Genomic DNA, 72,089 nt, shown 5'->3' with positions numbered 1-72,089 from the left:
AGACACTGCACTGCATAGGGTGGTAATAAACATAGATAAAGCCCTAGAATATAAGTAGTACGCCTTAGGAGTCTTCGTAGACATTTCAACAATGCCTCTAAGCGGGCGATCATGGATGGTCTTAACTACATTGAAGTACATTCAGCCATAACTAGATGGATTGACTGCATGTTTAATTGTAGGAAAATTACTTTAGAATGGGGATTGTATGAGGCCACGAAGTCAGTGGACAGGGCACGCCGTAGGATGGGCTTACGGCTAAGGGTTTACGCAGATGACGGTCCAATTTTCACAAGTAGAAAGTGGAATTTAGATTTCATCGTATTAGGCAGTAATGACTCCAAGCTTAAAGCTTTACGCTATCCAAACTATCGAGCGAAACACCCTTCCCAGGGGCGGAAACTGTTATTCCTTTTATAATATAATTCCCTGCAAAACTATTAATTTTGGACTTTTCATATATTTGGTTCAAGATAAAAATTATTTTCGGATTTTTATTACCTGAGTCCGATAGAACTAGTTAAACTCGGACCTTGAATTTTTGCCGGTCTCAAGGTCTAAAAAAAACCCAATTGAAAAACACAGTTTTCGGGTTTTTAATGCCAATATATTTCGGCTACTCTGCGGTAACCTTCCTCAGGTTTTTTCCAATTCTTGCCACTTTTATCCATTTATACAATATCACAAAACTATTCGCCTCAGAGATATTTGATTTTTCATGCACACCACTTCTTCCAATATTACCGTTTTCGTTAAAATCTTAAGACGCATAGTTGTAGTCAAAATAAAATAGGTTTTAAATTTAGTTGAAGCTTTTTGACGTAATTTTCTATGAGCTATCTGTCAAAAAAGCTGCAACTATGCGTATCGTGAGTATCAGTGCTCTACCCACCACCTTTAACCCTGCGCCTTCTTGTTTTTGAAGGCGTTAAGCAACTCTCTGCAGCCATTATGAAGTAACGTTATTTGTTCAGGTCATCCGTTTAACCCCTTTATGCCATCCAGCTGTTTCGAAGGATGGTAGCGGTTTACTTGATTCATCATGCATCGTATATAGCTCTACGGATCTCCACCTTTCGGTTGACAGGTTCCCGTGTGATGCAATCTAGTAGTGCCACAGTCAAGGACTGCTTAGCAATTTCGTTCAATTTATTCTCGATGAAAACCGGAGTCTCAGCGTTAGCTCCCTTAGTATCATTAAGTAAGCTTGTGTGTGATCGTTACCTCTGCTTAGCTTATTAGTATTTACGTCTTTATTTCTTATTTCCTCTTCCTGTATATCAGCTTTTGAGGTACATGGCTTTCCAGCACTTCCCTCTTCGAAGCGGAAAATTGGGGATTGGTAGTAGCAAAATTTTTGTCAGTGAACGGTCTTCAACATTATTCCACTGTCTCTCTCATGACAAGCGATCGCTCCTGTCGTTGGTGGGAGTAACCACTGGTCCCAAGCTGTGCATAGTTCTTAATTATGCCCAGTATTGTGAGAGGGTTTTCTTAAGCTCCCTATCTCGTTGTTTCCGTTCTATTGTTAGTTCTTTGTTGGAGTGAATATACCGCTCCTTTACCCAGCGCACTTACTGCATAATATCAATGATATCCGCGTCCGAATCATCGCTGATAGCGATTTTCTCTACCCCGGCTTTCGACGACAATACTTTTGATTCTCATCGTTACTTTCTTTAGAAGTTTTTGAGTTCATCTTGGTCGTCTGCCACAACAGCGCTCTTGCTCTGGTAAGGTCATTTTTACTTCCAGAGGTGCCCCGGTATCGGGAAGGATTCGTTCAAAACAGTCGAAAATACCCGCTGGCTGCAATTCATCCAATAGGCACGGCCCACAAAACACCCTAGATTACGATGTTGGCAGTCCTTGGTCACCGACATCCCGCCCGCTGTGGAGTTCGGCTACGTCCTGACACCAACGGCAAGTTTGTACACATATTTGTATGCAGCTTATAACCACTCCGCCGATTTTATTAAAATTTGCAGGATAGCTTCATAGCAAACCGGAGAGTCTCTTGTGAAGTATCTTTCCTGAAAGTGGACTAGGGACCGATCTATTCGAACAAATTCTATTCATGGTTCGATTTGCTGAAATTTGGTATGTACACCCGGAAAAAATCGTGTTGAATCAACACTTTTTAAACACTTTTTGTGTTTAAAAATATTCAAACCCAAGCAGAGTGTAATCTTCGTGTTAAAAGTATTAATTCAACATGTACTTAAAGTGTTTATTCAACACTAAAGTGTTGATTGAACACTAAAATTTGGTTAGTTTAACATGATATTTAACACGGTGGTTACTGCTAAATTAACAGGAATGATTGTAAAAAGTGTTAATTCAACATTAACTTAAAGTGGGTACTTAACGCTATGAAAAGTGTTGATTTTACATGATATTTTACATGATACCTATGGTTAAACTAACAGGAATTAATGTTGAATTAACACTGCATGATCGTGTTAAAACAATAGTAAATCATGTTAAGTTTAACACTATCCCCTGTAGTTTTACCCTTAAGTAAAAGCCTTGTTTTAAAGTTGACTCTAAAATGATTGCATTTATTAAACACATCCAATATACATGCATTTTCAACTTAAATCTTGTGATATATGAAATTAGTTCAGCGTTCTTATATTAGTATACTTATGTAATCAGACTTGAGAAAAATCTTATGCGAATAATGCCCACTATATATAATATATAGTAATAATAATAATTAAAATAATACATTTTGGCCAACCATTTTAATAATACTTTACTTCTTTTAAAAAACTTTTCAATGCTATTTAAGGACTTTTTACTAACATATTTTACGCCCTTTTTAAATAATTTGTATATACTTAAATAAGTTTTACAATTTTTTTTTGAATTTTTATTAGTCCAGGCATACTAGACGAAAAATCAATGAATGGTGGAACTCTTTCGGACCACAGCTTTCTTTGGTTTATTGAATTCTCCCACTAATGAACATGAAACGTTGAAGAAAAAAAAAACCAAAAAATTCCAGAGCATACTTTGCTGCAGCCATTTAAAGTGCATTTTTTTTTTGGCGTTTTTTTTATTCAGCCCAATTCTAAACGAAAATTCCGTGCGAGTTTTTTCCCTTCTCCCATTCCTGGTATTCTAAATAAAAATTCCTTGTGAGTTTTTTCACTTCGCCCTTTCCTCCTATTCTGAACAATGTTCGAAAAAGCGGAAACCAGTTATGGGAGAAAAGTAGGTATTATGAATGTGGGGGAGAGGGAGATTTCTCTGCCATTTCATAGAAGTTTTTTCACTAGTTAAATTAAAGGGAATGCATCAAAATCGTTAAGGGAAATTGGTTATTTTAAGAAATAACACTTATTTGTACAAATTTGTGCTAAAATATGTATTTACATTCTATCACAATATTCTCACTGTTAATACAACAACAACCACAATATTCTTTATTTAAGTCGAAAAATATATCATAAGCAACGGAAGAGCTCTTCGCATATTTGATGCAGCGATCCAGAAATTGCGCAATGATTTTTTAAGAAGGCTTAAATAGATTTTGGCATATGGCGAAACTCAACTTGACTTGGCTGCCAGAAAATTGCTTTGCAGAATGAATGCAGGCAAGTCCGGCGGATTTGCGTTATCCCGCCGGTCTTCTTCTTATGCTCCTCTGCTGATGGTGCTGTGCACCAATTCATTACTCATTTCAGTTAATACCACATGAAAAGCAATAATGTGCATTGTTTATACCTTATTTCTTAATTTCAAACAAATTGGCAACAATAATTAAACTTTACAATATTTTAAACAAAATAAGAAATGGGCAACGAAATTTCAATTGACAAAACAGCTGACTTCGAAAATTCGAAATTCCTATTCCCCAATTATTCTTCTCCCTAGGAGAAAAGAATTGGTGGAATTTTTCCGCGGGAATAAAAAAATCCGCGAGAACAAAATTCCGCGAGAATATTTAGAATTGGTCTGATTATTTCGAGAATGGCAGCAGCTGTCAAAAAACGTTTGGTTCATTTTTTCAACATTTCATGTTCAAAAGTAGGAGAATTCCATAAACCAAAGAAAGTTATGGTCCGGAAGAGTTCCACCTGAAATGTTGATATGCCTGGACTATATATGGAATATGAGAATGGCGAACATACTTATATGCTTTTTTTATACCACTATTATGTAAAAAAATTTATGTTTAACAATAAAACAAAATCTCGTATGGTATGAAAATTCAGCCCTTTTTATATATGTAAATATGGAGGGTGGGGCCGTGTGTAGAAGTCCACGAAAGTGGGGAAAGCTTCTGACCGCCATTCACCTGGGAATGGCCAGAGCGATTCTTTTGCATGCGGTTCAAGCAGCTCACTACTGCCGGTCGCTTGCGGCCAAGTATCCTCTGGGTAGCCGCTAAACACCCGTTTAGCGGTGAGCTAATGTGAGAAGGCGACAACCTGGCTAGGCCACTCTGACATAATCGGTTTAAGGGCTAGCCGGGGGAGATTTAATCGGCAGCGTCTGTACACCTCTAGGTGCGGCTGCAAGCGGGCGTCTGTCTTGGAGCAAGCGGCTCGCTATATAAACGTGCCAAGTAATATTTTCACCCCCGCTGAGCGGGTTGTGCGCTGGGCTTGGGACCCGCCACGTAAAACCATACTCCAATGAAATATAACAACAAGCCTCGGATAAATACACTCTCTATTGATGACGACCATGGCAAACGTTTGAAGGACAATGAATTGAGGGCATGCACCTGGAACGTCCGCTCCCTGAATGGGATTGGTGCAGATGCCCGGCTGGTTGATGTCCTCGTCAAAGCAAAATCTGACATCACCGCCATCCAAGAAATGCGTTGGACGAAGCAAGGAAGAAAGAAGATCAAAAATTGTGACATATATTGGAGTGGCCATGCGAATAAGCGCAGTTTCGGCGTCGGATTCGTGGTGGGAGAGAGACTTTGTCGCCAAGTGCTGGCGTTCACGCCTGTGGACGAGCGTCTCGCCGCTATTCGAATAAAAGCAAAATTTTTTAATATATCATTCATCTGCGCCCATGCGCCGACAGAGGAGAAAGACGATGAGGTGAAAGACACTTTTTATGAACAATTAGAACGCACATACGAGCGCTGCCCCCGTCATGATATAAAAGTCGTGCTTGGCGACTTTAACGCCAGGGTGGGCAAAGAAGGTGTTTTTGGCCCTACAGTCGGAAAGTTCAGCCTACACAATGAAACTTCTCCTAACGGACTGAGGCTGATTGACTTTGCCGGTGCTCGAAACATGGTCATATCAAGCACAAGGTTCATGCACAAAAAGATACATCAAGCTACATGGCTGTCTCCTGATCGAAATACTCGCAATCAGATCGATCACGTTGTGATAGACGGACGGCATGCCTCCAGTGTTTTAGATGTGCGAACGATCCGAGGACCTAACATCGATTCGGACCATTATCTCGTTGCAGCCAAAATACGCACCCGCCTCAACGCGGCTAAAAACAAGGAACAAAAAACACAAGGAAAGCTAGACGTCGAAAAGCTTCAATCACAACAGACTGCCAATCATTTCGCAACTCGACTCTCACACCTGCTCTCTGAGGGCGCAACTCATCCTGAAGGAATACAGGAGCAGTGGGAGCATATCTCCAAAGCACTTCATACTGCCGCCGAGGAAAAAATTGGTTACCGGCGGCCACGAAAAAACAACTGGTATGATGAAGAATGCCGCGTTGCAACCGAAAGAAAAGACGCTGCCTACAGGGCTACGTTAAAAGCGAGCGCGACAAGAGGAGTGTGTGAACGCTATCGTGAGTTGAAAAGGGAAGCGAGACGCCTTTTCAGGAAGAAAAAAGCAGAAGCAGAAAGGCGTGAGTGCGAGGAGCTTGAGCTGCTAGCCACCAGGAATAACGCCCGAAAATTCTACCATAAACTACGGCGACAGATGGAAGGTTTTAAGACCGGGGCAAACTCCTGTAGGAATGAAAACGGCGACCTTGTAACTGATGTCCAGAGAGTGCTTAGATTATGGAGGGAACACTTCTCTGCTCTCCTAAATGGAGGCAGCAATTCACCGCGCAGAGATGAAGAATTCGATCCCGCAATCGATGATGATGGAATATATGTCCCCCCGCCCGATTATGACGAAGTTAGAATAGCAATAACCAGATTGAAAAACAACAAGGCCGTGGGCGCTGATGGATTGCCTGCGGAGCTATTCAAGTTCGGCGGCGAGGAGTTGGTAAGGCGCATGCAGCAGCTTCTTAGCAAAATATGGGCGGACGAAAGCATGCCCGACGGTTGGAATCTAAGTGTTCTTTGCCCAGTCCACAAGAAGGGGGATACTGCAAAATGCACCAACTATCGTGGAATCAGCCTTCTTAATATCGCATATAAGGTCCTTTCAAGTGTATTGTGCGAAAGATTGAAGCCCACCGTGAACCGGCTGATTGGACCTTATCAGTGCGGCTTCAGACCTGGTAAATCTACCATCGACCAGATTTTCACAATGCGCCAAATCTTGGAAAAAACCCGTGAAAAGAGAATCGACACACATCACCTCTTCGTCGACTTTAAAGCCGCCTTCGACAGCACGAAAAGGAGCTGCCTATATGCCGCTATGTCTGAATTTGGTTTCCCCGCAAAACTTATACGGCTGTGCAAAATGACGTTGAGCAACACCATCAGCTCAGTCAGAATTGGGAAGGACCTCTCCGAGCCGTTCGAAACTAAACGAGGTTTCAGACAGGGTGACCCCCTATCGTGCGATTTCTTTAATTTGATGCTGGAGAAAATTATACTAGCTGCAGAACTTAACCGCACTGGAACAATATACTATAAAAGCGTGCAATTACTGGCATATGCTGATGACATTGATATCATCGGCCTAAACACCCGCGCTGTTAGTTCTGCTTACTCCAAGCTGGAAAAAGAAGCGGTAAAGATGGGTTTGATGGTGAATGAGGACAAAACGAAGTACCTGCTGTCATCGAGCAAAGAGTCAGCGCATATGCGCCTTGGCAACCACGCTACTGTTGGCAGCCATAATTTCGAAATAGTAAAAGACTTCGTTTATTTGGGAACCAGCATCAACATTAGCAACAACATCAGCACTGAAATCCAGCGAAGAATCAATCTTGCCAATAAATGCTACTTTGGACTAGGTAGGCAATTGAAAAGTAAAGTCCTCTCTCGGCGAACGAAAATCATACTCTACAAGTCACTTATCGTACCCGTCCTGCTATATGGGGCAGAAGCATGGACCATGACAACAGCAGATGAAGCGGCTTTGGGAGTGTTCGAGAGAAAAGTTCTTCGAAAGATTTATGGACCTCTACGCGTAGGCGATGGCGAGTACCGAAGAAGATTTAATGATGAGCTGTACGAGCTATACGCAGACATCAACATAGTCCAGCGAATTAAAACGCAGCGGCTGCGCTGGCTAGGCCATGTTATGCGAATGAAAGATGATGCTCCGGCCAAGAAAGTGTTTCTATCGGAACCCGCCTATGGAAGCAGAGGTAGAGGACGGCCCCCACTCCGTTGGAAGGACCAGGTGGAAAACGATTTAAACTCCCTTGGTGTGACTAATTGGCGCCGGTTGGCGGAGCGAAGGAGCGACTGGCGCGCCTTGTTGGACGGCCATAACCGTTTAGACGGTTAAGCGCCAATTAAGTAAGTAAGTAAATACATATATATTTGTATATTCAGTCTTCCACAAAATTTGTAGATAATATTTCTTTATAAAAAATATTAATATAAAACTTGTTCCTATACATACATATCTGACAAATCACGTTTTTAAAATGTTGTATTCATTTCAAAAACTTTTCAAACGTATAACCTTTTTATTATTTCGTAAAATACGTGCTTGTAGGGGTTGAGAATATATGTCCTCACTATTTATAATAAAAAAAAAATTGGCTGATTTTTCCCCCAATATATGCTTGAATATGTGGACTAAAGCTTATATTATATTTTGAACATATGAAGAAAAGTTTTTGTAAAGGGCAAACAGCAATGTCTTCAATTTCAAATAAAGTACAAGTTGCTCGTTGTGTAACATAAAAAGAAATTTCTCTTGAATTCTTAGCCTTTGTAAGTTATTTTGGAATAGAATTGATATTTCTGTAACTCATATTTAATTTGAAAATCCGTAGTATATTTTGATACTGTGGTGATTGAAACCACTTTTAATTTTATATATAAAGAAACTTTTATTCAATAAAGAATACGCCTAAATGTATGCGTCAATATCTTTTAAATTTTTCACCATAATGAAAATATTTGAAAACTGAAAAATCAATATTGAAAATTAAAATTGATAAAACATTTTAAAATTACAAATTTCAAAGTAACTAAAATACAAAATTAAATAAAAACAAGTAAGGAAGCCTAAGTTCGGGTGTAACATACTCAGCTGAGAGCTATGGAGACAAAATAAGGGAAATGTGTTTGTATGACATGTGTATCAAATGGAAGGTATTAAAGAGTATTTTAAGAGGGAGTGGGCCATAGTTGTATAGGTTGACGCCATTTAGGGATATCGCCATAAACCACGGACCATGGCTGACTCTAAAATTTGTTTGTACGATATGGGTATCAAATGAAAGGTGTTAATGAGTATTTTAAAAGGGAGTGGTGGTAGTTGTATATGTGAAGGCGTTTTCGAGATAACGGCCAAAATGTGGACCAGGGTGACCCAGAACATCATCTGTCGGGTACCGCTAATTTATTTATATATGTAATACCAAGAAGAGTATTCCTGCTAAGATTCCAAGGGCTTTTGATTTCGCCCTGGTAGAACTTTTTCATTTTCTTCTACTTAATATGGTAGGTGTCACACCCATTTTACAAAGTTTTTTCTAAAGTTATATTTTGCGTTAAAAACCAATCCGGTTGCCATGTTTCATCCCTTTTTTCGTGTTTGGTATTGAATTATGGTATTTTTTTCATTTTTCGTAATTTTCGATATCGAAAAAGTGGGCGTGGTCATAGTCGGATTTCGGCCATTTTTTATACCAATACAAAGTGAGTTCAGATAAGTACGTGAACTGAGTTTAGTAAAGATATATCGATTTTTGCTAAAGTTATCGTGTTAACGGCCGAGCGGGAGGACAGACGGCCGACTGTGTATAAAAACTGGGCGCGGCTTCAACCGATTTTGCCCTTTTTCACAGAAAACAGTTACCGTCCTAGGATCCTAGCCCCTGCCAAATTTCACAAGGATTGGTAAATTTTTGTTCGACTTATGGCATTAAAAGTATCCCACACAAATTAAATGAAAAAGGGCGGAGCCACGCCCATTTTGAAATTTTCTTTTATTTTTGTATTTTGTTGCACCATATCATTACTGGAGTTGAATGTTGACATAATTTACTTATATACTGTAAAGATATTAAATTTTTTGTTAAAGTTTGAATTTAAAAAAAAAATTGTTTAAGTGGGCGTGATCGTTCTCCGATTTTGCTAATTTTTATTAAGCATACATATAGTAATAGGAGTAACGCTTCTGCCAAATTTCATCATGATATCTTCAACGACTGCGAAATTATAGCTTGCAAAACTTTTAAATTACCATCTTCTAAAAGTGGGCCGTGCCACGCCCATTGTCCAAAATTTTACTAATTTTCTATTCTCCGTCATAAGCTCAACTCACTTACCAAGTTTCATCGCTTGCTTTATCCGTCTTTGGTAATGAATTATCGCACTTTTTCGGTTTTTCGAAATTTTCGATATCGAAAAAGTGGGCGTGGTTATAGTCCGATATCGTTCATTTTAAATAGCGATCTGAGATGAGTGCCCAGGAACCTACATACCAAATTTCATTAAGATACCTCAAAATTTACTCAAGTTATCGTGTTAACGGACAGACGGACGGACATGGCTCAATCAAATTTTTTTTCGATACTGATTATTTTGATATATGGAAGTCTATATCTATCTCGATTCCTTTATACCTGTACAACCAACCGTTATCCAATCAAAGTCAATATACTCTGTGAGCTCTGCTCAACTGAGTATAATAATAAGAACCCTACATTACTCCCCCTTCAAGAAAATTTAACATTAAACAAATTGAACGTAACTCTCTTTTTATGTAAATTATTGGTGTTGTTTGTGTCTGTTGTTTCAATTATTGCATGTTTTAATCTATCAACAGGAATAGTTTTACTATTATTATCTAAGTTAACACGCTGGCGGCCCCCAACATGTTGGATTACCACAAGCTGAAGGTTGCACCTGCCGCTGTGCGCACGCCACGACAACCGCGTTGTTGCGCCAATGAACGCGATACTAGATCACATGCATGGTTTAGGTGCCACCAAGGCGCCACCTATACCTCCAAGGACAACGTGGCGTCCCCAGGAGCGAAGATTACCTTTCGAAAAGCGAAATTCAAATCAACAGGAATCCCCAAAGCTAGGCCAACCAACTTCTTCGCAACCACCCGTTGAAAAGAGGGACGTGGACCAGTCCATTCAGAGTAGGCGCGTAAACTACATAAACCGGCAAACCTCTTCAAACGTGATGCTAGTTCGGAAAATACAAAGCAACAGCGACTTTATCATGTGACCACAGACGACGCGGAGAAAGAACCTGAACCAGTCCAGGAAGAGGATTTTCTACCGAACGGCCATCTAGCGTACCATATATAGAATACAAACTTTCCGACGGCCGCACGCTAGACTTTCTGGTCGATACGGGTGCTAATAAAAATTGTATTAGACCAACTGTTGCCAAACAGGGTTGTCCTGTGCAGAAATTATTTAGCGCTCCATCAGCGGGGGTTACGCAGATATAACCGAAAAAATAACTTAGAAATTTTTTACAGACTTAGGCATTAATTCCGAGATAACTTTCTTTATCCTTCCCGGTCTTAAAACATTCGATGGGATTATTGGCGACGATACCCTTAAGGAAATCAGTGCAGTGGTAGATAGAAAGAACAATGTTTTAAAAATTAAGAAATATAAAATACCCCTTAAGGCACGAATATCCAGTGAAGTAAATTATACATGGTCTAGGGACCTTCCTTTAGAAGCGAGAAGAAGGATAAGTGAAATAATTGAAAAATATGGCAAATTATTTCAAACGATTAATGGAAACGAATTGGTAGGCACTAGGCTATCCCTGCGAGATTCTGCAAATATACATCTTCGAGATTGAAAACCAAAAATACCTTAGCGCAATAGATAAATTTTCAAATTTCGCTAAGCTATTTGCGATAAAGAACAAGTCTTCAATACACTTTCGAAAAAAAGCTGACTGATCTCCTGCACTACTTCTCAGTATCAAAAATATTGATAACGGACAACGACAGAGGTTTTCTAACTCCTATCGTCTTAAACTATGTCCGCTCACTAGGTATAGAAGTCTACCAAACCCCCATACAACGAAGTGAAAGCAACGGTTAGGTTGAGCGCTTGCACTCAACCTTGATTGAAATATACCGCTGCATTTCTCTTGAATTTAATTTATTAACTCCGAAGGAACGTGTCTCGATAACAGTGGACCGATACAACAATACCGATAATTCTGTTATTAAGCGAAAGCCAGCAGACGTATTCCTTAACAGGACTTCTAGAGTCAATTACCAGGGATTGGTGGACTTCAGAGGGAAAACTTATGAAGACGTTAAAGCATTATTGGAAGGGGAGCAGGAGGTAAGGAACGCTAGGTTGAACAATAAACGTTCTACCCCACGCACAATCAGTGCAGAAGACTATTTATTGCAAATAAACAGATGAAGGCTAAACAAAAGCCGCTGTACAAAGAAGAAACTGTTGCTGAAAACAGAAACGTAACTATTGTTACTGAAAGTGGAAAAAAATTGCACTAGACCGACGTAAAAAACGTCTGAGATAACATTGGTCACAAGGTAAATCTCATGCTTAGATCCTTTAGTCCCAGGGCTTTGGGTGCAAATTATTTTGTAGCCGATCCAGTTAGAGGTTGGTTCAATTAAAAATAACTCGTTGGTTCGAATGATGACGATCGGTATGGTTCTACTCCACCATAAGGTCTTTGCTTTAATTGACGTGAAGCTACTCCTGCCCCGAGTAGGCCATTTGCAATCATCAACGCTTATGGTTAAAAAGGATCACCACGACCCTTTCGTCAGCTGAGAAATCGCCTATATTCCGATGCAAAATAATTTTTTTTTAATACAATGCACGCACTGCACAATAAAAACGAAAAAAAAGTATTAATAAGCAAGTAAGGAAGACTAAGTTCGGGTGTAACCGAACATTACATACTCAGCTGAGAGCTATGGAGACAAAATAAGGGAAAATCACCATGTAGGAAAATGAACCTAGGGTAACCCTGGAATGTGTTTGTATGACATGTGTGTCAAATGGAAGGTATTAAAGAGTATTTTAAGAGGGAGTGGGCCATAGTTTTATAGGTGGACGCCATTTAGGGATATGGCCATAAACAACGGACCAGGGCTGACTCTAAAATTTGTTTGTACGATATGGGTAGCAAATGAAAGGTGTTAATGAGTATTTTAAAAGGACGTGGGCTTAGTTCTATAGGTGGACGCCTTTTCGAGAAATCGTCATAAAGGTGGACCAGGTGTGACTCTAGAATTTGTTTGTACGATATGGGTATCAAATGAAAGGTGTCGATGGGAATTTAAAAAGGGAGTGGGCCTTAGTTCTGCAGGTGGACGCCCTTTCGAGATATCGCTATAAAGGTGGGCCAGGGGTGACTCTAGAATTTGTTTGTACTATATGGGGATCAAATGAAAGGTATTAATGACTATTTTAAAAGAGAGTGGTGGTAGTTGTATATGTGAAGGCGTTTTCGAGATATCGACCAAAATTTGGACCAGGGTGACCCAGAACATCATCTGTCGGGTACCGCTAATTTATTTATATATGTAATACCACGAAGAGTATTCCTGCTAAGATTCCAAGGGCTTTTGATTTCGCCCTGCAAAACTTTTTCATTTTCTTCTACTTAATATGGTAGGTGTCACACCCATTTTACAAAGTTTTTTCTAAAGTTATATTTTGCGTCAAAAACCAATCCAATTACCATGTTTCATCCCTTTTTTCGTGTTTGGTATTGAATTATGGTATTTTTTCATTTTTCGTAATTTTCGATATCGAAAAAGTGGGCGTGTTCATAGTCGGATTTCGGCCATTTTTTATACCAATACAAAGTGAGTTCAGATAAGTACATGAACTGAGTTTAGTAAAGATATATCGATTTTTGCTCAAGTTATCGTGTTAACGGCCGAGCGGAAGGACAGACGGCCGACTGTGTATGAAAACTGGGCGTGGTGGCTTCAACCGATTTCGCCCTTTTTCACAGAAAACAGTTACCGTCCTAGGATCTAAGCCCCTGCCAAATTTCACAAGGATTGGTAAATGTTTGTTCGACTTATGGCATTCAAAGTATCCTGGACAAATTAAATGAAAAAGGGCGGAGCCACGCCCATTTTGAAATTTTCTTTTTTTTTTGTATTTTGTTGCACCATATCATTACTGGAGTTGAATGTTGACATAATTTACTTATATACTGTAAAGATATTAAATTTTTTGTTAAAATTTGAATTTAAAAGCTTAAAAGCTTGCAAAACTTTTAAATTACCATCTTTTAAAAGTGGGCCGTGCTACGCCCATTGTCCAAAATTTTACTAATTTTCTATTCTCCGTCATAAGCTCAACTCACCTACCAAGTTACTTATATACTGTAAAGATATTAAATTTTTTGTTAAAATTTTAATTTAAAAGCTTAAAAGCTTGCAAAACTTTTAAATTACCATCTTTTAAAAGTGGGCCGTGCCACGCCCATTGTCCAAAATTTACTAATTTTCTATTCTCCGTCATAAGCTCAACTCACCTACCAAGTTACTTATATACTGTAAAGATATTAAATTTTTTGTTAAAATTTGAATTTAAAAGCTTAAAAGCTTGCAAAACTTTTAAATTACCATCTTTTAAAAGTGGGCCGGGCCCATTGTCCAAAATTTTACTAATTTTCTATTCTCCGTCATAAGCTCAACTGACCTACCAAGTTTCATCGCTTTATCCGTCTTTGGTAATAAATTATCGCACTTTTTCGGTTTTTCGAAATTTTCGATATCGAAAAAGTGGGCGTGGTTATAGTCCGATGTCGTTCATTTTAAATAGCGATCTGAGATGAGTGCCCAGGAACCTACGTACCAAATTTCATCAAGATACCTCAAAATTTACTCAAGTTATCGTGTTAACGGACAGACGGACGGATGGACGCACGGACGGACGGACGGATGAACGGACATGACTCAATCAAATTTTTTTTCGATACTGATGATTTTGATATATGAAAGTCTATATCTATCTCGATCCATTTATACCTGTACAACCAACCGTTATCCAATCAAAGTTAATATACTCTGTGAGCTCTGCTCAACTGAGTATAAAAATGTGTATTAAGTCGTACGAGCTTGCCGAATTAATCGTTTCAATCAAACACAAAAACGTCAGCTTTTATATCAAATAAAACTTAGTGGATATTTTTATATATCACACAACTTCACTTTTATTAAATATTTAGACTTTTATAAGTCTATTATTAAATTCACTCCGATTTACTAAATAAACTTTACCACCAACACGATGTTGATTCTATCAGATATTCACAGGAAAATAACGATGGTTGCTTCAGGAAGTTATATTAGACCCTCGAGTTTCGCATATGTGTCGATAACTCAGTTCAAAAACATATGATTTTTTTTTACAATAACAGAGGTAGAATATTGAAGTTGGAACAGTGGTGGCCAAGCAAAAAAAAAGGGGAAACAATAATGAAATTATATTTGCGGCTAAGTACTACGGTACACATCCCCCCCCCCCCCCCCCCCCACCTAGAGAGTTGGTACGGTGTGATCTAAGTGCTATGTTGGATGTCTTTTCTGTGATAAACTTCTTTTTTGCCTGTATCTACGTCTTCCAACTCGTACATGCAGTTGCCTTTTATGGAAACCACCCTATATTTAACGAACTTTGGAGCTAGTTTTGCGGAAAATTTCTTTGAGGCATCGCTTAAGACAAAGTTACGACGAAACACAAAATCACCAATATCAAAGCGTTTGTCAGTGGTACGAAGATTGTAACGCTTTGACGAGTTTTCAAAAGCTTTGGTGATGTTTTCGGTAATATTTCGTCTTATTAGTTTCAGAGTGTCGCTTCTGTCGAGTACGGTATCATCCAATGTTTTGAGCTTCCTTAGGAGTTCATAGTCACCAGCATGAGAAATTATTTGCTGTGCAAACAATGCAAAGTACGGAGATGCTCCGATCGTTTGATGATACGAGCTCCTGAGGGCTGCAGCGACTTTGGAGATATTCCTATCCCAGTGTGACTGATCCTTCTTCAGGTAAGCTCTGTTACCAGCGATTATTGAACGGTTCACAAGTTCGCTTGCATTGGCTTGCGGACTATACAAAGCGGTATAAACATGTCTAATTCCACGAGCCGACAACAACGTGTTAAGTTGCGAGGATCTGAACTGTTTTCCATTGTCACTTATTACAATTTCGGGAGTTCCGAAAATATTAAAAACATTGTCACGCAAATAGTCACAAATAGAGGAAGTATTGAACTTTTTAACAGTTTTTAAAAGGGGATACTTTGTCAAATGGTCTAGTACAATGAATATTCCTATGTTTCCTTGCTTGGATCTAGGCTAAGGTCCAAGGAAATCAACGTATAACTTCTGAAACGGTCGTTGTACCGTATACTGTGCGGACATTGGTGGTCTTAGCGTAACATTGGGCCATTTGCTTTGCTTACATGTTTCGCATCGGCTGACGTAGTTTTTAACATCAACCGTCATATTTGGCCAATACAAATTATTGCGCAATCGCTCCAATGTTTTGGCAATCCCACCATGACATTTGTTTGGTGGACAGTGCGCGTTTTCGATGACACCTGGAACTAGAGATGTGGGAATCCAAATCTTCCAATTAAATGATTCCCTTTCAGGATCGCCATCGGGGTACTCGGTTCTTTTATAAACCAGATTGTCGATTACCTGAAGATCAGGCAAGCGGCTCTCATTTTGACGGACCTGACTTATCAACTTTTGATAATCTTCGGACAAAAACTCGGACGACTGCAAATCAACTAACGGACGGACCTCAATCTCACGGACTTCAGCTACTTCCGCAAAATTTTGTCGTGACAGACAATCAGGCACTACATTAAGCGAACCTTTCCTGTGTTCGATGTTAAACTTAAATCCTTGCAATTTCAGAGATCAACGTGCTGGCCGGCTGGATATATCGGTTTTTCGCATAAGCCACTGCAAGCTAGCGTGGTCAGTAACTATAGTGAACTCCTGCCGCTCGACATAAGCTCTAAATTTAAACACTCGAGCTCCGTCATACTATAATTACCTTGCGCTTTGTTCAGCTTTTGCGAAAAATAGGCTATAGGAACCTCAACATCGCCGGCATTCTTTTGGACCAACACCGCACCAACTCCTAACTTGCTTGCATCACATTGTATGATGAAAGGTTTTGTGGAGTCTGGACTAGCCAGTACTGGTGCTGTACAAAGTTTTTCTTTCAGTGTTTCGAAAGCAGTTGGGCGTCGTCGTTCCATTAAAAACTTTTGGACTTCTCTAATAAATTAGTAAGAGGGGTTGTCACTGCAGCGAAATTGTCAACGAATCGGCGATACCAACCCGCCATTCCCAAAAACCATCTAACTTGCTTGACGTTTGTTGGAACCGGATATTGCGTAACAGCCGAAATCTTTTCGGGGTCGGTACGTATAGTTCCGTTGCCCACGATATACCCCAGATACTTCACTTCCTTTATGCAAAATTTACTTTTGTTGACGTTTATGGTCAACTCCGCTTTCCTTAAACGTAGAGCAACTTCAGCAAAGACGGACATATGTGTGTCAAAATCTTCTGACATAATTAATAAATCTTCTAAATAAACGAAAACTTGATCTCTTAAATTGGGTGGAATTCCGCGATCCATCAAGCGACAAAGTGCTTGTGGGGCGTTGCAAAGACCGAAAGGCATGGCACGGTATCAGTAAAGCGGACGATTAGGGACGGTGAAACAGGTGTAATCTCGAGATTGTTCGGCTAGGGGAATTTGCCTAAGGCACGCCTTAAGTCTATTGAACTTATGAATTTTCCCTTGGGTATTCTGCTAAGAATCCCATCAATATGAGGAAGGGGATACGCGTCCTTGACGGTAACTTTCCTAGAATCAAGACACAGACGGACTTTACCTGGCTTTTTCACTAATACAACCGGACTGGACCATGGACTATTTGGAGCTTCCTCGATTACACCTAACTTAATCATTTCATAAATTTCGGCATGTACGAGTTTCTCGACAGCTGGTGAAATTGGGAAATAACGCTGCTTTATCGGACGGACATTGGGTTCGAGCTGGATCTCGTACTCCAATAAAAAAGTTTTTCCTAAGCCTTCTTCTTCTAAGCTTGGAAATCTATTTTTAACTAAACTTAACTAATTCTGTTGCTCAACATTCAACGAAAGCGAGTTTTCGTCATTATAATTTTCATCAAGTGAAATTTTCGAAATAATATTCGGCGCAATTCGGAACTTATGCCAAAAGTCAATCCCAATATCAAATCTTGGGACATACTTGGCACAACAAAAAAGTTATAATTTCTAAATTGTCTCTATATTGGACACTAATGTCTATTGTACCGAAAACAACTTGAATTTTGCCATCAGCTGTGAAAATGGGAATTTTATGCTTTCGCAATGGCTGTTTGGAAACCTCCTTTGCAAGCAAACCTCCTAAGCAAGACACTTGCTCTCCGCTGTATAATAAGCCTAGGTGGTCGCTTTTCAAAAGCCTAACCTTTGCATATGGCCTTAATCATTTTCTTTCTGCTGCAACGAACAGATGACTTTCTTTAAATTTCTTTTGTTTGCTCTTACTTTTGTCCAAAAGTCTCTCATTCGAATAGTAGAACGCTTTGGACTTTCGGAAGTAACATCATCGGTACTAAATATTTTATTTCTAGCTTCCGTATATCTTTTCAACCGTTCTTCGTATGGAATAATTTCTTTTCTTAGCGGAGTTGTAAAAAGCTTAGAGTCAACACTGCGTGTACTTGACGCGAGGCTGGTTTGATGTTGTGTATGTATGGTTGTTTTATTGCTGTCTAGCGTTTGCTGTCGTTGCGAGGGATCTGTCGAGATTCCTCGCTCGCTTAGCAGTTTCCCGGACTACACTTTGGGCATTTTGGCCGATACGTGTTTGGTGCGCCACAGCCGTAGCAAAACACCGTACGCTCCTCAAGGCAATCGTAATATCTATGCCCCTCTTTATTGCAGTTCCAGCAACCAGGTTTTCATTTGGTTGCTAGCTGAGAAACAGCTTCTACTTAAGCAAATTCGCTTTGCGCTATTGCTTCCTCATCTAGGTCTAAGTCAAGGTAGGCTTCATTCACTTGCCTTCTTGGTAATGGTCGAGAGCTGTTTGTTTGAGAAAAGGGTGTGGTTTTAGCAAGACTCTCACCTTTCAAACAGAGTTGGCGAAACTCTGATACAGAATTAATTGGTACAAAAAGAAGTTGTTGCCGAAGACGTGGTCGCAAATTATGTTTTAAAATGTCAAGTAACTCTACCTCTGAAAGTGAGGTTTTAAGAGGTTCCGCGATTTTCAATATGGCGTTACGGAATTCATTAAAACATTCATTTTGACCCTGCTTTCGAGCACGAATCGATTCTTTAATTTCGAAGTCACTCTTATGTTGTTGAAAATTTTTTCTTAACGCTTGGCAAAGAGCTGGCCAGGTGACACGTTCGACAGATCTACGGGATCGCCAGAACCAGTCTTTAGGCTCCATTACTGATACTTAACTGAGACTTGACTTGGCTTGCGAACTGTCACTTACAGTTCTGTTAAATTAACATTGCATGTTACTGATTACTCAAAACTTAACTTGACTTAGAAGTCTGTTGAATTTTGATTTTCTATGTAAGTTCTAAGTGACGTTTACATTTTGAGATGCCATTTGTTTGTTTCCATTTCATTTTGACATTTTGTCATACAAATTGACATTTATTTAAATATAAATTTCAACGCTGATTATGATGCCAGATTTTATGCGCCAAGTAGAGTATAATCGTGCTAAGGTGCCAAGTTTACGCCAAGTCAAGTCAAGTCTATGCTAAGTATCAGTAATGGGGGCTTTTGGCTTCATTAATAAAAAGGCTTTGTATGTGTTCACACAAAAGGTTAAAATTGCCGTTAAGCGTATCGATAACTAACAATTCTATTATCGATAAGAAACTATATACAGATAAAGCGCCAAATACACGACACGAACATTTCCACGAACATTCCGCAATCTTGTTCGCAGCTTTGGCCATACACCATACGAACTTATGGCCGAACATTAGTTCTCTTTCAGACAGCGATGAATACGGACAACAATTGTGCTGCAGCAATATTGCTCGCTGTGGCAATTAAGCGTAAAAAAAAGAGGGAAGATCGCAAAAAAAGAATTTGGTGCAAAGAATGGTTTAAAAAACGAGCAGTTCTTGGACAACAACAAAAACCGCCTTGCTTTAACTTTGCGCTTTCTAGCTAGTGGCAATAGCTTTGAAGACTTAAAATTTTTGACAGCAATTGCGCCCCAAACTACTTATTTTTTTTATAACTGTATCCTTTGTGGCATCAGGATCTACTTCTCTTAATTTTTCGATTAAAGTCGCATAATCATTATTCTTTTTAATTCTATTACAATAATCTTTGCTTTTTACTTGCCACAATGATGGCAAAGATTTATACATTTCAATAAATTCACTCAGAAATTTTTTATTGTCCATTTTACTTTTCCGCGCACGTCTGTTCCGTTCAGAAATTACTACGATTATGAGCTATTTCGCCATACACGCACGAACAGTTCGCGCAAATGTTCGCCAAAAATTAAAATATTTTGATTTTTGGCGAACACTTGCGCGAACTGGCAAACGCCACCATACACGACAGAAAAGGTCGCAGAAACATGACATAACGGGAATGTTCGTGTCGTGTATTTGGCGCTTAAACGACACGTACCGTCAAACTTTACGTCCCAACTTGAAATTAATTGGGCTATTCTACCCATGTACAGCACGGTCGACATATCACTTAGCCGTATTTGGTCAATCTGGTTATGAAAATTAGTATTGGTATTATTTGGCAATGGAGGTATATCTCTAGGCCACACTGGAGTAGACCTATTTGGTGGGTGTTGAGTTGTGGACAAATTAGTTGGTTGGCTTATGTCATTGCCTACAGGGACTGCTTGTATAGGGTTAATATTTAACCGATCTAAAAAACTGGATAAAGTATTTTCTATCCGCTGTTCTACCATTTGGGCTACTCGATTTTCCAAACCCTCAAAAATCGTTGCTGACCTCGCAGACACAATTACTGAAACCATGTTTTTGATGCGAGCTTCATCGTCATTTGCTGGTGGTACGTCACCTCCATGCGCTCTTTCAGCTGACAAGCTACTACCATTTTCTGCTCCTTGTTGCAGCTCTTGTTGTTGTTCCCTATCGGATTTTTGTAGGTTCCCACTTCCACTGGCATTACCTGCGTCGCCCTGCGACATCGTCTTTAATAATCTAGTGTTATATGTATTCTGATTAAACTCCCTACTGCGGCGAGGAGCTCTACAAAGTGGACAAGAAGAATTGTTCTTAAGCCACGGCAATAGGCAGTTTCGGTGGAAGCGGTGGTCACACGCGGTAGTTAGTATATTATCCCTATTCGTAAAAGCCTTCCTACAGAGAAAACATCCAGCCTGCAAAGGAGCGTGTTCATCGCTGTGACGCAATGGCATGTTCCCAAAAAAGTAAAAAAAAAAGGTATATGTATATTTGCAATCGTAAAACCGATATGTCCCTTTAACGCAGTGTTAACAAAATGGTTTAACGCAAACAAAAATTGTTTTTAAGAAAACCAAAAAAAAAAAAAATCACCAAAAATATTATAAGCTTATCCCCTTGTTATGTCCTTAAACGCAAAAAAAAACTTTCGTATTAAAGAAAACCCAAAATAAAATCAAAATAATTATATCCTTTCCGCTTGTAATTAAAGGCGAAAAGATTATTTATCAAAAAACAAAAATCATCAAAAGAAACTTGGTTTGAAACCATGGGAGTCTCTGTAGTGGTAATGTGGCATAAAGGTTAAATTCGGCATATAGCCATATTGTGCTGTGACATGCAACATTTTGAGAAAGAAAGGTCGGTTGTGACTTATATGATTTACAATCACAATTTCCGAAATATTCAGTCTTTCCCAAATACTAAATGAAAATAAAAAAAGGTATTAAATTGAGGTGGCATCTCGACAATGGGTTTGAGATATACTTACTATTTGAAAACTTGTATACTTTTTCTATTGGATTGTAGCAAACTTGAACACCCGGTAAGTCAATTGGCGTTTAGCCTTAATGACAAAAATTTCCAAAAAGCGTATAACATATTTTTGCAACAAAACCAAAAGAAGTGCTATGCTCAAATAATTCCCTAAACACGAAGTTTTAACGCGGTACGCATCTCAAGGCATCTAGCCTATAGGATGGTCAATTCCAGCGAAAATTCTTCGCATCCATACAAAACTGTTTGAACACAACAACAATCGAAAAAAAAATTTCAAAATTTATAAAATGTTAATCTAATAAAAAAAATTCTAAAAGCAGACAGACTATTTGATTCAAGGAGTGAATCATGTATGTGGAGCCAATATTTAACAAAAGCACACAAAAGTTGCTTTCCTCTATCGGGTTACACGTTGGGCGCCATTTTATCTGTTATGATATCCATTGACTGAGTGTGCGATAGGCACATACACGGACAAAAGAGCAGCAGTGCTTGAGGCAAGGTGCGATGACCACGGCGTGTGCACTGGCATTTAGGCCCGGAACTTCAGCTTTGTGGATTCTTTAATGTGATCACGGCACAGCACTACTTTCCCCAATAAATGGTCAAACAGAATAAATTGTTTTGCACACTGGGATACTCTACCATAAGAAAAATAAAAAAGAACACCAAACGCACTTGCATTCCACACTTCGCCAACCCGATACACCGTATACCTCAACTTACCCTTATGCTTGGCAGCTAGTTGTTGCAACGGTTGGTGGCTGCCTCTGAACCCGCCCTACCATTGGCCTCGTGGATGTTATTGAGGCCCCGTTATTTCACCACTAACCTCCCAGGTCACAAACCAAAGTAAAACAAAATTATGTACACATTAGTAATTATTATTCACAAATTCAATGCATTATACAAATTTGTTTAGTTTTAGCCCAGCTGACCTGAACTTAACTCACAAAATCGATTTTGATTTTGAACAAGAGAAAGTAATATGAAAGAAAGTATAAAAAAATGGCATCGTAGAACAGTAATAGTTCCTGCGTGTGCACTGAATAATATCTTGCCACTGAACAGTGTTGCCAGGTTAGCCTTTTTGAGGCTAGATTTAGCCCTTTTTTTTTGCCTTTAGCCTCGAAATTTTGGGTTTAGCTTCGTGACTTTTTTCTAGCCTTTTTTACTCCGAATGTATTTTTAAAAATTTCTAAAATAAAATTATTTCAGTAATACCTAATAATATGAGTTCTCTACAAAAGATTAATTCTTTTTCTGCTGAAAATTCGTTGAAAATTGCAAAGTCAGATGTATTTTCTTACTTTGAAAAAGAGAAGTATAGTTATTCTTCAAGTCAAGTAGAATTAATAGATGCAGTGGCGAAAACTTATAACTATACAATGGAAAAATGTACACTCCACCACGGAATTTTGGTCGGAAGTCCGAGAACATAAAAATGCATTAAACGAACCTCCTTTTTTAGAACTTGTCGAATTCATATTTAGTTTTTTAGTATTACCACTCAGTAACGCGGAGGTTGAAAGAATTTTTAGTGGCATGCAAATTCTGAAAACTAAATTAAGGAACAAACTAAAAATTAAAATGATTAATACGCTGCTTAATATTAGATGCTCGTTAAAACGCTTATCTAAATGTTGTAATGACTTTGAAATTACCGATGATCTCATATCTATGGTAAATAGCCAAACTTTATACCCAGACTTAAGCTCTTCTGATCTTCGGACGGGGAATATATATATAAATAATTAGTTTGTAATATTTTTTTATGTATTACACATATGCAATCATTTAAAGTAATTCCGTGTGCTATTCAAGGAAAATGTGCCTGATATGTTTTGAAACAGGAAGTTATGCCTAAGTTATGTTTATAAGATTTTATTTACAAATGTGTAAACTAAAATATAAAAGAAATTTTATGAATTAATCAAAAAATTTCTGGCCTTTTTTTAGCTTCTTTTTTTTCTAAATTTATCCTTTTCTAACCTTTTTTTTTTTGCCAATCTAGCTTCTTTTTTTTGCATCACCTGGCAACACTGCCACTGAAGATGAATATACATATGTATGTAAAAATGTATGTACATATGTACATGCATATGTATGTACAGGCATTTGAGTGGATATATATATGTATGTATGATCAAAACTACAATATTAACAAATTGGTAAATTCTCATAGGTATATGGGGCATTAGTCAATAACAAATAGATTCATATATATATATATATATATATAGCTTTTCTAACTAGCGTCGAATGCCTTATTGCTTGGAGAGTTGTGTGTTCATTCCTTAAATAAGAACTAAAATATTTCCTAAGCCAGTTACAAAATATAATTGTTTAAATTATAAAAAGAAGATGACTTAATAATATTAGCTAACCGCAAATGTTGGCAACTATGCTTAAAAACATTAAAGTGTTACGGAGAGAACTCTGTTAAAGGAATATCTATAATGAATGTTGCTTCGAACGAAGTCATACAAAAAAAAACACTCTCTAAGTAATACCATACCAAAAACTATTTAACCGCAACGTGTAAATGTTAACAATTGGTTGCATCGAAAAATGTCATACAAAATTTGTTAATATTGCACCATACCGCTCTCTCAAACATGTCCACTTCACTCACATGTATTTGATCGTAGAAATGCTTGAGAATCTGCTGTGCAGCAAAAACAACAAGAAAATATTATATGTTGCGTTTGGCTAACTACACTTTGGTAAGTAATGCATTTGGACCAACTTTCCGAAATTGGCTAACTTAAGTTACAGTGACTCGTAAAAATAAAGGGGCCGAAATCTATGCAGGATTTTCTTTAAGCCTGACTGCCAGTCTTACAATATTAGTTAATTCATCAACTTTCATAAAATTAATTCCAGTTTCTCTGCAACATTTTATGTATCTAAATTTTTGTTTCTAAACCTAAACTAACGAAGGAGAGGAACTCGTTTCTTCGAGTTTGAGTTGGAAAAACTTTACATTATAGATTTGTATATGTATTATGTGTATGTAGATTAAAAATCTAATTTTTTACTTTAGTTTTATAATTCACATTTCCTTATATGATTTGGGGGTTTGGAGACTCCAACGATGATAAACGTATGTATGTTAAGACGAGATTTTATGTACGGCCTAGATGAAGATCATGGGCATGTAGATTTTCAGGAACTGGTGATGACTTGAAGCTTATCACCGTGGAAGCGTAATGCGGGTGAAGTAAAAGGGAGGGTTGCTTGCGATTCGCACAAGCAACCCACATGCATATGATGCAAAAATATGCTGGCAAGTATATTTTCGGAAAAATCTGCGGAAGAAACCGATACCGCTCTATTAGAAATTTTACTTTCACTTTTAACACCACACAATTTAATATTAAACAAGGGATAAAAAGGGTTTAATTTTTTAAAGAAAGAGCATAAAGACTTACCACAGATATGTATGTTCTTCTGCTCAAGGTGGCTTTGATATGCTGACGACAGGAACGTTAGTATAATTAAAAATGTGTATTAAGTCGTACGGGCTTGCCGAATTAATCGATTCAATCGAACACAAAAACGTCAGCTTTTATATCAAATAAAACTTTGTGGATATTTATATATATCACACAACTTCACTTTTATTAAATATTTAGACTTTTATATATTTAAATTCACTCGGATTTACTAAATAAACTTTACCACGACCACGATGTTGATTCTATCAGATATCCACAGGAAAAGAACGATGGTTGCTTCAGGAAGTTATATTAGACCCTCGAGTTTCCCATATGTGTCGATAACTCAGTTCAAAAACATATGTTTTTTTTACATTAACAGAGGTAGAATATTGAAGTTGGAACAGTGGCGGCCAAGCAAAAAAAGGGGAAACAATATCAATAAAAACTAAAAGCAGTTATAAATTATAGTGGGAAAAAAATGAAATTATATTTGCGGCTAAGTACTACGGTACAATCTACACAACCAATTTTGATTATTTCGTGAATTCGATCTATGTCTAAATGTATTCCTACACGTTTCAGCGTGATATGGTAGAAAAAGACAATACAATTGCTTCCCTCACCGCGGAAATAAATTGCTTACGCGGCTCTTTTGAAGTCGCAGTTAAACAAGTCATGAGTAATGCCGATGTGTGGAATGGTAATCCCTCTCATCTGCCACTCACAACTAATGAGAGTGCTAACATATCAAATACTTCTAATCAGGGTGCGCAAAAATTCGATCGCGATTGCTCAAAAACATGATTTTCTCGAATTATCTCATTTTACGTTCGCGATTTCTCGCGATAAATACTTATAAGGACGAACGATTGCAAAACAATATATGTATATCTTTTTCGTTTTTGAGAGACTAGATAAACAACTTTTCACAGCAGCCTTTCCGCCGCGATCGATCGCTTTGTACGCTCGTTCGTTTTCGATGTGTATACACAAAATTATTGCTGAGCAATTTGTCAAATGATGACTCAGGAACTCCCAACTTGAAGCTAACTCTATTCAGATTTGCCAACGCAACATCTTTTTTTACTAGCTTCGTACAACTTAACGCGGTTTTATTTAAATTAGCTTGCATAGCCATATATTCAATTATATTATCTTCAGTTACAGATGGCGAAAAAGACGATATATGTAGCCATTTGTAACGATCAGCAACCACCAAATCGCTCGATGCGTTAGATCCTCTAATAAGAAATCGAGAATTAGTATTTTTCATTTTAGTTCTAGTTTTAGACACATTTGCCCCCTGTCCATCATTCTTAATAGACACATGAGTGGATGAAGAAGAAGCCGAAATATCCGTCATTGGCACGTCCGTAATTATGGATGCATACGCATTGCGAGAATTATTTGAAGTTGAAATAACACTCTGAGGTGTCGACGTCACAGCATTGGACACCGTTGCATTAGTAGTGCAAGCAGCAGCAGTACTAATATTTGAGATAGCACTAATCGATACTACAGATGATTGAGGATTCATAGGCACTGATGTCACAACACTAGGCGTTGACGTTTTAGTAGTGCAAGCAGCAGCACTAGCCGATAGTACGGATGGTTGGGCACTCACTGGCACTGACGTCACAACATTATGATTTATTGTATCCGCATGCACTGACGTCACAGCACTAGGCGACGTGATTGTAATGGCACAAGCAGCAGCATCAACAGCAACAGGCGAGCGAGCATTCTCATGCACTGACGTCACAACGTTCGTTGTATTAGAAGCAGGGTGCGGAGAACGCTCAAAATACGATCTCTCAAACAACTTATCGCTCAATTAAAATCGAGTGCTTGACATTTCTCGCCAGTGAGAAATCGAATTTGCCTACGAATGAATAAACAATCTCTCACAAGATACAACAATTTTCACAAACTAATACGAGCGACAAAACTTCTTTTCAAGCGTGGTGATTCGATTTTTCGGTATCGATCGTTATTTGCGAGCGTCCACTGCAAAACTCAAATATTTTCTCGTTTTAAAAAGATCGATCGCGCGATCGATCGCGATCGTTCGTTTGAAAATCAATATGATGTTGTAAAATAAACAATCTTTTAAATAATGGTGATGCAATATATTTGAGTTTTCCCTTGATAAGTTGAATGAAAAGAATATCTTTTTTTATAAGTAATATGTGAAAAATTTAATTAATTAATTTTTAGATAAATTGTAAATAAATTAAAAATTTCTTTTTTAAATGTTCTCATACATTAAGCCATAAAGGGTTATCCCCTCTTAACACAAAGAAAAGTTACTATTTTTGTAATAAGCATTTAACAAAACTGAACAATTTACTTGAATTTATTTCTAATTTATATGTATTGCGACCTTCTAGAGAAGGTCCCAAGTACATACAAAGTTATCAGTGGATTAGCACATCTAAATCGAAAATTTTTCACCAAAATGGAAAGTTTTTACACCTCATTTTTCAATTGAGTAAAATGTTATCGATTGACACACAGCCTTATCAGCGAAAATTCACCTGCTATGCAGATCCCGTTCGGAGTCCCGCCAATTTATAGGTAAAATTGAAAAGAAGCACAACGCAAATTGGAAGAGAAGCTCAATATAAATCTCCTCGGAGGTAAATCGAGCCAGGTATTTATTTTTTTTAGCTATTCGGATGTCCTGAACTATTTTTCACTATATGAAAAGTAAAATAAAATTTGTTTGGCACACCCTAATATACATAATCCTCTCTCAACGGAAACTTGACTTGACGGAACAGCTAAAATGACGTCAGCCAGCTTATACAAATCCTTTTCTTTTGTGGACAGATTTTTCCAATAATCAAGTATATCAGCCGCAAAAGGCTTCCTTTCGCCGTATGCTAAATTATCGAGCTTTTGGCGGGTACTATCATTGCTTTCAGTTGTCAATGTACACCTGGTCATAATGTTAAACTCCTCTTCTAAAATACTGTAGGGATCATTAAGCAAACCTAGCGCAGTATCTTCTGATTCATTTCTTTCGTTCGAATTGCATTCTCCATTCAAGGAATTAAGGCTTGCGTTTGTTCGTAATATATGCACATGAGGAAATGACAATTTTTCAAACAAAAGCACATAGTTAGGTTTTTTACACATACCACTGCACTTTTCTTCTGCTCATCAGTCATATACGGTGAATCTAAGAAGTTAAATCTTGGATCGAGGTATATACCAGCAAGGAATGCGTCGTTGTTCATCAATATTTCTTTTCTCTTTTTCGTAGATTCTAACAGTTTGGCAGCAAAAGCATTTCCAGTCATTCCTTTTAATTTGACTTCACATATTAACCAATCTCTGCAGAAATCACCAATGATGTATTGCTCAGTTTGAAGTTGCTTTGTACATTGCGCCATTGGTTTGAATGCATCGACAAAGCTTTCTACAAAGCTCCAATCAATTTCAGTATCAATAGGAAACTCGATCTCGTTCCTATTTTTGTGATCTTTTAAACTCAACAGGGACTCCATAATTTGGTTGAGTTCCAGCGGGTGATGTTGTCCAGAGGTGGCATACGTATGTCCACAGTGTTACGACCACGCCTAATGCTCGCCCTTAGGAGTTTCACAATTTTTCTTCTAATTTTCCTTGCGTATGCTTGAAGGAATCATGAGCTGCAAGTTGAATTGTATGCGCAGCACATCTAACTATGGCCAGCACTGAATTTAAGCGATCGTGTACTGATTCGCAGTCGTCATCCTCGTTTTCTGAAGGAACCTCCAACTCAACATTTTGCAAGTCTGACATTTTCTGCTGGAGTAGTTGGGAGGCTTTTATCATGTTTCTCCCGTTGTCTGATGTAGTTGAATAAATTTGTGTCAGTTCAATTTGATATTCCCGTAGGCATTTTAATATTTACTCTTTTAAGAAATGTGCCGTATGCCTCTTTTTCAGTTGTATCATACCAATAGTGTTTATCACAATTTTAAAATCTATTTTAATGTATTGAATATTTATACCCAATCTACTTTTTCCCATTCTTGTGGCAATATAAATCTTTAAACATAACATTTTCTTGGAAAAGTTTAGTTTCAAAATATTTTTTATGTTATCTGCGATAAGGTTCACGTGTTCAACGATATTTTTGGAATTCAAATTTAAGTTAAACTTTTTTTCATAGGGTGCAATAATTTGCTTAAAATATAGTTCGTCGTCGAAAATTCGAAAGGGTATGTTTTTTACAGTTACCATCCAACACAACATTTTATAAACTCGGTTTTATTTAATTTTACACGATTTGAGTCCTTACTTGCACTTGTGGATGGTTCCACTTCACCAAAGCTATGTTTATGTATGGTCTCGTAGTGTCTTTTAATGTTTCCTAATATATGCCCTTTAAGCTCTTTTTCGCATAAAAGGCATTTTGATAAATTGGTATCTTTATTAAAGGCCACAAGTTTTGCCTTGTCAATATTCGAATTTTTCCCCATTTTTTTTTTTTTTTTTTATTAATATAATACTAATAAGATTAAAAGCAATCTACCACGTATATTTTTTCGACTGACTAAACTCAACTTTTTGCATTCACACCGTAGGAAGAACAATCGCGATTGCTCAAAAATTCGATCTCTCACGATAAATGCGTTCGTTAAAATATGTTTCGTAGTTGGTGGTGTTTTAATTGCTGTCAAGCGCCAGCTGCGTTCATTTTTATTTCCGCTCAACAATGACGACTCGCTACTTGACCGAATCTGCGTGTGTATAAATGGTTCTGGTTCTGGTGCACAAGGCTCCCTATATCTGCTTGCCTCGTATGTTCCACCAGGCAGCGCATTTGATGTATACAAAGCACATGCTGATAACATAATCTCTCTTGTTTTACGAAACTTTAACGATGACCACCTCTGCGTGGTTGGAGACTTCAACCTTTGTAATATTCAGTGGTCAACAAATGTTTCCAGTTATGGTCTCACACCTAATAATCTTTCTTTGAATCACGAACTGTATTTCATTGATAATTTATTGAGTCTCAATTTAAAGAAATTAGTAATTGTGTTAATGCCCTAAACAGGTTATTGGATCAAGTATTTATAAGTGACAACATTAATTGTGAAGTCAGCGAATGCTCTAATGCAGTTATTCCCAAGGATAGGCAGCACCTACCCCTGGTCATTACTTGTAGTTTTTATTATTATGCGTCGGATACTTCAGATAGTAAATTAGCGTTCAATTTCAATTCGCGCGATTTTCCTAGAGTTAACGATTGTTTAATGGAAATAAACTGGGACGAATTACTGGAGGGACTTGATACATCTAACTGCTTCTCCACGTTCAAATCCATTCCATTTAGTCACTGTTTGGACAAAATTCCGGTTGAAAGTACTTCACAATAACACTTATACTTTGCTACTCGCTGGCTTAATAACCAAACTGATTGATAACTCAAATGAAACTCTACTATTGGCCGCCAGATCGCGTGCTTAATGAAACTGATTGATAGCTCAACTCAATTGAATTACTTTTTACTCGCTTGCGCCGCTTTTATAGTTTACGCTGCATACATCTAGGATCTTCTATTTCCAGAACTTACCAACTATTTCGAGTGTTTATAGTTCTCATATAGTTTCTACTTTTTTACAATTTTCTACTTTTCAGTGTCTCTCAGATGTATGTGAGTTTGTTGTTTACAGTCTCTCGCACACACATAGGCGTATAATTAAATGCATCTGTGTGTGACATCTCTCGGCTGCCTTATATATGTGTATACATGATTTGATTATTGACGTAAACACCGCTTAGCATGGCCTTAGCATCGCCTTAGCCCTTTCGAACCGATAAAAAACTGTGGGATATGCAATATCGACACTAGTTGGACTTTAAAGACTACTAAAAAGTTAAAACTTTGACCGAGCCCGAATATCAATTTTCCTTATCAGAGGCGCCGTGGGGAGTGGGACAATTAATCCCAAACGGTTGTTTAAGTTTAAAATTTGGGATATAATGTCCCAACAGTGTCCATAATTAAATATTTCAACCAGAGTAAGTTTATAAAATTTATTCATTCAAAAAACAAATATTACATATGATATGGTGTAAAACACTTAAAACATAGTGGCACTTCGCACGTCTTGCATGTGAAGAAAGTACGCTTATCGTTCTTTCCACCTTTCTTGTCCTTTGAACACTTCACGCATCGGCGTCGCGTTGTGCCTTCGATGGGCATATGATCGCCAACTATGCCGTAATTGACGTCTCGATTCTTCAAATGTCGTCCAGATTTCTTCTTCTTGGGCACTTTAGTTTTCTCTAGCCCAAACTTAATCATATCCTCCGCTAATGAAATGACAAAATTAATGTAAGGGTAATTTGGCAAGTGGTGCGTTTCTTTATATAGTATCCATGAGTTGACACATGTAGTCTGCAGAAGTTTGTAGAATACCTTTTTCCACCACTTTGTAGACTTCCTGTTGATATCGTATAGCTGTGACATCTGGTTAGACAGATCGACCCCACCCATGTATTGATTGTATTCGATAATGGACTTTGGGCAAGCCAAGTTGATTTTTTCACCGTTTTTCTGTTTCCGTTGAATCCAACCTATGTCTCCGCCATGACAATTGCTCATTACAGTCACCAGTTTAGTGTCTTGCCAGAAGGCACATGATGTTCCAAATTGATTTTGGTAGCACAAACTCTCTCCTCTCTTCAACTTCTCTGTACACGTAGGAAGCTGCTTCCGATTGGAAATAATAGTTCCGACCGCCGGAAATGGTAAGCTGTTGAAGAGGTACACTGAGGAAAAAAATCTATCGAAGAAAAGTGCCACATTCGTTCGCTTTATAGTTTTTGTCAAACTGAAAACTACCCTCTCGCCCAATGCCGAGTTGTCGGATAAATTTCGTGATTCATCTTTCCCACAATATATATTGAAGTCGTATACATAGCCAGAGGATGAGTCAGATCTTTCCCAAATTTTAATTCCACGTTTTATGGGTTTCATTGGAAGGTATTGCTTCAATGGTGATCGTCCTTTGAACTTGACCATTGATTCATCGATGGCTTGAAATGAACTATCCTCGCGACACGCAGTGAAGGTATGTTTTAGGCAATTGACCACCTCTTCAATATAGTAGCTTTTTGAGCAGCCATTTGGCTTTTCTGGAGAGTTGCAATAAAACTTTGAGTGGAGCAACAGGTATCGGTCTCGTGACATACTGTCCCTAATCAAAGCGTTGCCAACAGACTTTCTCTTCGACCAGTACATAGGGATTTTCGGTAGTCTATTGTAGGAAGTCACGAGCATTATTCCTAGCATTGTCAAAATTTCATTCTGGTCTGTTTCATGAATATTTACAGGTTTCTTTTTATATTCACCTTGAGCTCTCTTGACGATATTGATTCTTTCATTTGTGCACTGGCTTATCCATATGAGAAGACTTGGAGGAAATAGTTTCAAAAAAGTGTCCAGTTCAGTGGAGCCTCGATTCAAATCGCAAAGCACGGATGGGGTGTACTGTGGAGGCATTTCTTTTCGTGGGCGGCCGCCGTCTGCGATTGTCCATATATTCTCCGTAGCAGCTGTTACTGAAACGGCAAAATTCTCTTCCACGTCATCGGCACCGATATCTTCATCGCAACTGGATTCCTCATCACTATATCCATCACTTTCCATATGTGGACCCTCCTCTTCCCCGGTAGATTCATCGTAATCTTCCGAAGCTAGATACTCAGAGCCACTATCTTCAAATGGCTCCGATTCCCCTGAGGAATTGTAGAGCACATTTTAGATGTCATCGTCTGTTAATTTAGCTCTCTTGCTGGCCATTGTGTCTATTAGGTATAACAATTCTAAAAAGACTTTAGTAAACTTATAAGCATTTTGTGAACTCCAGGGATATATAATCCCGAGTTCAAATGCTACTGGGACATATAATCCCATAAAGAAATAGCCTTGATTTTATTACGAATCGCTTTATTTCTAGGCTCGAATTGTAAATGTTTATCATAAACACATAATAAACTTACGATAATTGAAAGAATTAATAATATTTACCGTTCTGGTCGTAGTATTTATCAAATTTACTGCAGAATTTCACAACACGTGCTCACTTTTTCACTGTTTACAACCTATTGTAGCTGTTACATTTCAAAGAAGTGTCAACACAATGTAGTGAAGACTATAAATAACGGGAAAATTTTCTTTTCACGCATATAGTTCAGCAAATCTTACCAATAGGTGTCTTTAAAGTTTTTTGGGATATATTGTAACGACCGGGTCGAAAGGGTTAGTGATGGTATAGCTTAGTGATGCTAATATCCGTGACACTGCCCTCCACCTAAGTCTGATCGTCCCGATCAGGCAAATCTCTCGATCTAAACGCTGCTAATCTCTCCAAATGAACCACCCTTCTATTTCGTGGTTTCCCAATTGTTTTTATGCGGTAGATGGCATCACTGATCCTTTTTACGACTTTGTACGGGCCTTCCCAACTGCACCAAAATTTGGAAGGAACACCTTTCCGCCGGTGAGGGTTGTTTAACAGTACCAAATCTCCCGCCAAGAAACCTTCCGAATTAAAGTTCTTGTCATGCCAGTGTTTCATCTTACTACTCATTATCCTGGGCCGTTCCTGCACACTCTGTTGTTTGGTCAATGAAACACTTCGTAGAGCTTGCGCTAGACGGATTTGCTTTGCATAATCGGTATCGTTCCCACATTTCATAACAGTAGTGCGCTCGGGCTTGAAACTGCCCTCGCATTCTTTCTTCGTTTTGGTACGTCCGTTAGGGCTTTTCAATGCCAGTGTTTCTCTCACAGGTACCTTCGGTTTTGATTTGTTTTGCCTATTTGTTCCAACAACCTTTACCTTTGAATTTCGTGGCCTTCGTCGAGTCTTCTCCACCAGTACCCGATTACTGCTGAACCCTTTTTCCAAACTAAAGTTAAGTGGCACATCCTGGTTCTCATAACGCATCACCCTTCTCTGCATATCGATCTTGATATCATGGTCAACCAAGAAATCCACTCCCAATATAACTTCATCAACAATCTCCGCCACAACAAATTTGTGTAGAACCAAGACCTTCCCAAACAATACTTCACATATCACTTCTCCCTGAACTTGGTTATACTCGCCAGTGACCGTACGCAACTTTGCTCCAGGTAACGGTTTTACTCGCCTGTTGACCAAGTCAGATCGGATCAAGGAATGAGATGCGCCCGTATCTACAGTCAGTACTCGTTCTTTGCCATCCACATTCCCTCTGACGGTAAGACTGCTCGATTTTCTACCAATTTGCGACACATATATCACAGGGCATTCAATAGCTGGATCTAGCTCTCTACCTCTTACTCGCTCTTGCTCATCTCCTCCAGCTTTGCTTTTACGGCCACCCACATTGTTGGAACTATTAAGACCAAGATCGCAATGACGTGCTATGTGACCGGACTTCCCGCATTTGAAGCATTTGGTAACTTTTTCACTCCGCTTTTGCAATCCTTTCAGCGCCTCCAATATTGCGTCTACCCACTCTGGCCTTTCTACTTCCACACGGCGTGCTTTGAAAACTGGCTTACACAGAAGCGACGCTGTTTCCTGAATCAGAGCTTGTGACACCGTTTCTGCGAATGTTGGCTTTGGGTTTGCATATGTAGCTCGCTTTGTTTCGACGTCCCGTATGCCATTTATAAAGCTCTGAATCTTTACCCTTTCAGTGTACTCCACGGGTGCGTCCGCATTCGCTAAATGTGCTAGCGTTTCAATATCCGACGCAAACTCTTGCAATGTTTCACCAGGCCTCTGGAAGCGGTTCAGCAACTCCATTTGGTATATCTGTTTTCTATGCTCGCTTCCATATCGTCGTTCTACAGCAGCCATCAATGCTTCATAATTGGTCCGCTCTCCTTCGGGAATCGTCTGTAGGATTTCCGCTGCTGGCCCCTTCAGTGCCACGAACAGAGCTGCAACTTTATCTTCATAATTCCATTGGTTCACTGCTGCGGTCTTCTCAAACTGTAGCTTAAAGACCTGGAAAGGAACAGAACCATCAAAGGATGGTGTTTTAACCTTTGGATTACTAGTTGAATCTGCTGGGCGATTTAGTTGTAACTGCTCGATACGTCCTCTCAAAGCATACACCTCGGCCTCGATTTTTTCTTCAAACTGTAAAATTTTTGTATCTTGCGCCTCCAACTTCGAGGAAATACGTCCTTCTTGCTCTTCCAGTTGAGCAGAGATCTGCGATGATATCTGTGCTGTAATTTGAGCCGACATTTCGGACATCCGTGCCTCTTGTGCTTCCATCTTCGATGTAATCTGTGTCGACATTTCTCACATACGCGTTTCTTGTGCTTCAATCTTCGATGTTATTCGCGTTTCCATCTGTGATAACATATACGTTTTCTGTTCTTCTAGTTGAGATGACATGTTGGTGGATATTTGCGATGACATTTCTGTTATACGTGCCTCTTGCGCTTCCAGTTGGGATGCCAATTGCGACGACATTGATGCTACTGTCGATGTTTGTGCAGATATTGCAGCCAATATCATGTTCAAGTCTGTGCTGGTAACCGTCTGCGATGTTTCGTTTTTCTCTTCAATTTTTGTTGTCTCCTCGCCATCAAGGTGAAAGATATACTCTTCCACATCAATTCCTTCTGCTTCCATTGCCTCTCGTAGCCGTGCCTGAAGTTCGAGTTTAACGCCGCTTGTATTCAATCCACGGCTCTCCAACTCCTTCTTCAGTTGCTGGATCTTTAATTCACTGAACTTTGCCATGTCCTTGTTGTCTTCTGGAATTTATTCAACAATTCCTCTTCCGACACCAATTGTAACGAATTTTACTTGCAAATCTTCTTATTTGCAATCCTCCGCTAAGTTCGAATCACTAAACTGTTGAATAAATAACTCCAATATTGAACAATGGAAAAATGGCCTTTATTAAGGTACTTCACAATAACACTTATACTTTGCTACTCGCTGGCTTAATAACCAAACTGATTGATAACTCAAATGAAACTCTACTATTGGCCGCCAGATCGCGTGCTTAATCAAACTGATTGATAGCTCAACTCAAACTGAATTACTTTTTACTCGCTTGTGCCGCTTTTATAGTTTACGCTACATACATCTAGGCTCTTCTATTTCCAGAACTTACCAACTATTTCGAGTGTTTATAGTTCTCATATAGTTTCTACTTGTTTACAATTTTCTACTTTTCAGCGTCTCTCAGAGGTATGTGAGTTTGTAGTTTACAGTCTCTCGCACACACATAGGCGTATAAGTAAATGCATCTGTGTGTGACATCTCTCGGCTGCCTTATATATGTGTATACATGATTTGATTATTGACGTAAACACCGCTTAGCATCGCCTTAGTGATGGTATAGCTTAGTGATGCTAATATCCGTGACAGTACAATAACTATATTCATAATATTGAGTCGAATAATAAATCGAATCCTAAAACTTTTTGGAACTATATAAAGTCAAAAAAAGGTGGCTCCAGTGTACCCTCTGGAGTTTTCCTTGATGATCAGGCTGCGAGATCTCTAAGTGAGGCAGCGAACTTATTTGCTGAGTTTTTTAAGTCAAATTTTTCTCAGGATGATAATAATAAAGCGGTTGATTTTTCATTGGATGCCGTTAGTATCCTGAACTTCGGTACGCTTACTATCTCCTGTGAGGATGTTAGTAAGGCTATTATTGTACTTAAATCCTCATCCCAAACTGACGTTGATGGGTTTTCTTCTGTCTTGTTAAAAAATTGTCCAGCCTTGGTCTATCCGTTGACTCTGATTTTCAATAAATCATCATCATCTGGGACGTTCATCGATGATTGGAAGCTCACCTCGATTACGCCCGTTTTCAAATGTGGAAATAAGAACGATGTGCGTAACTATAGACCAATTCCAAGCTGTCCACAATCTCTAAAATGTTTGAGCATGCTGTTAATGCCAAGTTGAGTTTTGCTGTTAAATCCCTTATATCACCCCACCAGCACGGGTTTGTTGCTGATAGGTCCACGGTTTTAAATCTTGCTGTTTTTAGCGAATACTGTGTAGATTCTTTCTCTGCTGGACTACAGGTTGATTGCATTAACACTGACTTTTCCAAAGCTTTTGATAGAGTTCCTCACACAGTTCTGATAAAAAAAATGAAGCTGTATCGGTTTTCATTCAACGTTTCTTTTGTGGATGCGTTCTTATTTAAGTAATAGGCACTGCGTTGTTACCATTGATGGGAAAATGTCTAGTCCGTTCGTTGCGACTTCTGGCGTTCCCCAGGAAGGTATACTAGGCCCACTTTTATTTATATTATTTATTAATGACATCAGCATTTGTTTTTCGTTTGCAAAGTGTTTACTTTATGCAGATGACTTAAAAATATTCTCAGCTATTAAATCGCAAGATGCCATAAAGCTGCATGATGATATAAATAAGCTTCACCAATGGTGCCTGAATTCCTGTCTCTCTTTAAATACGCAAAAATGCTTCCAAATTGTTTATTCAAAATCAACTAACAATTTGTCTACAAAATACAGTATATCTAACTATGAACTTCAATGTGTTGATGAGATTAAAGACCTGGGTGTCGTTTTTGACAAAAGGTTTTCCTTCATTAATCACATTAACTACGTTACATCGAAAGCATATTCTATGCTCGGATTTGTACGGCGCAATACTTCAAAATTCTCAGACCCCTATACCTTTAAGCTGCTCTACACGTCATACGTTAAATCTCATATTGAATATGCTGTCTTCATTTGGAGACCAAGCAACCAAACGGCCATTTGTAGAATTGAGAGAATTCAAAAAATTTTCCTTAAATATGCCCTTCGGCCGTTAAACTTTTCGGAGCCGATTCCTTCCTACCCTGCACGTCTTTTACTTTTAAGCCTCAAGTCTTTGGAAAATCGTAGACCTATACTATGCTTTTCATTCATGTATAATGTTATTAATGGCTACATTGATTGCCCTTATTTGCTGGAAATGATTCGATTTAATGTTCCCCAAAGATCTCTCAGAAATTCCTTTCCATTTTATTACGATTATTTCAGAACGAATTACGCTGGTAATGCTCCCATTTTCTTTACAAAAGGCTGAATTTATAAATATTTTGAAGTCTGCTTTCTAAGTAAACCGATTACTTTTAGGCATAAGTATTTTTTAAATTTTCATTGTATCATAAGCTGTAAGGATTAAAATTCATAGACTTAAACAAATAAATAAATAAACTTGTTTCTCGAACTGGACCGCGATCTAGGTTGATTTCTATAAATTTAGTTTTTGACTTCAGATAACTCTAAAGAGAGTTTCTGGAAATTCTCACAAATCAAATAGGTCGTTTTAACCAAGTTTACAGCAACAGAATTTTGTGCTTTTGTATCCGAAAAATTATTAACCGAAAATACTTCATTTTTGTTTATCACTTCCCAAATATTATCTGCTAATTTTGTTAATTCGTTAATATTATTAGAACTCGAACTAGCCAAAATCATACTAAAATTTTTAGGAAGTTTACGCATCCAAATTTTCTTTAAAATATTTTATCTAAAATTTGATCCGGTTAATATAATTAATGAACGATACAATTCTGAGGGCTTACGATCACCCATCTCAGAATCTTTTAAAATTATATCAAGTTTCGAATTTTCGCTAAGTGAGTGTCTTTCTATCAACATTTTTTTAAGTTCAGTAAATTTGTTATTAAAGGGGGATTTTGGATAAAATCAAAAGTAGTTATTATCACTTCCTGCGGAAGTGCTGTAATAATGTGTTCGTATTTAGTATTTTCCTGTGTAATGTTTTTAGTACTAAATTGTGTTTCGGCATGAATAAAGTGTTTTCTTGTGTAATGTTTTTAGTACTAAATTGTGTTTCGGCATGAATAAACCATGCTTCCGGACAATTAGTCCAAAATTGTGGAAGTTTTACTGAAACTGACAAAATTTCATTTTCGGTAACATTTGTAATTTCATTTTGAGTAACATTTGCATATGGATTTGTAATTTTTTGTTGAGAAGTGTCATTTGGTAAATCCATCAGGGTGTCGTTGAAATTGTTAGTAAATGTAGATGTTTGTGTATTATGTTCTGGTGAACGAATCATATTGAATTAAATGAAAAGAGAGTTCACTAACAAAACAGTAAAATAAACTAGTAAGTAAGTATAAAGAGAGTTTACAATAATAATAATAATATATCTATGTGTTAGTGTACATACATAAATACATATAATATAAACATAACTGTTCACCAAAATACTTGCTGTGAATTTTCAGTTTGTTGCTGTTAATGCAATGGCTTTTGATGTTTTAGCTGCTCAATCAGGGAACTCGAAAATAAAAGCTGTTTGTGCAATGGCTTTGTTGAGATTGCGTGTCCTTAATATAAGCTGTGTTTTTTTCACGTCTGTATACGTTTACGCTTAAACTTTAAATGGACTGCTAAGCGACAAACTTTAAATACACCTCTGAAATTGCTACGCATAAAATTGGTACTACTAAATTTCAATACGCATTATACTCAGATTTAACTGAAATATGTGTCCATGTTTCACCCTCTGCACTAATTCCATGTATTCTATGCGCGTCCACTATCTATCACAACTGATTCAGCTATATGTTATACACAGAAATACAACAGAGGATTGTGTCTCCGCCTTTCGATACACCCTGTAGCTGTAGCTAGTTGTTTAACCACTGCCGCTAGATGGGTCTCCTAAGCATTATCTAAGCGAGGATAGGCGTTTTTTTCACGCGCAAACGAAACGTATACGCGTGTAAAAAAACACGGATATAGTTGTGATACAATATTGATGAGTTACGTTGTTAATTTTTGTTGTTGTTGTTACTTAGCATCACATTTAATGATAAATGGTACAATTATACACATCTAAGAGCAACAGAAGTAGTGGTTCAGATCAGCTTGAAAAACTGCACATTATTCTACAAATTCTGTTTGACATACGTTCAGTCCGGATATACGGTCTTGAAGGAAGTTCGTACGATGTAACAAATCTTTGTACTGATTGAAATTAATGAAACTTCTTGACGAATCTGACTTTCTGCATTAGATATTGGTTCTATATGAGGTAAACGTTCGGGTAACGATATACGAAATTCGTTTAATATTGATTGTAATATTTTCTTGGATGATGTGGCTATATCGCGTATTTTTTTGTATGTATCTTGTATTTTTATTTTTATAAATTATATATAATTTATTGTTTACACTGATAAGTCTTCAGTTGGTTGGGATAGTACTTTATTATAAATATATTTTTTGCTTTATAACACTGATTTCGCAAATAAACTCGTCGATTTCCTCAACATCGTCGCACATTTTGTTAGGAATTTGCTTTTTGAAGTTTTTTTTTAATTTTTGAATTGCAGTTTTAATATCTTGTATTTTGTAAATATATTTTCAATAGTTTAGCCAGCTGCAGCGAGCAAAAATGTGATGCAATGGCAGATAATGGCGTAATTATTCAGTTGTACGTGTCCGAGTGTTTCACCAAAATGTTCATATTTTGTTAATTAAATATTTGCTGTTCAATATAATTGCATTTTCTTTTGACTAAATAGATATTGACAAATCAACGTTGTTTTATCCACTTTGCATATATTTTTGCAATTTTCAGCACATACGCGACATAAACCGTCAAATATATAATTAGGCAGATCGCCAGTGTGGTGATTGAAACCACTTTTAATTTTATATATAAAAAAACTTTTATTCAATAAAGAATATGCCTAAATGTATGCGTCAATATCTTTTCAATTTTTCGCCATAATGAAAATATTTAAAATTGAAAAATCAATATTAAAATTAAAATATTGATAAAACATTTTAAAATTACAAAGTTCAAAGTAACTAAAATTAAATAAAATTAATAAGAACCCTACAGATACGTCACTAGAAGGTAGGAGAAATTTAATATTTGAAATTAAATCTGGTTGCAAAAATATTTCGTCTTTTAAATTGTAAGCAAATTTTGAGGAGGCTTTTATGGAAAGACTCCAAGGCTCATTTATTCTAGAATTCATTGAATTTGCATAAGTCTTGAAAATTTTATGAACTGCTTCAAATCTCACACATCAAATGCTTTTTAAATGCCCACATTTCTTTATTGATGTAACGTAGTGAACAAGAAAATGAAATTTCGGTTTTAAATGTTTATTAAAAAGTGAGATATACAAAGTATTATGCTGTTTAATCATAGGATCTAATCGTTTCATATAAACCTTATCTATATCAGACATCATAAGAATATCCACAATTTGAATTAGAATAAAAAAATCCATATTTCATCATTTTCAGGAACTAAGTCACAAATTATTAAAGGAAGATGGTGCAAGAAAGTCATCATTTCCCTAGCTGACATACGAAAGTTAGAAGTTTTTAAATTAACTAAAGTTATTGGAGGACAAATATTCCCGATTTCTGTCTCCCCATACTGAAACATTTGCTTACGATAATCAAGGGTTTCAATGCTGAAATACTTTTCATTACAATAAAATTTAAAAGAACTTCAGAAATATCATATCTACAAACACCTTCAAATATATCGTGCATCATATCAAAATAGAAATTATCAACTGCGTCAAAGCTTTGTATGTCGTTAAAAATACATGCTTTCTTAATACCAGTAAGTGCTTAATTTTTAAGGGAACTGTCAAGAGAATAATTTTCTCTGTCTCTCAAATATTCTGGAAGCTCTTCAACATCTAACCTTAAATTTACTTTTTGTCTTTTACAGTTTCGACAGTAAACATTTGAATTGAAACTAGTGGTGAACCCTAATATTGAGTTCAAACCTAAATTATCACCAATTATTAGCGCTAATACAAAATCAACACGATATTCTCCATACGAAGTATTTAGAATCAATCCTTCTGTTTCTAATTGTTGAATAACCTGTACTAAAGGTCCGAATGAATACATATTTCCATATTCCTTTCGATGTCTCGATTTGAAAAATCCTGCAACAAATATATTTTCTAATGTGGACTGGCTGTGTTTTGGTATAGTAAGAAAGCTGTAATAAATTCCGCAAACAGTTTGATTTGCAGCATGTGATCCCAGTGGATTATCAATTCCAAAATCATCATAATATATAATATATGGAATAACTACCCTACAAGACGGAGGTAACTAGTTCACCCACACATTTAAAGCTTTTTCGCTCTCCACTAACCCATCGACGTTTCATGCTGTCATCGAAATGACAGTGTCATCTTTAATAACGGTACAATAATTTTTCCGGAAAATATTAAAACGCAAAAAAAATATAATTGTTAAGATGTTAATAAAAAGAAAAAATTCATGTGCTTTTAGTTTTTACATGTGCTAGTTGTTTAGGTACTTCTAAATGTTGTAAGTACATTGCCTATACGTTAACCTGGCTATTTAACTAGAGGCAACCAAGTCCTCTTGCCACCAATTGCAATTGGAAGATTCGATTTCCAAAACCAAAAAGTAACGTTTTACAAGACAGAGCACAACCTAATTTTTATCAAAGGTGGTATCAAAATACGCATTTTGAGCTCCGTTTTTAGAATCTGAAAACGGAAATTAAAAATTGTATTGCACAGGACATCTTTCTGCGTTGGCGGCCTTCGCTCATTAAAGAAAAACCGGCAAAACTTCTCGTTTATTATAAATTCCTCAAACGGTACGGCCATATTTGTCTTTAGCTGCAATTCAATTCAATAAAATTACATTTCGCAACTCTATGGTATTCATATCGCGCCTTACGTTTATTTATTATTTTAATGGCGCTATTTTTGTCCCTTCAAGTATTCTGTAAATGTGATCATAATCTCACCTAGCCGACTATTTGCGGCATCTGCTTACATTAAAACATGCGATATATCTAAGTAAACTTCTTCTGTTTGGCAGATATATTTAATTGCAAACAAATCATAACCTTTTTATTTGAGTTTCTGCGGTGGAAAATAATTTTAATACCTGGTCCTTTATATAAAAAGATAAGTTTTAAAAATGAGTAAAAGAACAATGTCAAACCTCTTAAGTTTGGAAAAGGCGAAGTTTGAAGCATCCATAGCGAAATTCCGCAGATTAAATAATCCTCCTCGAGAAGTTGAAAAAAATGAAATCCGTGGAGTAAAAAGAGTAGATTTAAGTATTTCTGACGATATTCCTTGTAGTAGTAATAACAGATTAGGCACAAGTTTATTTGACAATATTCCCAGTACTAGCTGGGAATCTAAATCATGAGGTTTTGGACACAGCGCTGAAGATGATAGCGACATCGAAATTGATTATTTTTTCGAAGATTCAGATCATGATTGTGACGTCACAAAATATTGATAATTTCAAATGTACCGAAATGAAAAGGTGGGTAGTTGAAGAAAACTTACCTCTTAGCAAAATTACCTCATTACTTCATACCATGCGAAAAATTGGTTATGATGGACTGCCATTGTGTGCAAAAACTCTCTTAGGTACAAATCGGGATAAAGTGGAACTTGATGTTTTAGGAGAGGGAACTTTTATGTATATAGGTATCGAAAATAATTTGTGTCGTAGAGATTTCGATTTCCTTCAAAGTAGTAATAATGTGACATTGGATGTTGGGATTGATGACTTACAGCTTTACAAGGTCCTCGAACACTTGTCTTTGGCCTATTTTGGGGGCATTAGTTGATCATCCTAAAGTTGACCCATTTTTGATTGCCTGTTTCCAAGGGAACAGTAAGCCACCAAACCCCGATGATTTTTTAATGAGTTTCTGCAACGAGGTAACTAACTTAAGAGAAAATGGTATTAAAGTTGAAAGTAATGAGATAATTAAACCGTTTATTCACCAGCACGTGCTTTTGTCACTGGAGTTATGTCTCATTCTGCAAAAAACGCTTGTCCAAAATGTATCTGCACAAGAGAAAAACATAGCTTCCCTGTTAGTGTGGGAATAGCACGAACCGATGAATCATTTAAGAATCGGCAAGATATAAGCCATCATAGATTAGAATATAAAAATAAGGAAATGGTGTTAGAGTCTGCAAATTTCGGCATGGTCTCTCAGGTTCCTTTGGATCCAATGCATTTGGTCGATTTGGGTGTAATGAAAAAATTATTAAATTTGCTAATTTCTAAAACTAATTTGTCTGTCATGAATAAAAAGCTTCAGTTTCTATCCAAATTTGTACCTTCAGAGTTCAGCAGAGTAGCTCGCGATTTAAATGAATTAAGCAATTGGAAATCAACGGAATTTCGACAATTTTTATTATATACCGGAATATTTGTATTAAAAGGCTGCAGTAGTGAAGATCGGTATTATCACTTTCTTTTACTTCATACCGGAATTCAGCTGCTTTGTATTGAGAGATCTAATAATATCGGAATAATCATTGCTGACCAAATTTTGCAAGAGTTTGTTAAACTCTTTTCTACACTATACATTAATGAACGAATTAATTTTAACCTGCATGGAATTTTGCACATTGCAGACTGTGCCAGACAATTCGGCCTTTTAGACAATTTTTCCGCATATAAATTTGAAAACTATATGCAAAAATTAAAGAAAATGGTAAAGAAATCAATTAAATAATAGATACATATTTTGAAAGGAAAGATGTTGTTGCGGATTCTAACAAAGTTTCCAGAATAGGCTCATTTATATTAGATTATAAAAAGGATAAGGACAGTTTTTGTTTTAGCGACAAAACAGGGCCTGTAAAAATTATTGGCGAAACTATTGATGCTGAAGTTTTTATTGGTTATGCTTTGTGTGATATAACTAGTTATTTCGAAGAACCTGTTGATTCATCAGCAGGTTTAGGTATTGTATTAGGGACTTTATCGAACGTAGAAATAACAATAAATAGAAATGACATTAAGTATAAATATTTTAGCATACCAACAGATAATAAGCTTTTATTAATTCCATTATTACATCATTTATTCAATGATTTCTATTAAGAAAAATTATTCTAAGTTGTAATTAAAGTAATTTCAAATGGTTAAAAGTAAAATTATAACTATTAAAAGTTACAATCTATGTATATATATGTAAGTGTAGTGCGTTGCAATAAACCCCTAGATTTATATATCTACAAATTTTAAAACATCTAATAATATAAATTTATATATATAAAAAAGAGGAAAAACCTAAATAAATTTTAGTATGAATCTTTTATACATGTGAAACGAAGATGCAGTGTTATTATTTCAAACGAATATGAATAAAAAAGTACAATTTGTCAAGAATAATCATTAATTTTTTTTTTATTTTATTCTTCCCCATCCCTTATTTCCAGTCGCGATCCACCTCACTCTCCCACTTACATTCCAACGCCCACCCCCATTAGGGTTTTATGTTTTTTTGAATGCTGTTTCATAAAAAAATAAAAACACAAAATTGTGTCTAAAAACACGGTAGGTATGAAAAAATATAAGATCCGATTCTCAGACACACTCCATATGCTCACAAATTTTCATTAGAATCGGTCAAGTCGTTTCGAAGGAGTTCAACCACAAACTAGCCGACTTTTTGCGGCATCTGCTTACATTAAAACATGCGATATAGAGGCGTCACTCGATACTTTTGTTGTTGCCAAAGCAAATTACTCGATGTTTTCTCAAGGTAGTCGTTGGTCTTTTTTGTCAGATGTATTTATAAAAACGCCTTCTATACATTTTCGTGGGGTATTTATGTTTATTTTATTGATTGTATTAAATTAATTAATTAATTCTCTTTCCAAAAATAGTAATTATGCAAAGTCACTTCACCGCATAAATATATAGGATGCAGTTAAAGAAAACTAAACAAAACTTCCTTGAGAATCACATTCGACATGACAGGGTTGCTTGGCAACAACAAAAGTATCGAGTGACGCCTCTTAACAAATATATACTCTTTGTCTAAGTAAACTTCTTCTGTTTGGCAGATATAATTAATTGCAAACAAATCATAACCTTTTTATTTTAGTTTCTGCGGTGGAAAATAATTTTAATACCTGGCCCTTTATATAAAAAGATAAGTTTTAAAAATGAGTAAAAGAACAATGTCAAACCTCTTAAGTTTGGAAAAGGCGAAGTTTGAAGCATCCATAGCGAAATTCCGCAGATTAAATAATCCTCCTCAAGAAGATGAAAGAAATGAAATCCGTGGAGTAAATAGAGTAGATTTAAGTATTTCTGACGATATTCCTTGTAGTAGTAATAACAGATTAGGCACAAGTTTATTTGACAATATTCCCAGTACTAGCAGGGAATCTAAATCATGCGGTATTGGACACAGCGCTGAAGATGATAGCGACATCGAAATTGATTATTTTTTCGAAGATTCAGATCATGATTGTGACGCCACAAAATATTGATAATTTCAAATGTACCGAAATGAAAAGGTAGGTAGTTGAAGAAAACTTACCTCTTAGCAAAATTACCTCATTACTTCATACCATGCGAAAAATTGGTTAAAAACTCTCTTAGGTACAAATCGGGATAAAGTGGAACTTGATGTTTTAGGAGAGGGAACTTTTATGTATATAGGTATCGAAAATAATTTGTGTCGTAGAGATTTCGATTTCCTTCAAAGTAGTAATAATGTGACATTGGATGTTGGGATTGATGGCTTACAGCTTTACAAGGTCCTCGAAAACTTGTCTTTGGCCTATTTTCGGGGCATTAGTTGATCATCCTAAAGTTGACCCATTTTTGATTGCCTGTTTCCAAGGGAACAGTAAGCCACCAAATCCTGATGATTTTTTAATGAGTTTCTGCAACGAGGTAACTAACTTAAGAGAAAATGGTATTAAAGTTGGAAGTAATGAGGTAATTAAACAGTTTAGAGTCCGTTCGTTCACCTGTGATTCACCAGCACGTGCTTTTGTCACTGGAGTTATGTCTCATTCTGCAAAAAACGCTTGTCCAAAATGTATCTGCACAAGTGAAAAACATAGCTTCCCTGTTAGTGTGGGAATAGCACGAACCGATGAATCATTTAAGAATCGGCAAGATATAAGCCATCATAGATTAGAATATAAAAATAAGGAAATGGTGTTAGAGTCTGCACTTTTCGGCTTTTATTAATTCCATTATTATATCATTTATTCAATGATTTCTATTAAGTAAAATTATTCTAAGTTGTAATTAAAGTAATTTCAAATTGTTGAAAGTAAAGTTATAACTATTAAAAGTTACAATCTATGTATATATATGTAAGTGTAGTGCGTTGCAATAAACCCCTAGATTTATATATCTACACATTTTAAAACATCTAATAATATAAATTTGTATATATAAAAAAGAGGAAAAACCTAAATAAATTTTAGTATGAATCTTTTGTACATGTGAAACGAAGATGCAGTGTTATTATTTCAAACGAATATGAATAAAAAAGTACAATTTGTCAAGAATAATCATTTATTTTTTTTTTTTTTATTTTATTCTTCCCCATCCCTTATTTCCAGTCGCAATCCACCTCACTCTCCCACTCACATTCCAACGCCCACCCCCATTAAGGTTTTATGTTTTTTTGAATGCTGTTTCATAAAAAAATAAAAACACAAAATTGTGTCTAAAAACACGGTAGGTATGAAAAAATATAAGATCCGATTCTCAGACATACTCCATATGCTCACAAATTTTCATTAGAATCGGTCAAGTCGTTTCGAAGGAGTTCAACCACAAACACTATGACGCAAGAATTTTATATATAACATTATAATTGCAATATACCAATTCGTTTCAGAATGAACTTCGAAGATTTATTTGAAGTAACAGGTTCCGAAGTAGAATGTGAAGAGGCCCCCTTTGCTGAAGGTAGTATCAAGATGCCAATATTTATTAATTATAGATTAATGCAAAATTTGTATAAAGCGAAGTGTACAAGGTGTGCAAAGGCGCCGTTTCAGTTTCGACTGCGTTCCCTACAGCCAAGAGCCTGCCATCCAAAACGTTTCAAAGGCAGAAGTTTTAAAGCGTCTGGATGTGCTGCAAGGGTTACAGAAGGACTGCATTATACGCCTCGCAGTTATCGAGACCGCCCTAAAGGAAAATGCAAAAAGAAAATAATTTATATAGTTTGAGCGCTATTAACGAATCTTCTTTCTTTTTAGGTGCCAGATAAATCTGAAGTTCAGGCACAAAGCAAACTACTTAGAGAGTGTAGAGTTATTGGTGCTAGAACTCACCAGGCTATCAGCCGTATCACCGGTGATATGGAAGATGAGGAGTATGTCGACCTTGCCTCAAAGCTTCCCATGTCCTCCATTGAGCATCTGGCTACTGTGGAGGAAAAATTAAAAAACAGAGCCAGTGCTGATGCGATGGTAAAGACTATAAATATATACGGGTATTCCATCCCATTTCGACCAATTTTGAACCCGACCCCTTTAGAATTGGCTGAAAGCTTTTTTCTTTTTCTAGCTTACGAAAGACGTTTTTCAGAAAGTTATGAATTTAGAAAAAAAACACCGTTTTTGTTTTTAAAATGCTATAACTTTTTCAAAAATTGACCGTTTGGAACCTTTTTTTTTAATTTGTTTTTAAATGTACTTTTGGAAAAAATTCAAAAAAATGTTTAAAGTATTTTTTTTGTAATTTTTCAGTTTTTCGAGATTTTTCGAATTTCGCCCTTTTTTTCTCATAAAAACTTCAATCAATTCTGCAATAATCCCCACGAATCCCGGAGTGGGCCGAAATTTTTTTTATTTAATTGAAAAAAAAAAAACTTTACAAATTTTTTTGTATTTTTTCCGAAAAGTACATTTAAAAACATATTAAAAAAATGATCCCAAACGGTCAATTTTTGAAAAAGTTATAGCATTTTGAAAAAAACACCGTTTTCCAACTCAAAATAAGTTTTAAATATTTTGAAAAAACGGTTTTTTTTTCAAAATGCTATAACTTTTTCAAAAATTTACCGTTTGGGATCATTTTTTTTTTAAATATGTTTTTAAATGTACTTTTCGGAAAAAATACAAAAAACATTTTAAAGTTTTTCTTTCAATTAAATAAATAAAAAAAAAATTCTCGGCCCCTCCGGGATTAGTGGGGATGATTGCAGAATTGATTGAAGTTTTTTATGAGAAAAAAAAAAAAAAAAGGCGAAATTCGAAAAATCTCAAAAGACTGAAAAATTACAAAAAAAAAAACTTTAAAAACTTTACTTTTCAAAAAACTACATTTAAAAACAAATTTAAAAAAAAAAAGATCCCAAATGGTCAATTTTTGAAAAAGTTATAGCATTTTGAAAACAAAAAGGGTTTTTTTAAAAATTCATAACTTCTTTTGAGTTTGATGAAAAAATTTGAAAAACTTCTGAAAAACGTCTTTCGTAAGCTAGAAAAAGAAGAAAAACTTTCAGCCAATTCTAAAGGGGTCGGGTTCAAAATTGGTCGAAATGGGATGGAATACCCCATACATATAATGTTCTTCAACCTTTTGAATTTTTGATTTATAGATGCGGCTCCTGGTAAAGGCAAGGGGGGTTAAAGGCACTCTTGATGGCGTTCTGCGGACCTTGCTGCATGATGATTTGGCACGGGACTATAACCTTGAGGGGCGCAAAGGGAAAAAGTCCCTTATATCGTTAAAATGTGTGGACATCGTGTTTGGTGAGTCTATGTATAATGCTAACAAAAACAATATCATATATACTTATATTGTGCTTATACCTTTACAGATGTATTTGCCGAAAAGCCAAAGCAGTCGGTTTTAGATGATATAAGGAGATATGTAGCATTAAGCCACAATAGACATAAGCAAAAATTATGCAAACTAAAAAAAAGTAGTGTTATCTGTAAATAACTAATTTAGTGTTGTAAATAGATAGTTGCGTGTGTAAATATTCATAGTGTTAGGTGCATAGGGTAAGATTAATTCAAAAAGGCCCTAACCAGAAGATTTTTCAAAACTTACCAAATGTGAGCATCGCAAAATTTGTCGAATGTTTTAGTATTGGCAATTTATAAAAACTTACATATTTTTTCAGGTTTTTTTTATTTTTATGATTAGCAAATGGTGTAGCAAATGGCCAAAACGTGATCGCAGAGGTAGAGTCTTTACTCCAGCACGCTTCAAGGTATTGCCAAAATACTCTTAAGTTGTATAGAATCGTCCTTTATTTTTCATTTTATTAAATAGATTTTAACTTCTTTTCATCTTACTTTTCTAGCTCAATGGCAAAGCTAAGTAAACAATGTAAGGATCGGTTTGTAAAGATATGGTATCAGAGGAGAAACGCAAAGATTTACGCAACATGCACATAATATTAAAACCAATACCAGATAATCTAAAAGGGCAATTAATACAAACATTTTCGGATTATATTAAAAATTAAGGACTGGAAAGATGTCTATCAAAAATTCTATAGCAGACTGTTAGCCAAAAGGTTAGTTAAAAAATGTGCAATAAAATTAAGAAACCGAAAGTAAATGCAAATTTATACAAACTTATTCAAGAGCAATCTCAAGTTATGGATGCTGAGTATGATCAACAGATTGAAGGTGTGTTATATGTGCTTGTTTTTTTTTTTCAATATCCCTCAGTAAACTATTTCATAACTTCTAAACCTTGTTTTCGTTATTTTTATTCCAACAGCAAACTCGTGGGTTTGAGTTTACAAATAAATTACATCAGATATTTCACTCGGTTTATTTGAATAATAAATTTATAATCCTCTGAAACAAGAAAATATGGACTTAGGTATGCACTTAATTTTTATTTGGTATAAAAACCCTTCTAAATGCGTGTTTTTCTCAAATTTACAGGCATTAATTTATCAATTAAAGTGTTTCAAGCTGGTGTTTGGCCCTAGGTGGTTGCGGAAGTTTCGTACTTTATCTGTTTAAAACACTGCTAGTGCGCAAAATAACAAATAGGCGAAAGAAAGCTCAACGTGGCCGTATTAAATTGTTCCCGATCTTCTCCTAACCTTTCGGGGAGTGTCGTTAACTACAAGTGTAAGAAGATAATTATTATTAACCGAAAGTTCACGTATGTCTTAACAGAAGGCATCAAAAAATATCGGGTTGTACCAAAGTAGTCTCTACACAGATGCATACGGAAACCTTTTTTCGGTTCCAGCACGTTAAGCTTAAAAGAGAAAAATTTATTAATCTGCAAAATGCCATTGATCGTACTTTTCGAAGTAAAATGTATGCACTGAGAGTATTCAAATCGAATGCAAATATTCCCAAAGGGGGAGCATCTGTTGACAACACTGTTGTATGTAACACAATTCATTTGCTTCCATGCTCAATTCAATGGCTAATGTTTGCACTAGTGCCGTGTATCGGAGTGACATTGCAACAACTTGTTACTTTTCTAATTACCTTCAAGATGCTTTGTTGTCCGGCTATTTTTATTAACTTATTTTTTTTTCGCGCATTCCTTTGTGATGACCTTTGTATTATTTGCGTCAAGATCACAATTGATATACTTAATGAATCGAAACACTTTTGCTAAATACTTTGCTTCTTTTTTTATTTATTGTAGAAATCAAAATTCAAAGTGAAAATGACACCAACCTCCAAATGCAAACCACGTCAAAGAGAATGAGCATACCAGTCATGGCCAAGGTTATACGCACTTATATACTCCACACACGAAGGAGAATACTAGTAGTAATTCTTCCAGCGTTGGAAATATTAGATTTTCAAGAATCATGGCTGGAGGAAGTTGAATTATATAAAGACAAGTTGTATGTGCACAATAATATTTTACTCTCATATCATAATCACGCTCACACCCCGCATGGTTGTCAAATTGATGCACCCAGTCATTATGTCAGCATGAATAATAAAAATATTGTAACGAATTTACTTGCAAATCCTCTTATTTGCAATCTTCTGCCAACGTTGGTATCACTAAACTGTTGAATAAATAACTCCAATATTGAGATAGCAGCACCCCTTAGTTTTGCTAATATTCGTAACAATATAATGCAACACCTGGTCATCATACGACAAATGAGCACAATAATAATGGTCCTAATTTGATAGTGAAGCGGCAAAGCAGTGGTCCAATCATTGATTCCTTGATAATAAAAAATGCATCACACAACAAATCAAATCGGGTTATTATGCGTTGCTATACTGCTGCGCCATTATTATCATCTCCTGAGGCAAATATAGCAATGACTGGAGTGCAGGTATGTTGTATGAATTATAATAATCAATTAATCGTTTTAAAAAATTTAATAATGAAATTTGATTCTAACAGTTTTTATGATTTTAATTAACTTGCCTTGAATCGATTTGGAAGTTAGGAGCTCCTCCGCCAGCGCCTGGTGCACATCAAACTGGACCAATTTATGTAAATAATGTTACTGGTAATGTTAATCTGCACGGTTGAGCACATCCAGTACCTACGTTTATACAAGGTGGAACACCACACTACTTTCATAGGATGTAGCCGTCGATCACGTTGTTGTAAGAGCTTACTTTAAATATGTTATTCATAAAAACTGATTCTAATATTTTGTTTTGGTTTTTACTTTAGAGTCAACCGGTTATGTAAGCGATGTCAACTATGCCTGTAACTTAAGGGCCTTCAAATGTAATAGTTACAGCGGACGCGGCCGTGGGAGTAGTTTACTACGTGGAGATTAGACTTATCAAAGACTTTCAATATCGGAAGGTTTTCCAGCACCATAATAACACCATGCGCAAGCACCCGAATAAATTGTACAACAGACGTTAACACCACATCAGCAGCCAGCAGCAACAACAAGAATCGCAACAAGTTGAAACTTCTAATCAATTAATGACTAGTGAAACACCAACATATTCGCAATATGCGCATCCATCAACAGCAACTTATGTTACCTACTTTGCAACACAAAATCCAATGCTTCATCCAGAGTCAGCTGCATAAAAAGCCACTGGTACATCATTATGTGTTTCACATATGCAACATATTGGTACGAATATTAGCAAAACTAAGGAGTGCTGCCGTCTCTACGCCGATGCTAAGCAGTGACGTGAATGCACATCAATAATTCAATCATTATGTATCTACATAAACGAAACAATAACTGCGTCTACACATATGTACCATGTACGTATACGAGCAGCGGAGAGTCAATGCACTAACACATGCATATATCTGAGATACTCCTATAAGTATGCAATGAGAAAAAGTATAAAATTGTGCAATTGTAGTTACAGCTGAGAAGTTTGAGAGCTACTGGACTAGTAGATTCTGGAAGCGCCTAGAAGATGTATAAAATTGTGCAATTGTAGTTACAGCTGAGAAGTTTGAGAGCTGCTGCACTAGTAGATTCTGGAAGCGCCTAGAAGATGCGAAGGTTGAAATCAAAGAGTATAAAAGGCGACAATTGTAGAGGCGCTGGAATTCAGTTTGATTTGAGTTGTCAAGCAGCGAGCAATAGCAATATTATTTTGAAAGTCAGTTTCATTTAAGCTAACAGTTTGGCTATTAAGCTATTCGTTGCACAGTTTGAGTGTTATTGTGAAGTATTTTAATAAAGGCCATTTTCAATTATTCAATATTGGAGTTATTTATTCAACAGTTTAGTGATTCGAACTTAGCAGAGGATTGCAAATAAGATTTGCAGAGGATTGCAAATAAGAGGATTTGCAGCAAATTCGTTACAATATGTATGCGAATGCACATGAGGTGTGCAATTATAAGTGGTCCGTTTGTTTATTCGCCCGAATATCAAAATATACCAGGTGAAGATAGTCAACGCCATTCTACTTTATGCATCGTCTAGAGAAGCTAGAACATTTACAATTTAAAAATTGTGTTATTTTCAAACAGCTACACCAAGCTTAAACAAATTATTGGAGTATGAGATTTCTCATATGCCCAAGAGTCATTATTTAAAATGTAAATTATGCCATTGGAAGACTAAAACACATTCAAGTATGAATTTTAATTTACATGCACAACACGCTGAAATAATTGATGTAACAACGAAAAGTCTAGAATTAACTGTTTGTCCATATTGTAATCAAGAATTTGGATCACAATGGTACTTACGCAAACACAGGAACATGAGAAAACAATGGATGAAAGAACATCTTTTCTATGTTTCGAATGTGATGAAGAATTTAGAACAAATACAAGTTTACGTGTGCATGTTTATGAAAAGTTTGCTCATAGTACACCACAAGATCTGAACGGAAAAATCCTCAGGGTATGGTTACACCTATGTGGCATCTACAAGCTATTTATAATGACGAAATGAATTACAATGCCTATTTGGATTCTGGTGATGCTCCTGACATGCTGCCTATATTCCGTTACGTGTGATCTTACTATACCTACCAAACTAATATGACTCTGGAAACTGATGATGAGCAACACCACCACCGCATGAAAAATAAGAACTTCAAAACAAGGTTTCGGAAAGTGCACGACTATGAATAGACGTTAATGTATTTATATAGTTTATGAATAAAAAAATGCACATATGCAAAAATTACTAGAAAATAGGTCATGATTTTAACTGTAAAAACTATTTTAAACATGCATTATTTATGAATTAAATATTATTTAAACAAAAAGAACGTGTTTCGTTCATATAAAAAGCGAATTGACAGAAGGTAACCGGTACGGGTAACCGATAGGTCAGTTACCCGTGTTGTTGGTGTTGCATATGTTTTGGTTACCGATAACCAAAACATACCTAATGAAGTAACTTAAAAATGTAAATAACATCGAGCGAGAGGGAATGTCGAAAACACAATAGGTAAGAGCGAGAAAGCGAGTCACACGTACACTATTTTGAGAGAGCGCATGCGTTACCTTTTTCACGACAGCAATGTAAAAGTCATTAAGACGATAATTGGTGACCAAGTTATTGGTGACGATTAAGTAATCGATTAGGTAACGGGTACCTGTCTTGTAGGGTAGTTTTTCATTGAAGTCACAAATCTTTTTCCAAGTTTCTCCACCCTTCAAAAATTGTTGGATTACGTGTTCCATTTTCTTCATGTTGGAGTACTCTAACAATACTCCTTTGCAATGCGTTTGCGGACCACCATCCGCCGATCATAGCTCGTTTTTTAACGACCGTGATCACAACACGATGACGATCGAACAGAGTTGCCAAAAGTAAAATATTGCATACAAATAACTGATAATAAAATTTTACTTTGGCAACTCTGATAAAATGCAACAGCGCACTGGTTTTATGTATACATACTATAGTATAGAGAAATATTAGTTTCTTTATTCACGCAAATGCTAAATAACATAAGAATATTCGTAGTATAAAATATAAAAGTTGTATTGCCCCTCTACATTTACTTTCATTTTAAATTAAATTCACTTCGATAATTCTTTTCGACACAATTCCTCTTTAGTACTTTGGCATATGATTCTCTGTGGGTGCTCCATGGAGTACTACACTGAAAGTACTTTGGAAAGTACTCTCACGTATGTACTCTATGGAATACTCACAAACAAAGCGAGAGTGGGATCACCTACTCCTCTCCTAGGACATCTAAATGTTAATTGGAGCACATTTTTTGTATGAATACAGATTAGATTTGGAGCAGTTCTATACTCCCAAAGGAGTATTCCTTAAATTATTTATAGAGTACTCGCGTATTTTGAAAGCTAATTAAGTATAATAACGTCTATTTATAGCTGTGCCCTTTCTGAAACTTTCGAAGCTCAGTGATGATGCCCAATTTTTCCTGCGCTGGTGGTGTTGTTCAACATCAGTTTGCAGAGCCATATGAGTTTTGTAGGGATAATACCGGAAGCCCCAATTCGTGCTATCAAAGTCGATTTACAGATGATATTGATCCTTTGGTCTTGACCCTTTCCCATAGTATGCTTGTTAGCGCCTTATCTGTGGTACTAAAAAGGCGGGGGGATAGTTGTCGCAGTTTTCTTATAATTTGAGCAAATTTATGTCCTTCGTTCAGCCACAGCTGGAATATTTGGAATATTGCTATGCGCACATCGTCAAAATTAAATTACCTAGAATGAGAAAGAAACTAATATCAGTAAGGATAGATTAAAGTTTTTAATATATTTAACCCGAAAAGTGTTCTATAAACAGGGCTCACAATTAGCTCTTCTGAGAGGCCAAAGGCACAAGGGACTCAAGGAGATTTCAGATAACTAGAATCAGGGGTACCCGAAGATACTTCGCTGTTGCATTCATAGAGAAGACAACATTATAACAAGGGATAATTGATTGATGTTACGAAGGAAATTAGACGTGCTACAAAAACAAACAAATGCAGATGACTGTTTAATTCAACAACAACAACAACTGTTTAATTCATTATCCGAAGTTCTTGTATGGACGTGCAGTATGAAAAGTGCAAAGTACTGCTAAAACTGATTTCCCCGAGTAACCCGGGAACGAATTGATGTGACTACGCCTATCCTTCTTTAACAGCAGGGTCTAGAACCAGTTCCCTGTTGGACAGGAAAATAAACGTTTGGTGATCTCCAAGTTGATCATATGCTATTACAGAATATACTCGTCTGCTGCATCCGACCAGTACATCCAACTTTCTCAGATTTTCTGGGCTCAGCAAGGGTATCCTCCTGAATGGTGCATTTGTTGCACGCTGCTGCCTGGCCGCTCACCCAACAACACCAGACACGACGGAACTTTCCTTGGGACACCCAAGGTCACTCACGCTTCTCATGGCTCCAGCGGGTTAGGGGGCTTAGAGTATACCCGCGGTAGGTATGCCTGCGTAAGAGGCGATTAAAATACCAAATTGGTTCAATGGGTTGCCAGCGCAATATATAGCTTCTCCAACCCAATTGTGAACCTCACCTACCCGTGGCGAATCCTGTTTCTTTAACAGCCGAGGCTCTGGCGACCCCATGTTCCTTATGGATCTACATTTGAAGGCGCTTAGTTAGCTGACATCGCTTAATTAAACGGTTGATTCTAAAGTAAAAACCAAAACAAAATATAGGTTAGGTTGAACTGGCGGGTTCATGACGACCTCACATAGACTGAATGAGTCCGTAGTGTTACCAAAAGTTTTAACGATCAAGCTAAAAACCCTATCAACAACCAGGACATGTTATAAAATAACTCCGTCCTCTTGACAAATACCTGAACCTTCCTACAACTTAACCCACTTGCTGCTTCTAGATCTGACAGCTGTCAGCTGGAGTCTTAGCCTGGCAAGCGCAGGCCACGAGCACAGAACGTAATCGATCGTTTCCTCCTCCAACCCGCACTTCCTACATCCGCTATAACTGACCAAGCCTAATTTAAAGGCATGTGACGCCAGAAGGCAGTGCCCAGTAAGAATACCCGTCATGAGTCTACAGTCTACAGTTTAATGATAATGAAAATATAAGAACCTGTGTTTATGAATAACATATTTTAATTAATCTCTTACAACAACGTGATCGGTGGCAATATCGCCATGTAGATAGTGTGGTGTTCCACCTTGTATAAACGTAGGTACTGTATGTGGTCAACCGTGCAAATGGACATAAGCAGTAACATTATTCACATAAACATAGCTTGGTATTTGTGCAGGCATCAATATAGCATACATTGGTCCAGTTCGGTGTGCACCAGCCACTGGTACAAACACTTTTGAATGCATAGCTTTCATATAGATTGGATGTCCGGCAATGCTCCGGTTGTGCCAAAATGTAATGGGCTGCTCAGTCTCTTGGTACGGCATTTGCGGCGTTCGAAATAAAATCAGCACTGGTCCTTCAGTGCGTAGAAAAGCTAAATCAATTAGGAGCACACAACGTAGTATTGTTGCCCTGGGTCCTAGGCCACAGGGGAGTAGAGGGTAATGAGCAGGCGGACTCAGTGTTTAATTTATTGCGTCCCTCCCACAAATTGTCATCCTCCCAGCAGATCCTTGCAGCGGGTCTGCGCCATACTCTCCTCTTCCGGGAAGGTATCGACCTCAATCCGGGTCCTTCTCCTGACCCCGGTCCTGAGAAATGAGTTTGCTGCGTTTGCCGGAAAAGAATCTTTTTAGGACGGTCATATATATAAGGGCCTGAAATATTTCAATGATCTTCCTAATCACATAAAAAGTAGTAATAACTTCAATACTTTTAAAAAAAGTTTATTGGAGCATTGTAAAACCCTTCCAAAAAGATACATGATATATCCGATACTGGAGCGCGAAAAGGGAATGGTAATATTGGAAGCAGCAAAATACAATGCATCCGGCCCTAAGGAAAAGAAAATCGATCGCCACCTGTAACTCCAGACAGTTCCAACAACTAATTTCGCTGGAATTCGGTATTTCCAGCTGATATTTACTGTTGCTGATCGGAATCACTCGCATTCCGACAGCATTAATATAACAATAAAATTATATAATGTGTAACAAAAATAACGAAAATAAGGCCAAACAAAAGTTGGAGCAGGGGGATTGGAAACACGTCCTTTTCAACCTCCCATTATATGTTGAGCTGTGCTAATCGGAATCTTTATGCATTCCGACAGCGTCTTTACTAAACAAAGTTGAAAGGTGATTGGATACACGTTATTTTCAATTTCCAACATCCAAAGACATGTTTAGCTGTGTTCATCGGAGACTAATACATTCCGACAGCTTAAAATACACATATAATTGAAAAATATGTTCCAAATTTTGTTGCCTTAAGCTGGGAGCAATGGAGGATTGGAAACGCGTCCTTTCCAACCTTCCTTAAATTAAATTAAAAAAATAAATACTCTTGTCAGTGTTTCACGTGCAAAGGATGGTTGCATCGGACAGGTTGCTCTGGGCTAGATTCCAAAATCCAGCGTCCTCGTAACTTTTATAAATCTTTTGTGGCTCTTGTTGTTCACGGCCTCATTACATTATGAGGAAATACGGCACCTGAGAACACAGCCGTATGAAGCTAAAAAACACAAGCATGTCTTCAGTGAACTCCACAAACAGGCGTCGGACCTCTATGCCGGTGATTCCTGTACTCAAAGAACAAAACTAGCAGAGGAGGAACGCACTCTCCCTGGGGAAACGAGAGTAGTCACTCTAACTCAACTTCGAGCTGGATAACGTAACAGGTTAAACTCTTACCTATCCAGAATCAACCCCGACATACAAAACATTGTCCTGCTTGTAATGTGTCCCCACATGACACCAACCATCTCTTTAACTGTATTGTGGAACCAACGCCTCTAACACTCCTCTCATTATGGTCCACCCCTGTTGAAACAGAAAGTTTCATTGGACTCCCGTTAGAAGACATTGATGACAATTTGTGATCGGTCGCACCTATTGGATGGGACGAAGCACTGCTATAACAACAGCAGGCGGACAACCCGGAAAGAGAGGCAGCAACTGCATGACCCATCGATCCCGAGCCGTTCCTGGCAGTTGGCTCACTCAATAAATGCCCCTAATAGTAGAAGGGAGGGAAAAGAGAGATCACTGGCGCAATATGCCAGGCCTGAGTCAATCTAAGTTACTGTTAGGGGGTTACAGCACAACTCGATATAGGGCATTAATAGGCTTTTCAAAAAGATAACCTAAGAATCCTAACGGCTATTATTACAAGACACTGTAGACTGAACAATCACATGCAAAAGCTGGGTATAATATCGAACAACACATGCCGATTTTGTTATGGATCAGCAGACGGCGGACCATATCCTTCTAGATTGCGGCGCAATTTCAAGACGTAGGGCTAATTTTATGGGCTCACCATGGCCAGGGCATTCCCACATTTAATCCCTCAAGCCAAGAACACTGCTGGGATTCATCAAGGAAGTCGGCTAGGATGAGGTGCTGTGAAGGGGATTCAAGGGGTTGTGTAGCGCAATATATAGCTTCTCCAACCCAATTGTCAACCTCACCTTCGAGCGGCGAATCCCGTTTCACTAACAGACGAGGCTCTGGCGACCCCAAGCTCCTCATGGAACTTGGGGGTGGGGAGGGAGGGATGGCCTGAAGGTTTAATGTGGCCATATAAATCGTTCCCGAGACGGTCGGGCCAGCACCTTAATGGTGCTCTTACCGAGCGTATAGGATCTGTATCCGACAAAGGACCATCACATCGATAACACTCCCCAAAGCCTTCGGGGAGTAACCTAATAGCTACAACAACAACCACAACAACAGGTACTGTGAAGGAGATGTGCAAGTCACTGTGCAATCCTCAATAAATTATCTATCCACGTTCCGGTAACAATCACCATTGTGGTACTAGCCCCACCATCTCGGGAACTATTGACATGACTACATTAAACCTTCTAGGGATTGAATATTAATAATGACCGCTATGATGCGAAAGTCTGCTAAAATGTACCATTCTCCATGGAATGATCGATATATAACTTTCCACGTTTTGAAACAGTGATGAAAAGAGCAAAATTTACTAAAATTTTAAATGGCTGTGGGTAGTAAGGTGTTGATGTCCGCTGTTAACGCAATATAATGACAACTGCGACGCAGGGAAAATGACAAAAATCTTGTAAATCTACTGATAATAATTAATTAATTCCTCTCCTTCTATGCAGTTCTATGCATACATACATATGTATTTTTCTCTCCAAACGCTAATTAAAAAATTAATTGGTTTTCACATGAACTTCGAACTCTGTCGTATTTGCATTCTTCAGTTGATTATCAACAAAAGCATGACAAATTATTTAATATGGTAGCCAATTTACTTAGCCTTTCTGGTGCGATGATTCCTGGACAATCGGGCCTGACTAGACGCGTATTTTTTTTTTTTTTTGCCTTAAAAGAGCGTGCTTAACGCGAACCATATCATGTTATGGCACACCTTTGGTGATGCAAACAATCAGACATTTCTGCTCCTAATGCTTCTAGGATAGCAGCAGCAGCTCCCGGTGGCGCCACATATATAACAGTTGCATGCCGATCAGTTGCCTTTTTTGCTCTGGCTACCTATTCAATTTTAATTCACATTAAATTATCTATTATTGCAATTTTTAATCAATACAAATCAATATATATTACCGAAGCAAATACTGGCGTAGATGCGTAGTTCCCCCCTTTTTTAGGAAAATACATCCAACCAGTTTGGTAACGTATTCCAAAGCATGTTGGTTGTAAAGTACCTTGTATCCTTGGCAAATGACACGTGAATCTGCATTTAATTGTAGATTTCCTCTGATTTTGGCATATTCTGAGCTGCATCGCAGCCCGGCGGAGATGCTATCTATTAGAATAATATAACATTTTTTTTTATTATTTAAAAATGCACATACGTTTGAATGAAAATCAGAAAGTAAAGGTAGTAGTGCAGTTTACGGTATCCACCCTAAAGTTGGGCCAAGATTTTCGAGTGAGGTATCAAAAGACGCGTATTAATCTCGAGAACAATAGTCCGAAGGCGGATTTTAATGTGGTTGTTGTTGTGGTGTACCCACAAAAAAAATTGTGCATCACCGTGGCGGTAGCCACGGTTATACCACACACCCGGACTTGGCATGGCGTAGCCCAGGGTTATTTTTTATAAGCGCGGCCAAAGGCCGCCAACGCAGAAAGGTGTTCTGCGCAAAAATACTATGGATCCCATCCCCGGTTTCGGAGGTACCCGCGGGTTTTTTTCGGTTTTTCGTTAATATCTTTTGAACGGGTAAAAAAAAGTTAACTTCCGCTTCCGGATTCTTGATCTAGACGTGAATACGCGTCTTTTGATACCTCACTCGAAAATTTTGGCACAAATTTCGGTGGGTACCGTAAACTGCACTATTACCAAAGTAAATAATGGTGTTGTAGCGATAAGGACACTCCCCGTTATCGACTTTGCTGGTCCTTTGCCGGATGCAGATCGGGTACGTTCCGGGAACAATTAAGGTACTAGCCCGACCATATCGGAAGCGATTTAGTATGACAGGAAACCTTGTAGGCCATCCCGTCGATTCTATACAACTTAATATGGTAACGATTTAAAAGACGGTGCACCACCTAATTTTTATCAAAAATTATCAAACGAGGAATCAAAAGACGCGCCTCGAGTTCCATTTTTATTATTATTTGATATTTTTAAATAAGGTGGTGCACAGTCTTGTAAAACCCCTTATCAATATTTTGGGCGAAGGCCGCCAACGCAAAAAGATGGTCTCTGCAACAAAATTTTTAATTTCCGTCACATGTCACAACTAAAATTAACTTAATATTATTTTGGGCGAAGGCCGCCAACGCAAAATGGTGTTCCCTGCAACAAAATTTTTAATTTCCGTCACATGTTATAACTAAAAGCACAAGATATTTTTCGTTGTAAACAATGATATTTTTTCTCCGTTTCAAAGTTTCCCGGGTAATAGTCTAGTTGAGGGGTCGACTGCTAATACGCTACCAAAAATATCGAGAGAGGTGTCAAAAGACGCGTATTAATCTCGAGAACAATACTCCGATGGCGGAAAAGAAAAATTTTATCCATGTCCGGAGATATTTGCGGTTGAAGTTGGCGATTTGCATGTGGTTGTTGTTGTGTTCGTACCCACAAAAAAATTTGTGCATCACCGTGGCGGTAGCCACGGTTATACCACACACCCGGACTTGGCATGGCGTAGCCCAGGGTTATTTTTTATAAGCGCGGCCGAAGGCCGCCAACTCAGAAAGGTGTTCTGCGCAAAAATACTATGGATCCCACCCCCGGTTTCGGAGGTACCCGTGGGTCTTTTTTCGGTTTTTCGTTAATATCTTTTGAACGAGTTAATATTTTTAGTTTCCGCCTTCGGATTATTAATACTGATGTCAAGGCGCGTCCTTTGACACCCCTCTCGATATTTTTGGTGGCGTATTAGCAGTCGACCCCTCAACTAGACTTACCGTTTCCCGGAATAATTAATGAGCATGCAGGTACCCGTTCCCTAATCGATTACTTAATCGTCACCAATAACTTGTTCACCAATTATCGTCTTAATGACTTTTACGTTGCTGTCGTGAAAAAGGTAACGCATGCGCTCTCTCAAAATAGTGTACGTGTGACTCGCTTTCTCGCTCTTACCTATTGTGTTTTCGACATTCCTTCTCGCTCGATGTTATTTACATTTTTAAGTTACTTCATCAGTTATGTTTTCGTTATCGCTAACCAAAACATATGCAACAACAACAACACGGGTAACTGGCCTATCGGTTACCCGTATCGGTTACCTTCTGTCAAATCGCTTTTTCTATGAATGAAACGCGTCCTTTATGTTCAGATAATATTTAATTATAAATTATTCATATATACAATGTTTTTTTACAATTTAAATTATTGCCTTATTACTCTAGCGAACTTTACATATGTGAATTTTTATATTTATAAACTATATAAATACATTAACGTCTTTTCATAGTCGTGCCCTTTCCGAAACCTTGTTTTGAAGGGAAAACGAGAGTAGTCACTCTAACTCAACTTCGAGCTGGATAACGTAACAGGTTAAACTCTTACCTATCCAGAATCAACCCCGACATACAAAACATTGTCCTGCTTGTAATGTGTCCCCACATGTCACCAACCATCTCTTTAACTGTATTGTGCAACCAACGCCTCTAACACTCCTCTCATTATGGCCCACCCCTGTTGAAACAGAAAGTTTCTTTGGACTTTCGTTAGAGGACATTGATGAGAATTTGTGATCGGTCGCACCTATTGGATGGGGCGAAGCACTGCTACTACAACAACAGCAGGCGGACAACACGGAAAGAGAGGCAGCAACTGCATGACCCATCGATCCCGAGCCGTTCCTGCCGGTTGGCCCACAGGGGCATTTATTAGCGGAAGGGAGGGAAAAGAGAGAACACTGGCGCAATATTCCAGGCCTGAGTCAATCTAAGTTACTGTTAGGGGGTTACAGCACAACTCGATATAGGGCATTAATAGGCCTCTCAAAAAGATAACCTAAGAACCCCAACGGCTATTCTTACAAGACACTGTAGACTGAACAGTCACATGCAAAAGCTGGGTATAGTATCGAACAACACATACCGATTTTGTGATGGATCAGCAGACGGTGGACCATATCCTTCTAGATTGCGGCGCAATTTCAAGACGTAGGGCTAAGTTTATGGGCTCACCATGGCCAGAGCATTCCCACATTTAATCCCCCAAGCAAAGAACACTGCTGGAGTTCATCAAGGGAGTCGGCTAGGATGAGGTGCTGTGAAGGAGATGTGCAAGTCACTGTGCAATCCTCAATAAATGATCTATCTATCTACGTTCCGGTAACAAGCACCATTGTGGTACTAGCCCCACCATCTCGGGAACTATTGATATGACTACATTAAACCTTCTAGGGATTGAATATTAATAATGCCGGCAATGCGAAAGTCTGCTAAAATGCACCATTCTCCATGGAATGCTCGATATATAACTTTCCACGTTTTGAAACAGTGATGAAAAGAGCAAAATTTACAATAATTTTAACTGGCTGTGGGTAGTAAGGTGTTGATGTCCTCTCTTAACGCAATGTAATGACAACTGCGATGCAGGGAAAATGACAAAAAGCTTGCAAATCTACTGATAATAATTAATTTTTCCTCCCCTTCTATGCAGTTCTATGCATACATACATATGTATTTTTCTCTCCAAATGCTAATTAAAAAAATTAATTGGTTTTCACATGAACTTCGAACTCTGTCGTATTTGCATTCTTCAGTTGATTATCAACAAAAGCATGACAAATTATCACTAAAAAATTCATACATGTTGCTTATATATTTAATATGGTAGCCAATTTACTTACCCTTTCTGGTGCGATGATCCTGGACAATCGGGCCTGACTAGACGCGATTTTTTTTGCCTTAAGAGAGCGTGCTTAACGCGAACCCTATCATGTTATGGCACAACTTTGGTGATGCAAAAAATCAAAGACATTTCTGCTTCTAATGCTTCTAGGATAGCAGCAGCAGCTCCCGGTGGCACCACATAAATAACAGTTGCATGCCGATCAGTTGCCTCTTTTGCTCCGGCTACCTATTCAATTTTAATTCACATTACATTATCTACTATTGCAATTTTTAATCACTACAAATCAATATAAATTACCGAAGCAAATACTGGCAAACCATGATGCGTAGTTCCACCCTTTTTTAGGGAAATACATCCAACCAGTTTGGTACCGTATTCCAAAGCATGTTGCTTGTAAAGTACCTTGAGCTGAATCGCAACCCGGCGGAGATGCTATCTATTAGAATAATATAACATTTTTTTTTATTATTTAAAAATGCACATACGTATGAATGAAAATCAGAAAGAAAATAATGTTGTTGTTGTTGTAGCGATAAGGACACTCCCCGTTATCGACTTTGTTGGTCCTTTGCCGGATGCAGATCTGGTACGTTCCGGGAACCATTAAGGTACTAGCCCGACCATATCGGGAGCGATTTAGTTGACATAAAACCTTGTAGGCCATCCCGTCGATTCTATACAACTTAATATGGTAACGATTTAAAAGACGGTGCACCACCCAATTTTTATCAAAAATTATCAAACGTGGAATCAAAAGGCGCGCCTCGAGCTCCGTTTTTATTATTATTTGATATTTTTAAATTAGGTGGTGTACCGTCTTGTAAAACTTTACCCTTAATATTATTTTGGGCGAAGGCCGCCAACGCAAAAAGATGGTCTCTGCAGCAATATTCTTAATTTCCGTCACATGTCACAACTCAAATTAACTTAATGTTATTTTGGGCGAAGGTCGCCAACGCAAAAAGGTGTTCTCTGCAACAAAATTTTTAATTTCCGTCACATGTCACAACTAAAAGCACAAGATATTTTTCGTTGTAAACAATTTATATTTTTTTTTGCGTTTCAATGTTTTCCGGAATAATTAATGAACTGTCGATGACAGCATGAAACGTCGATGTGTTAGTGGAGAGCGAAAAAAGCTTTGCATGTGTGGGTGAACTGGTTACCTCCGTCTTGTAGGGAAGTTAAATGTTGTTGGATTTAATTTTTTCTAGAGGGCCGTTCCATTGGTTTATCGAGCTCTGGCTCTGGCTCAAATCTCATTGGAACGATCTGGATCAACTTTATGAGAACTGGCAGCACTAATATAAAACATCTGTTTTGTTGAAAATAAGAAGAAACGTACACAAAATTTTAAGATACTGATAGAATTATTAACATTTAAATAGTTTCGCACGTAAGCAAACTATTTATTTTCCTTACATCATCTTCAAGTTGTTTACTCTTTCAGTGTTTTTGCTTTTAAATATGGCGAATTCTTTTATGTATACACAAATGTACACATATTTGGTTCAGTGCTACAATGGCTCAACTATATGGTTGGCTCATCTCACCAGCTGATTTTATTTTTTTCATTTCACTGTAGTAGAGATTGTCAGAAGGAGATGGCAAACTTAAAATGAAACCAACGAATTTACATTTTCTTACTACATACAAATGCTGCTAAGTTTTATGATTTCATTCCATTCCATTCGTCTAACAGCAACACTCTGATTTTGGCAATGTGAACAAATGTATGTTGTTGCTGTAGAGATGAATCAACCATATAGTTGAGCCATGAGTGCTACCAACTCAAAAGTGGTTAGCTGTCAAAAAATCTACTACAGAAAACGAAACGAACAGAACTGCTAAACGGATCAGAAATTGAACCAGATAAATATCAGGATCACAACGTTGTTGTTGCATTTGCATGTTAAATTTCTATCCGTATCTCGCTCAAGTCTCAATGGAACGTAACTTAGATTTATTTCTCTTGCAGTTGAGTATTTTCTAAAGATGTAAGTAAATAAAGGTTTATTTTATAAAAATAAATGTAAATTTACATATATTTTCATTCTTAGTAGGGGAATGCATAACAGTATTTTGACTGAATTTACGGGGAAACATCCAGATATTGCGAAGGGCTTCACGAAGCATCTTCATCTAAAATCGTTGACACCGTGCTCCTACCTACACTCATGCTAGAATCCTTGCTAACTGATCTTTGATAGGGTCCTTCAGGTAAAAATCGTAACGTAGCTGCTAGTTGCAGCACTGGCAGAACTTTCGAGCGAGTTAAGCGTCTTCAATGGTGTCCAATACCATTCAGAAAGCCTCTTTGTTTATGCGATAGTATGCAATGTAACTGCAAATACACTATAAATATTTAGAAACCCACATTAAGAAATATTTTTAATTACGCTGTCTCTGGAAACTCAAATGGATTGCTGCGATCTTTCAAAATTTTCCTTTTGACCTTCTCGCAACTTCTTCCAATAATAAAAATGCTACAACTGCTGATGCCATTTTGATGTCAACAAATTTGTTTATTTCTGCTTAAATGCACAAAACAACTATTTTATATAATTTTGCCAAAACAATTAACATCAAAATTGCCGGTGCACCGCAAAACAGCTGATTCGAACATCAGTTTTATTTACATTCGAAAAGAGCAAAATGAAATTCGGTTTTATGACACCAATTTAAATCAATATTGGTTTGCAATTCCGACAAAACGCAAAACCGACTTGGATTCCATGACAGCCCTGATTTGTATAACTTTGGTTGTTATATTTTAAAGTTTGCATATTTTCCAATGTAGGTATCTGTTCGAGCGGGGACAAATGGAGCCGGAATTCCTCGTGAATTCCGGAAACGGAGAACCTATGGGGAGCCGGTTTAACGACACAGCACTAGTTATCGCAGGAATGTGTCCAATAGACGATTAATTAGGATCAAAACTCATGTGAGGGAGCAAGAGAGATTAGGGTGCAGAGCTGGCAGCTCAGGTGGAATGCCTAAACAAAGGGAAGCTGGACAACCGATGTATCCCAGATACTAATATATGGATTTCGAGAAAGCACGGCGAGGTAGATTTCTACCTCACACAGTTTCTGAGTGGTCACAGATGCTTCAAGGAATATCTGCACCGATTCAATCACTAGCCGTATAACATATGCGATCACTGTGGAGGCGATGCATGTATTTTTCGAGTGTCCTAGATTCTAGAGCTCGAGATGCAAAATACGCAGCATTTTTGGAGAGAATTACATCCCGGAAACATTTATATTCAAATACATGATATAAGGCAAGGCAAAATGGTCCGCGGCATGCGATGTAAAATCTGTAACAATGAAGTGGCTACGAAGTCTGGAAAGGCTCCGACGTAGAATCGAGCATTAAATAGTCCAGTTTTGCGTGTTGAGAACAAATTGCAAAGGTGGAGGATACTGAGATGAAGACGTATTAGATACAAGGCCTCCGTATAATTAGCTGCGGCGGAATGATAAAATAGGAAAAGGCCGGAATATAGGAAAGATATTAGCAAACCAGGCGACGGATTGGAGACAAGGCGTCTCCAACCGTGTGATCAGAAGCTGTTTAGATGCACCCGCAAAATAAGAAAATAAACCGTAACGGCTATAGTGTTAACTACTTTGTACTCTTTACTTTAATTTTTAAAATAATTTTAATTGAGTTTTCGTGTTAACTTAAAATTTTGAATGACTTCAAAAAAAAGAAAATTCTAATTAGTTGGAAAATATCTAAACTCAAAAATAAACAAAAATAAATTTTTATACTTAAAATCAAAATAAAAGATTTTTTAAATATCAACTTGAATGTTGATATATTTGCGATCCTACCAACGATCCTGTGCAAATATTTTATTTCATTAATGACTGTAATGATTACGAAAATTTCCATTCGCTAATTTTTAATTAAAATACATTTATTATCTGAAACTATATCTGTCCGTGCTTGTATATATAATACCTCGTGCTTGTGATAAATGATTTTTTGAACAAAAAATTTCGCAATTTTAAAGTAACTACTCTGTCATTTTTACAACGACTTAAATAGTTGTGCGAAACAGACTAAACGAACAGCCATCAGTTTGTTTACTTAAAATCCAATTTTGAAATACATTCGGCATCAACAAAAAATTATGAATTTAGTGATTATAATACGAAACTATAATTAACTTTAAAAATATTTCGTTTTGAAAGTGCTTAAAATATTTACTATTGTGAAAATAAGTGAAAGTCCATAGACATTCGTAGATGGACTGTGTGGAAACACCCGAAAACGGAAATCAAATTTTAGCAGATTTGATGAACAAAATAGTTTAACCAATTGTTAAAACTTTTAAAGAAACAATAAAAATTAAAAAGTAAAATCATAGTACCATAATTGTAAATCGCACATCGATTTAAAAAAAAAATGTAACTTAAATATACTTCAATTAATAAACAATATTTTGTGCAAATTGCATATAACAGTCGCTGTAAATTCTATATACGAAACAAAAACAAAAAATAAGTGCGGACAATCAAATAAAAACATAAAGTACTTATAGCAGAAATTTACTAGTAGACATGCTATAAATTTTATGCAACAAAAATAAATAAAATAATATTTCTAAAAATAAATATTTAAATATTTGGTTAACCACCAAATATATATAAATTACAAAAATTTTTAGGTATGATAAATTACTATCACAGATATATTAAAATGTTAGCAACAGAACTTAGTCCTCTTCATGAAATGTTAACACATGCAATTAAAAACAAACTCAAACAATTAAATTGGACAAATGAAACCACAACAGCTTTCGAAAATGTTAAAAAACTTTTTGCTAAAAATACCTTACTTACACATTTCGACAAAAATGGTACTTTATCATTAGCAGTAGATGCATCAAATGTTCCTATTGGAGCAGTTCTTCAACAAACTAGCAATAATATACTAGAACCCTTAGCTCATTTTTCAAGAAAATTAACTACAACAGAAACTAAATATTCAACATTTGATCGTGAACTTTTGGCAATTTATAATTCAATTAAACATTTTAAACATTTTCTTGAAGGTAGAACTTTTACAATTTATACTGATCATAAACCTTTAATTCATGTTCTAAATTCTAAAGTAGATAGATCTCCTCGTCAACTACGTCATCTTGAATATATTGCTCAATTTACAAATGATATTCAATATATACGTGGAAAAGACAACATAGTTGCCGACACACTTTCCCGTATTCCAGAAATAAATGTAATTTCAACTCTAGATATAAATTTAGAAACTTTATATAAAGAACAGCAAACTGATACATTTTTACAAAAAACCATTTCTGATCAAAATTCTAAAAATAATTTAAAGGAAATTCATATTCCAGTTATTAATTTAAATATATGGTGTGATGTTTCTCTACAACCTTTTCGACCTTATGTTCCACATTCTATGAGAAGAATTATATTTGACAAAATTCACTCATTATCTCATCTAAGTATAAGAACAACTAGAAAATTAATTCAAAATAAATATTATTGGCCTAACATGCGTAAAGAGATTAACGATTGGACTTCATCTTGCATAAATTGTCAAAAATCCTAAATTTCAAGACATACTAAATCTCCTATCCAAAAAATTCAAATACCATCAGGCCGTTTTGAACATATTCATATGGATATTGTTGGACCTCTTCCAGTTTCAAATGGAAATTGTTATATTTTAACAATTATTGACAGATTTTCACGTTGGCCTGAAGCTTATCCGCTTAAAGATATTTCAACAAATACTATAGTAAAAACTTTTATTCAAAATTATATACCACGATTTGGTATACCATTAAATATTACAGTAGATCAAGGTTCACAATTCACCTCAAAATTTTTTACAGAATTAACTAAACTTTTAGGTTCTCATAAAATTCATACATCTCCTTACCATCCCCAAGCAAATGGCATGATAGAGAGATTTCATCGAACTTTAAAAGCAGCAATTATAGCATCCAGGCATGCTTAACGAACGAAACGATATCATTTCGAAGTGACTTCGTTTCGTTTATTAGCGTTGATTATCGTAACGAAATGATATCGTTTCGTTCGTTAAGCATGCCTGATAGCATCAAACGACTCGGTTCATTGGTCTGACATTTTACCATTCATTCTGCTTGGTTTACGAACTTCTATTAAAGAATATTTAAAACGTTCATTTGCTGAACTTGTTTATGGCCAAACACTTAGAATACCTGGTGAATTAATTATTTCAAATAGTAATAAAGAACATGATTTTTCTAATGACGCTCTTCATAAAATAAGAGAATATTTTTCACTTGTTCGTTCTAAAGTTTTTCATCATAACAAAGAAAATGTTTTCGTTCCTAAACAATTAGAAAATTGTGAGTATGTTTTTGTTAAAGTTCTTCGTAAATCTAATTTAGAATCACCTTATGAAGGACCTTTTAAAGTTATATCTAAGAAACATAAAACATTTACAATTCAATACAATAATACTATTAAAAATATTTCAATTGATTTACTTAAACCAGCAAACATACTTATTAACACTAATTTAAATACAAATACATTAAACAACAAAAAAAGGTTACATTTAATATTAATTAATAATTTGTTTGTTTCAAATTTTCTTGGAGGGGGAGTAAATATAGTGTTAACTACTTTGTACTCTTTACTTTAATTTTTAAAATAATTTTAATTGAGTTTTCGTGTTAACTTAAAATTTTGAATAACTTCAAAAAAAAGAAAATTCTAATTAGTTGGAAAATATCTAAACTCAAAAATAAACAAAAATAAATTTTTATACTTAAAATCAAAATAAAAGATTTTTTAAATATCAACTTGAATGTTGATATAACGGCAAACCTTCACATTGGAGACAAGGTCTCTCCAATACTAGAAATTACGACGTAGGAGTGTAAACTTGGTAGTCGGGGTTTTCGAAGTTTTCGGTACCGTCAAGTATTGTGGGCAAAAAAATTGTTATTAAAATAAAAAAACAAAAATGTAAAAAAAAAACAATTAAGGACGGACTGTCTTCGGCTGTGACGAAGACTTTATACCTTTCATGAATGGGGCTGAACAATAATCTTATCCCGTTCGTAATCTCCAAATAATAGGATGTATAAGATAAGAATTATATAGTGAACAGATTTAGATACCTAAACGATTTTTAAGATAAATATAAAATAAAAAATGGCAAAAAACCCCCTTATCTGAACGATCGGTTGTATGGGATATATATTATATATAGCTCCGATCCAAATGATTTTTACAGGAAATCTTCTATGATATATTAGAATATATATCACCAAGTTTAACGTTTTTATATCGGAAATTAAGGGAGAAATTGCCAAAAATCTTTCTATCTGAACGATTGGTTGTATGGGATATATACTAGATATAGCTCCGATCAAAGAGATTTTTTCAGAAAATCTTCTATGATATATTAAAATATATATCACCGAGTTTCACGTTTATACTTTCTAAATTGCGGCAGGAATGACCAAAATCGTCTTATCTGAACGATCGGTTGTATGGGAGATATATGTTATAGTGGTCCGATCCTACCGTATTCGACAAATGTGTAATGTAATACAAAAATACATCCTTGTGCCAAATTTCATTGAGATATCTCAAAATTTGAGGGACTAGTTTGTGTTCAAACAGACAGACGGACA

The 72,089-nt window shown here is 36.8% G+C and overlaps 1 protein-coding gene and 2 long non-coding RNA genes across 4 annotated transcripts; 2 read left to right on the top strand and 1 right to left on the bottom strand.

Annotated features, from left to right (window-relative positions):
* Window positions 1-42,787: 42,787 nt before the first annotated feature.
* LOC137245937 (uncharacterized) lies at window positions 42,788-49,682 on the top strand. Its single transcript, XM_067777117.1, has 6 exons — window positions 42,788-42,977; window positions 44,361-44,593; window positions 47,630-47,809; window positions 47,869-48,081; window positions 49,215-49,368; window positions 49,437-49,682. Exons 1-6 carry the CDS (start codon window positions 42,788-42,790, stop codon window positions 49,559-49,561), a joined length of 1,095 nt encoding a protein of 364 aa, XP_067633218.1. The 3' UTR covers window positions 49,562-49,682.
* Window positions 49,683-49,736: 54 nt separating this feature from the next.
* LOC137246545 (uncharacterized) lies at window positions 49,737-54,182 on the top strand. Of its 2 annotated transcripts, XR_010951546.1 has the most exons (8): window positions 49,737-49,835; window positions 49,929-50,144; window positions 50,215-50,259; window positions 50,354-50,458; window positions 50,524-50,715; window positions 51,251-51,905; window positions 51,977-52,185; window positions 52,256-54,182. It is a non-coding gene; the product is annotated as an uncharacterized lncRNA (long non-coding RNA). The 2 variants fall into 2 exon arrangements; XR_010951545.1 differs by having other exon boundaries at window positions 51,977-54,182.
* A 10,314-nt stretch (window positions 54,183-64,496) lies between these two features.
* On the bottom strand, window positions 64,497-65,489 carry LOC137246544 (uncharacterized). Its single transcript, XR_010951544.1, has 3 exons — window positions 65,241-65,489; window positions 64,706-64,844; window positions 64,497-64,633 (listed from the first exon to the last, which is right to left on the bottom strand). It is a non-coding gene; the product is annotated as an uncharacterized lncRNA (long non-coding RNA).
* Window positions 65,490-72,089: the final 6,600 nt, after the last annotated feature.

The sequence above is a fragment of the Eurosta solidaginis genome, chromosome 3 (genome assembly GCF_040869045.1).
Source record: "Eurosta solidaginis isolate ZX-2024a chromosome 3, ASM4086904v1, whole genome shotgun sequence".
Lineage (NCBI taxonomy): Eukaryota > Metazoa > Arthropoda > Insecta > Diptera > Tephritidae > Eurosta > Eurosta solidaginis.
This window is presented reverse-complemented; position numbering and strand designations above follow the sequence as displayed.

Coding starts and splice junctions, on each gene's coding strand:
- LOC137245937 (XM_067777117.1), top strand. CDS start 42,788: ATGAGTAAAAGAACAATGTCAAACCTCTTAAGTTTGGAAAAGGCGAAG. Junction 44,594..47,629: donor CATCAGCAGGTTTAGGTATT/GTATTAGGGACT, acceptor ATTTGTATAAAG/CGAAGTGTACAAGGTGTGCA. Junction 49,369..49,436: donor ATGTGTGGACATCGTGTTTG/GTGAGTCTATGT, acceptor ATACCTTTACAG/ATGTATTTGCCGAAAAGCCA.